Source organism: Lactuca sativa, chromosome 7 (assembly GCF_002870075.4).
Source record: "Lactuca sativa cultivar Salinas chromosome 7, Lsat_Salinas_v11, whole genome shotgun sequence".
Lineage (NCBI taxonomy): Eukaryota > Viridiplantae > Streptophyta > Magnoliopsida > Asterales > Asteraceae > Lactuca > Lactuca sativa.
In genome coordinates, this window is record NC_056629.2 from 51,600,643 (window position 1) to 51,672,731 (window position 72,089).

General features: G+C 33.0%; 3 protein-coding genes, 1 long non-coding RNA gene and 1 pseudogene across 6 annotated transcripts; 1 reads left to right on the forward strand and 4 right to left on the reverse strand.

Annotated features, from left to right (window-relative positions):
- Positions 1 to 11,132: 11,132 nt before the first annotated feature.
- Positions 11,133 to 12,539, reverse strand: LOC111905934 (uncharacterized; annotated as a pseudogene).
- Positions 12,540 to 13,677: 1,138 nt separating this feature from the next.
- LOC111906103 (uncharacterized) lies at positions 13,678 to 17,263 on the reverse strand. Of its 3 annotated transcripts, XR_008225231.1 has the most exons (9): positions 17,003 to 17,263; positions 15,626 to 15,763; positions 15,450 to 15,524; positions 15,271 to 15,354; positions 15,118 to 15,189; positions 14,896 to 15,004; positions 14,526 to 14,606; positions 14,113 to 14,289; positions 13,678 to 13,989 (listed from the first exon to the last, which is right to left on the reverse strand). It is a non-coding gene; the product is annotated as an uncharacterized LOC111906103 (long non-coding RNA). The 3 variants fall into 3 exon arrangements; XR_006184772.2 differs by having other exon boundaries at positions 14,113 to 14,606; XR_006184775.2 differs by lacking the exon at positions 14,896 to 15,004 and having other exon boundaries at positions 14,113 to 14,606.
- Positions 17,264 to 20,290: 3,027 nt separating this feature from the next.
- On the reverse strand, positions 20,291 to 29,264 carry LOC111905383 (myosin-17). The gene is made up of 35 exons (XM_023901083.3): positions 29,004 to 29,264; positions 27,870 to 27,998; positions 27,643 to 27,786; positions 27,414 to 27,559; positions 27,157 to 27,313; positions 26,863 to 27,081; positions 26,480 to 26,766; positions 26,242 to 26,388; positions 26,057 to 26,158; positions 25,922 to 25,979; positions 25,735 to 25,836; positions 25,619 to 25,656; positions 25,231 to 25,528; positions 25,024 to 25,155; positions 24,835 to 24,944; positions 24,691 to 24,751; positions 24,441 to 24,618; positions 24,155 to 24,360; positions 23,954 to 24,073; positions 23,776 to 23,874; positions 23,479 to 23,700; positions 23,258 to 23,397; positions 23,070 to 23,187; positions 22,937 to 22,990; positions 22,772 to 22,852; positions 22,517 to 22,687; positions 22,267 to 22,422; positions 21,986 to 22,192; positions 21,764 to 21,901; positions 21,619 to 21,689; positions 21,423 to 21,522; positions 21,234 to 21,347; positions 21,059 to 21,139; positions 20,898 to 20,980; positions 20,291 to 20,818 (listed from the first exon to the last, which is right to left on the reverse strand). The coding sequence occupies exons 1-35, from the start codon at positions 29,004 to 29,006 to the stop codon at positions 20,695 to 20,697; spliced, it is 4,596 nt and encodes a 1,531-aa protein (XP_023756851.1). The 5' UTR covers positions 29,007 to 29,264; the 3' UTR covers positions 20,291 to 20,694.
- Positions 29,265 to 50,368: 21,104 nt separating this feature from the next.
- LOC111905392 (WD repeat-containing protein VIP3) lies at positions 50,369 to 51,760 on the reverse strand. Its single transcript, XM_023901095.3, has 2 exons — positions 51,325 to 51,760; positions 50,369 to 51,136 (listed from the first exon to the last, which is right to left on the reverse strand). The coding sequence occupies exons 1-2, from the start codon at positions 51,661 to 51,663 to the stop codon at positions 50,516 to 50,518; spliced, it is 960 nt and encodes a 319-aa protein (XP_023756863.1). The 5' UTR covers positions 51,664 to 51,760; the 3' UTR covers positions 50,369 to 50,515.
- A 17,289-nt stretch (positions 51,761 to 69,049) lies between these two features.
- Positions 69,050 to 70,609, forward strand: LOC111905401 (pre-mRNA cleavage factor Im 25 kDa subunit 1). Its single transcript, XM_023901106.2, has 6 exons — positions 69,050 to 69,574; positions 69,665 to 69,710; positions 69,787 to 69,880; positions 69,963 to 70,126; positions 70,187 to 70,297; positions 70,386 to 70,609. The coding sequence occupies exons 1-6, from the start codon at positions 69,387 to 69,389 to the stop codon at positions 70,455 to 70,457; spliced, it is 675 nt and encodes a 224-aa protein (XP_023756874.1). The 5' UTR covers positions 69,050 to 69,386; the 3' UTR covers positions 70,458 to 70,609.
- The last annotated feature ends 1,480 nt before the right edge of the window (positions 70,610 to 72,089 follow it).

A 72,089-nucleotide genomic window follows, 5' to 3' on the forward strand; every position in this document is an offset into this window, starting at 1 on the left:
ACAACGTGACAAGGAGGGTGCCACGACGTGAGGAGCACTGTTGCCCAAGCCCATGAAATTTAGGGTTTCTTCCATATTTAAAGGCCTAAACTCAAGGTTTAGGGTATCCTCTTCAGCCTCCAACCGTTTAATACGAAACCCTAGTTTCCATGCATGATTGAGGGCTTGATTTATTGAGTTAGAGTTTATTATTTGGATTTTGGTGAAGCTTGGGAAAAGGAGAGATTCATCTTGGTGCAAGGAAACAAGAAGCAAGCTCAAGAGAACGGTCTAGGATAGGCCTTACAAGGCGGGTCAGATAGACTGAATGTTCATGTGTGCATGCATTGTATATGTATTGTGGTGTGTGGTATTTTAGGGAACTCACTAAACTTTGACTTACAGTTGTGGATTAAAGATTTTTCATGTACCACTCGTGATCGTAGTAATGGAGATTTTACATTATTTATATTACTCTGATTTTTCAAACAACTGTATTTTTGAACAAATGGGATTTCATAACTTGGGTTTTACATAAATGGTGATTTTATCTTATTTAAAAATGAAAATTTTTCTTGCGAAATTGTGACGCTACAGATTCGACCATATGGAATTTTAGCCACAAAATTTCTCTCAACGTATTTGCATATTGTGCAACTGTAAGCCTTAGTCACATTGTTAATAAAATGTTTTCTATAATTCAATTGTGGATGTAATAGAATTATAATGATCGTGTGATATATTCTTGTGCTTTTTATATTTTGCTTGTACCTCAATCTGTATATGTTATGTATTGCTTGTCATTTGGTTTTCTATGTCGTAATTAATATGCATATCATTTAAAGATGAGAGGTTCAATATCCTCTACTAAATATGCATACTTATTCTTCTACATGTTAGATCAATGAAAAATGTCAAAATCAAAATAAATAATATCTATATGTTAATTTCTAGGTTTTTTTAAATTTTAAATTAAAAAGTCATATAATACTTATATATTTATATATATATAAAGTATTGAAAGTAATTCATTCATTATTTCAAAATTTTATTTAATAATATACTTAATGTTTACATTTTAATATTTAATTTTTTGTTTAATCAACCCGTGTAATATACGGGGTGTACACCTAATATAAAATGAAAAAAAATAATAATAAAACTAAATGATACTATGTCAATGATTAAATAGATAGATAGTCTATTTTCGTTTTAAGATATACATAGCGTAAACGTAGGTAAATACTAGTGGAGCACAAATTTAGTAAAAAAATGCATGATTCCTTAATACAAAGAAACGTGCCTAATTGCACACCAATCTTCAAATCAAACACGTTGATATGGTAGTTTTGATTAGCTTCTTACAAATATAAGTTGATTTTAGTTAAACGTACGAGACAAGAAAAAAAGGCATTATTCTTATTATAATTTTGTATTTTTAAATAAAAATATATAATCAAAAAAATTTGGTCTGTACAACTGTTCACTTTACCCCTCTAAACCCCATGACAATCTTAATACTAATATATTTATAAATATTAAAACAAACACAAAATATTCCCAACACTAACTCATACTAAAAGATTAAATATTTTACTCGAGAAAAAAATATACATTAGAAATTCTAATTCATTTCGACTTTTCACTTCGAGGTATGTCTAAAGGAGATAATATTTAGGGTTTTTAAAGCTTTTTAAAAAGAAAATCGAACTTTACAAAAGGGAAAAATATAAAGATAAAACTTTATGAGGGAAGCATCTTTTAAAAAAGAAAAAAGGAAAATCAAAAAAGAAATAAAACTGATTGGGAAATATTTTTTTTAATAATATATTTATTAAAAACAAATATATATATATATATATATATATATATATATATATATATATATATATATATATATATATATATAGTCATAAAAAATATAGATCATATAAAAATTTGAATGCAATTTAATTAAATATTTATCAGTTAAAAATAATTAAATTTTAGATTTTTGTATTAACTTTATTAAAATTTCAATTTAGTTTCATCCTTTTTATTTAAAAATTTGAAATATAATATATGTTAATTTGATTGAAATATTATTTTCTAATATAACTTTCTAACTTTTAATTAGTAGCTATTTACTTACGGATAAAAATATACTTCAGAAAATTATTAAATTGTATTTTCTTTACACGTATGAGTTTTCACCAAAAAAATGTTCAACACCAATGCGTTTCCTTATATTTAACTTTCGGGTTAGGGAAAATGACTTAGGAGGGTAACTACCTCTTATCCGTGTTCACATATTGACAATTTTTTTTTTTTGTACATAATGAAGCAACTAACTTGTTTTAACTGTTTAAATTACACCAATATTACCAAGTTAATACCTCTTTTAACCAGTAACTCAAAGGGAAAATGACTTAGGAGGGTAACTACCTCTTATCCGTGTTCACATATTGGCAACTTCTTATTTTTTGTACATAAGAAAGCAACTAACTTGTTTTAACTGTGTAACATCCCAAAAATCATGACCAAAAATTTCGTTTTTAATTTAATACTAAAACCATAATTGTCAAACCATTAATTTAATACTCTGGCATCGGGCCTCGCTTGACATCAGGCCCAGCCTGGCATCGAGCCCCGCTCGGTATACAGATTTGTCTCTCTTAGGCTCTGCCTGTCTCCGAGGCCCGCCCGCTAAACACCTACAATCATATAACATGCTAACACATAAAGAAACATACTCTACTGTATCCATGTCCTAAGAAACGTACTCCGCTAATAATGAGATATGGAACTTCGTCCGTACTCAGCTAGTTCCAGCCAGGGCTTCAACAGTGCAAGGTGAGTCTCCTCACCGTGTGAATGGGTCTAAGGCCACAATGCCAGCCCATGTAGTCTATGAGTAGGAAGACCCGGGGGTTAGCCCTAGGCATTGTATGCTAGTATGTTATTCCAGACCAAGGTTTGATGTCGGGCGGGTGCCCGAGGAAAGTTTGCATGTTAGATTATACTTGTTGTCTATGTGATACCTGTATGTGCCTGGTAGAGAGGTGAGTGTGGGTGATGTCTCGTATCTCATCACTAGTTGAGTACGGACGATGTTCCGTATCTCATTATTAGCAGAGTATGTTTCTTAGGACAGGGATACAATAGAGTATGTTTCTCTATGTGTTAGCATGTTATATGATTGTATGTGTTTAGCGGGCGGGGCCTAAGAGAGACAGATCTGTATACCGAGCGGGGCTCGATGCCAGGCTGGGCCTGATGCCGGGCGGGGCCCGATGCCGGAGTATTAAATTAACGGTTTGACAATTATCGTTTTAGTATTAAATTAAAAACGAAATTTTTGGTCATGATTTTTGGGATGTTACACAGTTAAAACAAGGTAGTTGCTTTCTTATGTACAAAAAATAAGAAGTTGCCAATATGTGAACACGGATAAGAGGTAATTACCCTCCTAAGTCATTTTCCCTTTGAGTTACTGGTTAAAACATGTATTAGCCGGTAATATTAGTGTAATTTAAACAGTTAAAATAAGTTAGTTGCTTTATTATGTACAAAAAAGAAGAAGTTGTCAATATATGAACACGGATAAGAGGTAGTTACCCTCCTAAGTCATTTTCCCTTTGGGTTACTGTTAATATGTTTTTTTTCTTTTGTTTTTTTTCTAAATTTTAAGATAATTCTCTTAATGTGTTTCCTTTATATTTTGAATGTTGGACCATTTATATATAAACAACTTCAGAAAGGTGATTGTGTTATTATATTTGAGTTTTGGACGAAAAATATATTATTGATACATAATATTTATTGTGATGATTGGTTTATATTTAAGACAAAATTGCAAAAATGGTTCATGTGGTATGCAATTTTTTGGGGTTTTAGTCCAAATCATGACTTTTTTGGATTGGTGGTCCTTTTGAGGTAGTTTGCTTGTGATTTTGGTCCTTCGGTAAATTGAAAAAAGTAAATTGCCCTTACTATATTTATTTTCCACTTTTTTTTCGATAAATATTTATATATAAAAAATAAAAATAGGGGGCCCTCTTTCTCTCTCTCTCTCTCTCTCTCTCTCTCTCCCTTTGAATTTTGTTGCTGCCATTAAAGAGTAAAAAAAAACCTTTCTCCTTCCTCCATTTTTCCTGTCGATCAGAACAAATATCCAAAGAGCCCCAATTCGGTGTTGCTTTCGTTCAACATCCGTCTCCGATCTACAGAGGACTGAAGTCCTTCCTCCTTCTACGTGTGTTGTTCTTGATCGGGCCAAAAAAGAAAGAAGTTGCAAGAGCAGCCCTTTGATGTCGGCTCGCCTCCTAGTGAGTTGCTAAACCACCACCGGACCACTTCTATTTTTTATTAAATTCATGCTTCTCCTTTCACGATCAGACGAGGATCGAAGATCCTCCCCCGATTTCTACGTTCTTCTTCACGATCGGTCAAATATCGGAGACCCTTTCCCTTTGATGCCACAGTCATCGGTAACGGCTTTCTTTAGGCTCTTCCTCTCCTAGCGATTTCCCAGCCACCATCGGAGGTGCTTTGTATTTGTGTTCTTTTTCTTTCCCTTCCCAATCCGTTGAAAATGATGATCGATTTCTCTAAAACGAGGATGTTGGCAGATCTGGGAGGTTAAATAGAGCGGATTCTTTCAGATGAGCTAAGTCGATGTCGAAGAAAGCTAAGCAGATAGGGATTTGTAGATTGGGGAGGAGGAATAGTAATGGTGATGATGTTCTTCCCAAAACGATAAACATAGTCAAAAGGGATGGTGGTGGTGAACGGTGATGGTGAAGATAAAAGGGATGGAAACTGTTGGAGGCGAATGATGGTGGCTTATGTGTTTATGAATCTTGATTGCGTTTTCTACATGTAGGAATTGAGCATTTTTTACGGGAGAAATTAGGTTTTTTGGAAGGAGATAATATGGTGAAAGGGGGAAGAAAATGAAGAACAAAGTTGTATGTGTTTTTGGTTGTAATCCATCGAGAGAGAGAGAGAGAGGGAGAGAGAGAGAGAGAGAGGGAGAGGTGGGCCCCAAATTAGGTAATTATTTTATTTTTCATTTAAATTATATAGAAAAAACATTTTTCCTTGAACCTCATGGCATTTTCTAGAATTTTTAAATTTTCATTCTTTGGACACATGACATTTTCTAGAATTTTTACTTTTTCTATTTTCCACTTGTCATTTTATTGTATTTTTCATTTTATTAAATTAAAATTCCACATTTAATATGTAAGGTAATATATATGTAAAGTATTTATTAGAAATGGTTTATATATGTAATGTATTCAATACATTAAAGTCTCATTAATTTTAATAATTCAAAAATTTTCTTATTTTTCTTATAAATTCAAACTATTCAAATTATTAAAATTTCATATTTTTTTTTAATTAAACTCATGTAATACATGGGTCTCACACCTAGTATGTATATATATATACCCTAATAAATAAGAATGATTTTGTCACATGTCATTCTCTCATTCAATTGGCTACTTGTCATTATTTTGAGATATATTTATTTTCTACTTGTCATTTACTTCATTTTTTATTTCCAATATATCATTAATATAACTTCCATAAATTAAACCTACCATAATGACTATTAATTTCAAATTTCAAATTCTAAATTTTAATTTCAATTTCAAATAAATTTACACTTTAAACCTTTGTGTTTAGCATTTTGTTATAAATTACCCGTTTAGTACACAAATTTGATAACTAAACACATAATTTTAATTTATTTATTTTTTGCATGTTTTTTTCTCATAATTTTCAGTTATCTTAAATTTCAAATTCAAATAAATTTTCCATTTAATCATTTATATTAACATTTTGTTTTAATCAACCCGTATAATATACGGGCCTCACACCTAGTATATATATATATATATATATATATATATATATATATATATATATATATATATATATATCATACATGCTTATAAAGCTAGAATTTTTCCTTGAACCTCATGCATTTGAATCCTCTTATTTTAATAAATATCATTCAAAAGTTTCTTAATAATAATTAACAATTCAAAGGTTTTATAACATATATAATATATTTAATAAACAATTAATGGATATTCTACTATAAAAAGATCAATCTTTTTTAGTAGACACACAAATACAAATCACATACAAAATTCACAAAGAAAACAAGTTTAAAGTTTTTTGTGTTGGTTTGAGGGCTTTGAACAATTTTTCGAGCCATGTTATTATGTTGAAGTTTTCAATTTGTAAGTTTGTTATATACTAATTCTTTTTTGTATTTTCTTGATTTAAGTATTCTTTAAGAATATCATTGTATGTTGTGGTTGGAATTTTAATGTAAATCAGATTAGATTCATGTTATCGATCATATGTTATGGAAGGTGATATATATAATATTTAATTACCTATTGTATACATGTTTGTATCTTCATGTTGCTTTAAAACAATAATTAATTAAAAATCATGGATATGTCATATTATCCATATAAGCTTTTTTTAAAATGTAAATTGTTTATCTTACCACTTTATATTTTAGTATATGTTTAACATTTTAATTATAATAATAAGTGTTTTTAAAAGTTTCTTTCACTTATTAATAATAACAAGCGGTTTTAAAATTAATAAGCAATAATTATAAATAATAAAATCAAATTACATGGATATATCATATTATCAATGCAAGTCTCTTTTGAAATTTAATTGTCTATATTATCACATTACTATGTAGTGCATGTTTCCCATTATAATAATAATATTAAGTGTTTCATAAAGCTCATCTTTAACTCATTATTAATAATGAGTGGTTTAAAATTAATGAATAACAATTTTAAATGATAATAACATCAAATTATAAATTACATTTAGCTATAAATAAATTGTATTTTAAATGAACATCATTATTGAAATTAGAAAATAATCGTATAAGTAAAAATATAATTAATCAATAATAATAATAATAATAATTAAAAATAATACTAAATAGATAATTATAAGTAATTCTATTAATCAGGAATGTGGGTTGATGTCAATGAATATTATTGTTCAAAATAATAGAGATTATATATATATATATATATATATATATATATATATATATATATATAAATTAGTGTAAAAATATTATCTCAAAGTTAATGTCAATACCATAACCATTTTAAACATATATTTTTCAATATTTTAACAATATATTTTTAATTTTCGCTGCGCAACGCGCGGGAATTCGTCTAGTATACTTATAAAGCTAGCATTTTTCCTTGAACCTCATGCATTTGAAACCTCCATAAAAATTTGCAAACACCTCATGCATTTGAAACCTCCAATTTTAATGAATATCACTCAAAAGTCTCTTAATAATGATTAACAATTCAAATGTTTTATAACTTATATAATATATTTAATAAACAATTAATCTATACTCTACTATAAAAAGGTCAATCTTTTTTAGTAGACACACAAATACAAATCACATACAAAATTCACAAAGAAAACAAGTTTAAAGTTTTTTTTGTTGGTTTGAGGGCTTTGAACAATTTTTGAGCCATATTATTATGTTGAAGTTTTTAATTTGTAAGTTTGTTATATACTAATTATTTTTTATATTTTCTTGATTTAAGTATTCTTTTAAGAATATCATTGTATGTTGTGGTTGAAATTTTAATTTAAATTATATTAGATTAATGTTATGGATCATATGTTATGGAAGATGATATATATATAAAATTTAATTAACTATTGTATACATGTTTGTATGTTTATGTTTTTCAAAACAATAATTAATTAAAAATTATGGATATGTCATATTATCCATGTAAGCATTTTTTAAAATGCAAATCGACTATCTTATCACTTTATATTTTAGTATATATTTTAACATTTTAATTATAACAATAAGTGGTTTTTAAAAGTTTCTTTCACTTATTAATAATAACAAGTGGTTTTAAAATTAATAAGCAATAATTCTAAATAATAAAATCAAATTACATGGATATGTCGTATTATCTATGCAAATCTCTTTTGAAATGTAAATTGTCTATCTTATCACTTTATTATTTAGTGTATGTTTCACATTTTAATAATAATATTAAGTGTTTTTTAAAAGTTTTCTTTAACTTATTATTAATAATAAGTGGTTTAAAACTAATGAATAACAATTTTAAATGATAATAACATCAAATTATAAATTACATTTAGCTATAAATAAATTGTATTTTAAATGAACATCATTATTGAAATTAGAAAATGATCACATAAGTAAAAATATAAATAATCAATAATAATATTTTTTTAAAAATAATACTAAATAGATAATTATATTTAATTCTATTAATGAGGAATGTGGGTCGATGTCAAAGAACATTATTGTTCAAAATAATAGAGATTATATATATATATATATATATATATATATATATATATATTATATCAAAGTTAATGTCAATAATATAACCATTTTAAATATATATTTTTTAATATTTTAACAATATATTTTTAATGTTCGCTGCACAACGCGCGGGAATTCGTCTAATGTGTGTGTGTGTGTGTATATATATATATATATATATATATATATATATATATATATATATATATATATATTTGTGTCAGATGGTGTTTTTCATGCCACAGGTAACCTTATACACCTACACCTAGTATTTACATATGTATTTATGTTGTTTTATGTCTTCTTAAATGAATGGCATGATGTTTGAAGTACGGTTATATGAACATAAAATTCTATGGCATAAACATAAAACTCAATTTCATAAAAAGTAAATGTTAACAATAATCTCGACATTGTGAAATACAAAATATAATTTGATTAAACATAAAATGCAATAGGTTTCTCGGGCTTTAGTCCATCAGGGGGCTTTAACGACCATCACTTGATTGGGAAGATTTTCCATTTATAGGGAGCTGGCGGGGGATACATTAAAGCTGTGAAAAATTAATTAGCAAAATAACAACAATGTGTAAAGCCTATCGATCTTGTTGTCGTTATCGTGTGACCATAAAGTATAACAAAGCATTATCATTTCTGATATGTACATCATTTCTTGTAAATTGATGTTACCACTCTTCATAGTATCATGTACTTCAACATTGATGGTATCTATGATGTATATTATATATGCATTGCATGTCACCTAGAATAAACTTTCACTGTTCAATCATTGCTCACAAATTCATGATCAAATTCCAACAACAAAACTCGTGATATAATATTTATAAAGACATGTCTAGTGGGTATGTAAGTGGATTGTTCATATCGAGTACGATAACTAATTTTCGAACCTCCCCAAGGCATTCCACCATCCTCATTAAAAATCGTGACAATGTTTTGCTCACTCCGTAAGTGAGATTGTGTAGTATGATATATCAATAAAAAATTAAAAACTAAAAATAATTATTGATTGGGCTGCTAATTAGTGGCTTTCATATTACTAAACAACTCAAGGCAAAGTTTTCTTTTACATTTGATTTTAGTTTTGGGCAATGCCATAGAATATTTTTTTTAAAAAAGTGCATATAAAGAAAGTGGTATCTTCGTGTATTTTTGTGTTAAAAGTTTGAACCATAATCTTACTCGTTTAATTTTCATGTTGTGTAATGTCAAACTAGTTTAATTAAATGGGTTGAAATCTCTGACCCAACCCAGTTTAGTTTATTTATGTGTCTGATTGTGTCATGTCAATATTTGCCACCCTTAGTTTAAGAACTAAGAATTCACATATAAAATTTATTACAACAATAACACCAATTAATCAAACTCAAAGGGGACATATAAGAGCTTAAACTGATGGATGTTATATTCTATATGAAATTGTTCTGGGATTTTTTATGGGTATTAGCTTAAAGTGAGTGGGCTGAAAAAACTTTCTTCATTGACACAATTAAGGGAACATTTCTCAAACAACAGATTTAGATGTTGAATTTGTCAGAGATATACTCTAGGTATTTGTGGTTAATGAGATCGATTTCTCATAACCTTTAACCCACCAAAGCTAGAAAAATTTATGCACTTTAAAATGTTACTTTATGAAATTTCAGTCTGGAATATCATATTCTATTTCCACATAAAATTTTGGTAAAAGCTCAAAATTTAGATCATCATGCTATTTCCACATAATTTTTTTTTTGTGAATATCTCGTATTTAAAATTTAAAATATTTCAGACAAACTTAAGAAAAACATGTAGTTTAGGCTCTTTAAAGGACAAGAATGTCAGGTGCTTTCTTAAGATGTATAATGAAAAGTTGAAAACATGTGTTTTGCCATTAGTTACATAAAAGTCAAGATTTGCACATGGAATATGATGGTTATCAATAGTTGCTTATAATGCATATACATGATGATACAATGATTATCAATAGAATCATTTTCTATAAAATTTCACCTTCTTATTGTTGTCTTTATGGATTTTCATCTCCTTACTCCCAACACATTTCATAGAAACAACCACATAAAAAAGTAAAAAAAAAAATTAACACAAAAGATATGTTTTAGGGAAGGTGTCATGTCATATACTGCTTTACACAAAACAACTATACAACTTTTCTTTCTTACCTTACAACTACCACAAATTGTAACCCAACAATTTGCAACTATAAAAAAACCCTAATACACCCTCCCATTCAAAACACACTTTTGGCAACATTGCCAATTTGTAATATCATCTAAAAACCAATAAACTCCCCCTTTAATTTAACCCCACCCAAAAGGGCTCAAAGGAAGCCAATAAAATAAATTGGACCCAGACACTAATAATAATAAAAAACCCAAACTGCCCGGGAATTTAAAAAAAGAAAACAAAAAAATTGTATTAACACACCAAAAGAAAATGTATGTATACACATGTGAATTAAAGTATTCTATTCAAACATCAATCATTCATTCTGTCTCTTATTTATTATTAGAAAAATCTACTCACATTTGAGTAGATTCTTGAAGCTGATATGCTCTTTTTTCAAACTGTTTCAATAAATCTGTATTTTTGGCATCAGCTTCTATCAAAGACTTTTTAGCCTCTTCTATCTCTTGTTTTTTGATTTAGCAACAAAGACTGCAAGGAGATAAAGAATAAAGATACAAATGTTTGAAAAGTTTTTTTATTACAAAATGTGGTCAAAGAAAACCATGACTAGGTCAAAGTGTCTTACCTTCAAACTTTCCACCTCAGCGGTCAAACTTTCCGTTTTTTGATTTCTTCTTCTTATCCGATTCCTCAACTTCCATCGATTCTTGCTCCACATTCTTTTCTGTAACTACTTCGATTCTCAACTTAATATCAGGCAAAGATTGATACAAAGGTAATGTTGCAGAGTCTGAAAACTTCAAATGCAAAGATCGGACACCGCCCAACTTCTTTGGAATAAACTCAATAATCTCATCAATGGCAGCACTCACATTCTCGATAATATCATCTCTCTCCATCGATGCCTTAGCTACACGGACCACACAACACGTACTAGTGCTAAAAAATAGCAAAGCAGCTGAACATGCTCTCTCAATTTGTTCCTTCCAATTCTTATGACTCAAATCAATAGGTAAAGGCAATTTCTTTTTCTTAAAGAACTGTTTACCCACTCTCATTTTCCATTTTTCCCCCTTTTCTTTCCCCATTCTACTCCAACCTTTGCATTGTCAGTTTTAGTCCTTCTGTTTATATATTTATACATTTATAGTTCATTTTTACCTACTAATTATAATTTAAATATAATATTTAATACTTATAATATTTTGTTATATATTAAATTATATTAATTAATTATAAGTATAAAGTTTGTTTTTTGTTCATCAAATTCATATATTTACATACATATTGAAATTTTAAAAAACGATAATTAAAAGTGTGTATGTCTAATATTTATATAAATGTATGTATAATATTTATTTAAAAGTGTGTATGTGTAATATTTTTTTTATAAATACATGTATAATATTAATTTATAAGTTTATTATAAATATAATCTTTTGTATTTAATATTAATGTAATGAAAAAAATATAGATTATATATTTGTTAAAAATTAAATTAGTAGAGGGGTGTGTTTAAGTTTGAATAATGGAATATATTATGAATATACTTTTTGGGGTAAAATGGTGTAAAAATGGAGTAGAGTTGAAGATGAAACACTATTTGCCTCATTTTTTACTCCATTTTTTAGTGAAAAAATGGAGGTGGGTTGGAGATGGAATTACCTTTTTGTCAACGAAAAACATCTCGTACGAATGACAGAGCTTTCGTTTTGCTTCGAAAGGCATGTAGTCTGTTTTAAGACTTGAAAGCTTAATGACTTTAGTGACTGAGGTTCCGTCTTCTTTAATTTTTTTTATTCTTTGCGATTTGTGAAGTGGGTATGGATGTCGATTTGTCGTCGACAATCAGACAGAGTTTGGAGAAAGAGGTGTTTTTTTAGTGTAATTATTAGATATATGAAATCATCTTGAGGTAGTAGTTGGGCATTGTTGGAGAGTGATAGTGATTTCTTCCATTTTATCAGAGCATCGACAGTTTGGGTGGTTGTAGAGGTAGAAATCGCCATTAAAGAACAACTGTGAGGAGATCGGCGAAGAAGAGAGTTTTACGATGAACTAGTAGCTCTAATTTAATAAAACTAAAATAACAAAATAATCCTCAACTATCACTATATTTAATTTTAATCATTGTTTCGAATTTCATCGAAATACACTCTTATTTCTCTTGTAAAACTGATGTTTTTATATCATCATTTTTTAATCGTTGATTTATTTGTGATGCTAATTAGCATAGGGTCAAATTAGATACACAAATTTTTTTTGCCTAACACTCAAAATCCAAATATACTCTTTTTTAGATTCAAACTCTTTATTGCTTACACTAAGAAAAACAAAGTTGAAACTTGGTTAATTTATGGGTTTTATGGTTATGCAGAGATAGTTCCATACAAAAGAAGTTGTTCCCAAAGGGCGAAAGGGTCATGGTGAGTTGACTTTCACCTACAAACAAATTTCTATGATAAATTATGCTTTTTGTAATGGTATTAATGTGATTTTAATGTACATGGCATTGAAGAAATGTTGAAAGAAGAAATTTCGGGATTCTCACGAATTTACGAACGTCTTTAGCCATGGATCCCTGGAAAAACACCTTTCGCGTTACACACGACGCAACTTCATTGCTACTTTTCTTCCGCTGCTTAACCTGTCATTACTGACAATACATCATCATATTAAGTTCATTCAAAACCCAACATGGATTTACTTTACTTGTTTATATAAAATGAGAGAAATTGATTCCTGGCATTGAACGCGGATGAAGACGGGGGATATTTTTGGAGATTTCAGTTTTGGCGGGAGAATGTTTCTTCGAATTTATACTCTCTTTGTTACTATAACAATTAGCAACTACCACTACTAGAAAAACGGTCTTTTACGACGCTCATTGCGCGTCGTAAAACGCTCAAACGATGCGCAAATGCACGTCAAGGAAGGCCCTGTCATAACGAGAGACGATGTGCTTTTGTGCGTCGTCTATAGACGATGCGCATTTATGACACACAATGTGTATCATTAAAGTCGCTGTCAAGAAAGGCCATGTCATAAATGAAGATGACACACATTTTTGCGTATCGTAATTTTTATTTTTTATTTTTTTAAAAAATTATTTATAGATTTACTAATTTTCAAATTAAATTTGCATTTCATGTCTCATAATAGAAAATAAAATACCATATACAAAAAATACAATCCATTGCACAAAAGTTAATGTCATACAAAATACAAAATAAAATACAATAAATAAGAAAGATAATTCATTGCACTAAAATGTCAAATACAAATAATCATCGCTAACTATATAACCTAATACTACATTGCTATTAAGGGTCATCATCATAACTCACTGAAGGTCTTGGAACAATGTTCTCATTATCAACTCTTACGCCAACCTTGCTTTACTAGATGACTTTCACACAATCAATATTGAAATAGATGATGCCCGAGCCATCACAGATGCAGCCCGAACTTACTGAGCTCAAACTTCCCTGACCAAAACCCAAAACCAAACAAACACCATATCAGACACAATATTTAAATCAAAAATAAAAATGTAACGAATAGAACCTTGAAAATCATAAAACAAAAACTTAAAATTTACATGAATTAACCTTACTATATAAGTGCTCCAACCTTGTGTGGGCCCAATTCCTTGAGAATGAGGAAGAAATATTGGGTGATTTGTAGAAAAAGATGGAACCTGAGACAATTTCTTGAAAGATTCATTCATTTATCTCCTTCGATAACTCTATGTATGTCTTGAGACAATCAAATCAAATCAAATGTTTCTGAGTCAAATTAAAATTTTAAAGATTATTAAACATACCCAGTTGCTAGGAATAACAAACCAACAGAAGAATTTAAAAGAGACAAATAATAAGCAAGAGGACTTTAATTAAATAAAGTACATTATTACCTGCAATTTTGCTTTCTCAAGCACAACTTTTCATAATTCAAATCCGTACTTTAACATGACAATAAAACTCAAGGAATAATCAACTGAAGAAATCATAATCATACTTACTACATAAGAAACACAAATTTTCATTTGAATCCAATCGTGGACCTCCCCTCCTTCTTCTTCTTCCATGTTTGTACAATGCTACTGCAACAAAAAATCAAAACTATATTAAAAAAATTAATTGCAAGCTAAATATTGAAGAAAAAAAACTCAGTGCCAGTTAGTTTTCTTGGCAGCTGAAACTTGCAAGGGCATAATGGTAATTTTCTACCCTAATTAGAAGTGATTGTAAAAAACAAAACTCTCGATGCCAGTTAGTTTAAAACTTACAAGGGCAAAATGGTAATCTTTTTTCCTGCCTACTAAGAAACATATTTACAATTTAAGCCTAGCCTAGCCCTTTTCATACATATGATAAGAAATGACATGTGACCTTTTTTATGCAACTTTCATGGCCTAGTGTCCATACGGGAGGAGTGTCTAAAAATGATCAGTCATGTGGACAAAAGGGCCCTGAGGTTGCTTCATCCGGTTGGGGTCCTCTGTAATTATAAAAATAAAAGTAAATAGTATTAACTACAGGGAACAGCAAGCAACATACTTTATTCTCACTACCAAGTACCAATATTGGCAATGTAATTGTAAGATGACTCACTTTAGATATAAACTATTCAACGATTTATTTTCATTTATTTTCAGGAAGTGCTTCAGCAAGACCTGGGAGTCCCTACAAACAATGCCAATTAAAAAGTAAGAAATATGTTATTAGTTTTTTTTTATAAAATAAGATGAAAAAGAAAAAAATTACAGAATAATCAATCAAATTGTTGTTGAGGTCAATTGTCCTCAAGGTTGAGTTCTTCTTTAGCAACTCAGCAATGACCTTTGCTCCCTGCAACATGGAAATACATCAGAGTCTTTCACACACAATTAACATGTTGAAATTTAAAAAAAAAAATAATAACAATAAATAAATAAAAAGCTAACCTCATCACCTATATTAGTACTATTTAGCTGGAGCTTCTGAATACCACTATTATCCACCAGTATATCACATAAAACCTGCATATAAAAGCACATATATTATTCGGTAATTATAAACATCCAAAACCTGAAATATTAAACAATTAATGGAACAAATTAAAATCCAAGAATTAGTTCACCTTAGCTCCTTCATCCCCAATATTGTTTCCTGATAAGTTAAGAACCTTTAGAGAAATGTTTGATTGTAAAATACCATCAAAAGCTTTAATTCCTTCAGTAGTTATTCCATTAGCAGCAAAATTTACTTCTTCAGCAACCTGGAAAAGGAAAAAGCAATGGTGCATTAAGAATACGGAGCCAATTACCAATTAACAACCATCAAATATTATCAAGGATTAATTTTTCAAACCATCGGATTTCTATAAGTGTATTTTGGTTGAAGATTAATTATTTTACTTGTTAAATTCAAAGGAAAAAAAAACGTACTAAGTATTAAATTGAAAGATCTTAGTTACTTTTCTAACTACTAGTTGGATACATAAGTGAATTTAGAGTAGTTTTATAGCAATTGATTAGATTTACTGTTCTCACCAAAAAAAAAAAAAAACTAGTATATCAAAATACAAATTTTGCCTAATCTCATAAGTTTGTTTCAAGATTTGCCAAAGATTAAACATTTGACTGAAATGCATTATTTTCCTACGAAAGATACATTTTGATATATTTTTACAGATCCTACGTAAATGAGGCGGGAAAATAATTTTCCCGCACAGAAACCTTCATTTTCATATTTTAACTTTATTTAAAACAATCAAACTTAAAATCCTCTCGGACAATATAAGGCGGGACAATAATTTTTCCGTACAAAAAACCTTAATTTTCATATTTTAACTTCATTTAAAATAAAGAAAAACCTTAAAATCCTCTAGGGCAATGTTCAAAAACTTAGATGAGAAGCTCAATCACAAATGTATATATGGGTTCAAATATCGTATTTTAAGGTGTTAATTGGTTCATATGTTGAGTTTAATGTCATATTGTAACATCCAAAAACTCAAGGATAAAAATTTTAGTTTTTTAACATATAGATTCAAACATCCATTTACATCTATTCAAACATTAAGGTACTCCAAGTTAAAACAATTATCAATGATTTCCAAAAACCATAAGTTGCGGAAAAACATAGATGTGTGCGTTGCGATCAAGTAGGACCCTTCCCTTTTGAACCGGAGGTACCTAAAACACAAACTGAAACAATAAGCACAAACCTTAGTGAGTTTCCCCCACCATACCACATACAACACAAACATACTTTCAGGTATATCTGGGTGCCCGACCTACCATGTCGAGCATATATGGATGTCCGACTTACCCTACCAGGCATATCTTGTTGGGTTTTGATACACAATAAAAGTTTGTTTATCACAAAAACCGGCAACAGAAGATTTTAAAAATAATAAGTTTATTTTTAGTTCATAACAAAACCGAACCATCATGAATCCATTTATAGAGATTAGAATGAAACAAAACCAACCATAGGATGTTTTAGAGATAACCTTTGAAGCCTTTGAACCCACTTCGTTTTAAGGTGTTGATCAAGATAACAAAAGATGATCTTCTCTACAAGTATCCACCATCAAGAGTAAGGCACTTGGAATGTTAGTTCCTTCTTGTATTCTTGAGTGTCTAAAGCCTTTAAGTGCTTAACTCAATTAAGCACCAAATGGAACTCAAGAGGTCTTCTAAACCATCAAACTAACTTCAAGAGAGAGAGAGGAAGAAAAGAAGAGAGAGTTTCGGCCATGAGCTTCAAGAGAAGAAAGAAGACCAAAACTTGCTTAATTTTTCATGCATAAGACACTCTTATATAGTCTATGAAAAGCAAAAGCAACACAATATAATAATATAAAGTATTCACTAGCTTTTAGGAGCATGAGGAGCATGGGAGGAAAGTTGACAAGCAACCTTCCATGATTGTCATAAACTTTCGGCCATAAGGCTAAGAAAGAGACAAAAATTGTCTCCAACTTTATTAACCATGGTAGAGTAAGTCTTTAACTTAATCATGGTTAACCAAAGTGTCAAAAACTTTATACATGACTTATTAAATCATACCATATGATATAATAACTAGTAATACTCTCTTATAATTATTATTTTCGCAAAACAATAATTATTCCCTAATTAAAATACAAGAATCCATATTATTTATTAATAATCATATCAATAATAAATGTACAATGTGCCAACTTGATAAAGGTGTGACCCTATAAGATCATATATTGTTAACAATATCACTCCATAATGATTCTTGGGAATATAGATCCAACATATATGGGTGTCCGACCTACCCTGCCAGACATATGTGGGTGCCCGACCTACCTTCCGGTCTATTTCACCCCTACCACTACCACATAATAACATACATAAATCGCATGATCATCAACCAATACGTGAACATTGATAATTATCACACATACACCCATCATACTATGCAATAAATAAAGGGTCGACCTTGGTGCCTTCGACCCGTAAGGCCGTAACATTCACGAAGGGAGACTCACCTTGAATGTAGAAGTTCAACGAAAGAAATCCTTAGTTGATGCCCTGACGACTTCCCGAGCTATCAATACCAAGATAACACTTAATTAGCAATTGGGTTCCAAACTATGATCCATAATCCATACTTAGGATAAAATGACCATTTTACCCCTAACCCAACTTGAACCAAAACTGAGGCCCAAGCTCATTACTACAAGATCCATAAAAGCCCACTAATGGCCCAATTTTCCAAATTGGGCCCAACCCCCATATAGGCCTTATCCTAAAGCCAATAATTCTTTGTCCAATAATAAATCTCAAATGGCCCAAAGGCCCAAACAGCAAGGCCCATAACCAAAGTTAAGTCCAAGCCCAACAACCAAAAATTCCACTGATCAGATGAACGCACCGCGTTCCCTGGAGGAGCGTTTGGCATTCTTCGCTTGACCGATGATCAGGACCGCTTGCTGGAACGTGCCACGTTCCTTCGAAGTGATATCTGTGCATAAGGGGTGATTTATAGAGATGCACTGCTAAACCAGATCCATTTTTGAAGTCGATATGACTTGAAAGTCAATTTTGATCAAACTGTTTTTTTTTTTCAAATCGGTCAGATAATACGGTAGACCTGATATGACTGTAAACCGATTTTAATGAGAATTCATACCCAAACAGGTCAAAAACGGATTCAAAACCAAACCAAAATCCGGTCAAAATTGTTGGAGCCGGATCGGATTGTAGCTTACGTCACCAAAACCGAATCGGATCGGGTGTCTGAGAACCTCTGGGATTTCATCAAAAAGTCTCGTTATAAAAGATATTATGATTTTCATCATACAATGCTAAAAATGAGTTATTTATATCGATATTTATATATACCTCCTCTATTATATGACATTGAGAATACCAGAGTTCTATCGTGCCATGGAAAACTTCAACTGATGTCGTTGTAGATACATTTCATTCATTTGTCAGTAATTTCGACATAATATCGACAATATTAGATATCATTATATTATTATAGTACATCTAGGGAGGGAAACAGACACATGCCTATTTATCTTGATCAATATGTTAAGTCATTCATGTCGACTCGGAATTGCATGGTGTAGCTCAGCCAAACTCTCCTCAAAATCACACATTATATATGCCTTGCATGTCACCTAGAATAAGCTTTCCATTGAATGATTTTTTTCGATCCTTCCTCACAAATTCATGATAAAATTCCGACAATAAAACCCATTGTATACATTTGAAAAAGACATGTCTAATGTCATGTAAGTGGAATTATGCATATCGAGTGCAATAGCTAATTTTCCAACCTCTCCAAGCCATTCATTCGTCCTCATTAAAAACCATGACAACGATTCCCACTCTCTATGTTGCCCACAGAGAGTTGCCCGCTCTGTAGCTAGGGAAAGATTTGGTGGTTTTTCATCCATGGCAACGGCTAAGGATATAGTTCCAAATCAGTTCCCTTTTAGGTAGGGGTTGTTTACAACAATTAATGAAACCCAAACTTTAAAGTAGTATTGTATTAAAAATAAAAGCTTAAACCGGTAAAAGTTATCCTCTATGTAGTTTTTTCAGAATTTTTGAAGGTTGTAATGGTAAACGGGGAGGTTGAAAAAACTTTCTTCATGGACACAATTAAGGGAACTTATCTGGAACAACAGATTTTGATGTATAATTTGTCGGAGATAATGATATACTCTCTAGGTATTTTGTTAATGATATCAAATTCTCATAAGATACTTCAAGTGTCATGTACTTTAAAATGTTGCTTTATTAAATGTCAATCCAGAATATCATATTCTAAAATACTTTAAGTGTGATCTTATTTTAAATGTCAATTTCTGATTCCGCTTGGCTCTAGTTTGAAATACGGAATTTCAGGGTCATTTTTGCTAAAAGCACAAAATTTAGATTGTCATGCTATTTCCGCTTTTGTGAATATCCGGTATTTAAAATATTTCGGAAACTCAACATTTTAGCCTCTTTAAGGACAAGAATGTTGTTAGGTGCTTTTCTTATGATGTATGATGAAAACATGTGTTTTGCCATTACCACACCAATCACGAATACTTAAAAGGAAAAATGGGAAATTTTGTAATCATAGTTCCATAAAAGTCAAGATTTGCACATGGAATATGATGGTTTATCAATAGTTACTTATAATGAATGCATATATACATAACACAATGATTATCAACAGAATTATAGAATACTCTTCTATAAATTTTCACTAGTACACAAAGACAACCACAAAAAAAAAAAAAAAAAAAGTAAACACAAAAGAGACGTTTTAGGGAAGGTGTCATGTCATATACTGATTTACACAAAGCAACTATACAGGTTTTCTTTCTTACCTTACAACTACCACAAATTGTAACCCAACAATTTGCAACTATAAAAACCCTAATCCACCCTCCCATTCAAAACACACTTTTGGCAACATTGCCATATCATCATCTAAAAATCAATAAATTCCCCCTTTAATTTAACCCCACCCAAAAGGGCTCAAAGGAAGCCAACAAAATAAATTGGACCCCAGACACTAATAATAAAAAACCCAAACTGCCCGGGAATTAAAAAAAAAACAACAAAAAAATAGTATTAACACACCAAAAAAACAAAAAAAGACGGACTGTAATTCTGTATACACATGTCTGAATAGAGATATTCTATAATACTATTCAGACATCAATCATTCTGCCCTTTGATGTAAAAACACAAAACCTGAATTTTCACGTATCAAAGGTGGAGGTTCAATCTCCCCCATGTCTACTTGTGGCATAGACTTTGAGATGTCATCCACAGAGAATGGTATGCTGCATCATACACAAATAAATATCCACATTTTAGACGATTTTGCCCCTGAAAAGTTTTTACAAGTTTTGAGATATTTACCTGGAGTCGTCATCTAACAAGAACGAGCTGCTGACTGCGTTGTTCGAGTCCTCTGTCATCATGACTCTCATATTTGAAATGACCTAATTACGAAAACGCCCTTAGGTTTTAAGTTTTTTTATAAGATGGAATTCATATTTGTTGTGTAAGTAGTAACTTACTTCTGATGAAACACTGTGGGTCCCGTATTTGTCATCCCAATACATGGTGCTGATTCTGTATAGCTGTTGTATGCTAAGCACCTGTGTATAAATAACAAAAATTCACAATCTTGAATATAATAGAAGAGAAAAAGGGAATTAAAGTTTTCATTATTATTAAAATAAATTTGCTTACAGGACAAAGTTCATTGGTAATTTCATTCAAAGTCTTCTTGGGCTTTTGATGTATCACCAAGAATCCAACTGCTTGTCTGATATGCTTCAACTCATCCCATGCGGTCCCCGCATACTATAAATCAATCAAATATTATTTACTACAAAATCAAGATTTTTTTTTTTGAAAAAATATATAAAAAGTTCTTACTTCCTCTGTGGCATAACAACACCATTGTTCTAATTCAGCCAATCCTGACTTCACATATTCACCATTACTAAACGAGCAGCACTCACGTCTCAACAAAAGACTTCCACCAAAAAAAAATATATAATCATCAGCATTTTTATAAAAAAGAAAAAAAAAATAGTTGATATACAATATAAACATATTTAATGCAATTTACCTGTTGAATAGCTGAACGTTGATGAAGGAGAATATCTGTGTGAATACTTTGCGCACCAAAAACGGAGGTACCTAAAAAAGTAAAAATCCATAAAAAGTCAAGTAATTTTTATAAAAGAGTCGGTTTAAAAGATTATAAAACTTACAAAGTTAGCTTTCATTGTCTTCAAGTAACTATCAAGGCTTTTAACAATACTCTGCCAATGAGCAATCAATGCTTGTTGAGCAACTGCATTAGCTTGAGACCTCCCTTTAACTAAACTTGCACGTGATGTCCTTGGAGCCTACACATTTCAATTTCATATCCAAATTTTTACACCAAATTTAATCATAATATCATAAAATATATAAAAAATAATAAAACTTACCTGGATACATAATCCAAGCAATGGAGATATTTCTTTTTTCAAATTATCACGTATCATTCCATATATCTTTTCAAGAAAAGCAGTGAGTTGCTGTTTAAATAATAAAGCCGGATATTTTGCTTCCACCTGGCGCAAGTCATCAAGCCTACCAAGAACTCGACCATTTAAAAACGAAAGTCCAGTGCTTTGTGGAGATGCACGTAGTCCCTGAATTTTATAAAATTTTAATTAGTGAAAAAAATTGAAAAAGAATACAAGGGTAAAATGGTCATTTTACATACTTGTGACATTCTTCCGAAAAGTGAAGCGGATGATGTCCTACGCCTTTGTGGGGTCATACTTGCAGCCCCACTTGCTTTGAGGGTGTGTTGAAGAAGTGTTAACAATGTGGATGTGTTACATAGCCAGTAACCTAGCACATCGTTACTATCATGGACCTGCATCATATCACACAGGATCAAGATTTTCAAGAACCCTAATTTGAATTTTGAAATCATCATATAATGTTTGAATTTGTTATGTGAAACTTACCTCTATAGCTGAAGCAATGGTTTGGATAATTCGGTCAAAGACAGTGGTTCTTTCAACTTCAAATGATCTCCAATGGAGTAAGCTTTTGTAGATTAAACATGCAGCAACTGGTTTCCCACTTGAGAATCCAAGATCTTGTGTGATGCATTTGATAAGTAGATCTTGATTCTCCTGAATCACACACATTATGTAATGAATTAAAAAAAATACAAAAACGATCTTTTAATTTTCATTAATCGTAATCACTTTGCTTACTTGTTGTTTTTCATTAAGAGACTTTTGTGGTTTCTCTTCAGACTCTGGCTCTCTTGAATTTGATAATGCAAGTGCCGTATCCTACACGTAATAATAATAAATATTTAAATTATTGCATCTTGAAAATATTACGGAGTTTTTTTTTTTTTTTTAAAGTATTCTTACAGGTGTAGTAATCCTTGATTCTCCATTATGAATGTTCCCATTTTCTGGTGTTCTCTGAAAAGAAAAACTAATAATTAATATCTATTGAGAAAAAAAATAATAATAATTTTTTTTTAATTTTTTTGTGGGGTACCTGGATAATCATGGTTCTTGGCCTTGCTGACATGGACTTTCCGGTAGGTGACATGGTGAGTGCTTGCTGGCGAAGTACTTGATTCTCAGATTCCATATTTGAGAGCTTTTCTTCAAGCCTACACAACCAAAAAATTAAAAAATTTAAAACTTTTTATCTTTTTATATAAATTACAAACTTCTACTCACCTTTGAGTAGATTCTTGAAGCTGATATGCTCTTTTTTCAGCTTCTTCAAACTTCTTCAATAAATCTGCATTTTTGGCATCGGCTTCTATCAAAGACTTTTTAGCCTCTTCTGTCTCTTGTTTTTGATTCAGCAACAAAGACTGCAATAAGATAAAGATACAAATATTTAAAAACCCTTTTTCATCACAAAAACCATGACTTGGTCAAAGTTTTTTCATTACCTTCAAACTTTCCACCTCAGCAGTCAACGAGTCAACCTTTTCAGTATCCTGAATTATGACCGGAGTCTCCTTAACAACTGGAGGAGCTTCTTCAATGGCTTTTCTTGCAGCTTCACGTTCTTTAATCACTTTAGCATTTGCTTCATCAATTTGGATTTGCATCACACGTAGAGCTTCCTGCAACTTAGCAGCTTCTTGTGCTTTTGTCTCTTCCAATTCACTCTGTGAAAAAAGAGTCAAAACCAATGAAGAAAAAACGTCATTAAGGATAGTTTTTAAGTAAAATTACAAAATTACCCTTAATCGCTTCTCCAGCTGCAAACGCCATGTAAGTTCCTCCACACGTTTCTCTAGTTTGTCCTTCGCCTCTTTCAGAGCCCCTGTCTCCCTTGCAGCCTGAACATTTGACAAATTTATTAACAAAAGAAACTTCGGGTTTTTTCTTTTCTTTTTTTTTTATAAAATAATGATATACCATTTTGAGTGATCGAAGCTCTTTTCTAGCAACTCTTCGCCTCCAACCACATTGAGTAACAATTGCAGCCTTTTGGAGACTCTTGTAGTAAGAGTATGCTCTATAGTAACGATAGTAAGCCTGAATTCCATCATAAAATCGATTCATAACCCGTATTTATATTACAATATATGAAATTTTATTTAATTAAAGTCAAAGTACCTGAATGAAAATTGCAGCTTTAGTTTGCTTTCGGTATCTAAACTCGTTTCTAGCAGTCATTGCTCTCAAACCAGTTTGCAAAGTGATTGCAGAAACCCTCAGTGTTTGATATGATTTACTAGCAACAAAACACCTGAAATTCTTCTGAATCTTAACTGCTGCTGCTTGCCTTCTCAACTGCTCAAATTGCTTGCAAGCTGATAAACCTGATTACATTATAAAAAAGGAATCAATTTTTTGTAAACAAAAGTGAGTATTTTTTTTATAAAGATTTGCTATAAAATACCTCTCCAGCAAGCCTGTAACTGGATAGCTGCTTTTCGTATTAAGATATACTCTTTACGAGCAATATAAGTACGCATTTGTCTTTGAATGATTCTAGCAGCATTTCCAAGAACCTCTGCTCTCCTTGCATCAAGTTCTGCCATCTGTCCAGCTCTTAGAAACACCTTTGTCTTCCCAATCTGTAAAATAATGGTTACAATGAGAAATCTTGTAAAAGTATCTAGAAGCTTTTATAAAGATTTGAAGATTACCTGGTAGCCTTTCAATCCCATTTTATCAAGCAGCACTTGACATGCAACCTTCTCATCATACCTAAATTAAAAAAGAGCATTATAATTAGATGAAAGAAATCATTGGGAATTAGAAAATAGAAACAGAAAAGAAGTGAATCATACTTTCCATCAAGAACATCGGGATAAAGAACACCAAAACGAAGAAGAAACTCATCAAATGTTCTTCTGGTGGGATAACCAGCACAACTGATTCTGATTGCTTCTAGAACACCCTATATTAAAAGATAAAAATTTTAGAAATAAAGATTTGAGAAAAAAGAGAAATCAAGAATCTTTTTTCACAATACTTACACCACATCTTAGTTGTTGAATAATGTTTAGATTTTCAAAAATTGCAGGCTTGAGAACATTGTTTGGCTTCACACATCTTATGTAATGAGGCTCTGTTGTACTCAAGGTTTCCATCAAAGATTGAAGTTGCAACTGCAGTTAAAAAAGCAAAGATTAATGTAACAAATAACACTTTTTCATTTATATAGATAAAATTAAAAGTAATACCTTAAAGCGGGACCCAATGGAGGAAAATTTGGAAGATTTGGAAGACTCAACAGGAAGTGGAGGAAATAAACCAACAACAAAAGGACACTTTGAGGCAGTTAATAAATCTTGATGTTCTGCCACCACATAATCTTTGTTTTTGTCTAGAAATTGATCAGCTAAATAATTCACTTCTCCAGCATAATGAGCTATTGTAAAACTAGTGCGTGAAAGTTTAGGTTTTATGAAACGTTTGTGTTTTGGAAATGTTTGGTATAACTTCTGAGCAAAAGTTTCATGAGTTGACTTCGGGAACATGCTGCATCAAGTAAATGTAAACATAAATCAATTTTTCTTAAAATCTTGTCTTAAAAGATGAATTTGAAATGTGATAATCAAATAATCATACCAGGCTTCATCAAGAAGCGAGATGATTCCTCCAGGTTTCTGTAATGAAATGTATTAGTTTCCATTAATGGAAAGTACAAAAGAAAGAAGTCAAACGGATTAGTCAAGAGTCAACACCTTCTCAATCAGATCCAAAACATCTTGGTTGTCAACAAACTCTATGTAGCTCCAATTTATCGCTTCCTTTGTGTACTCCTCTTGTTCCATTTTAAACACGTGCTACAATAACAAAAGAGTTTGACAAATATCAGTAAATGTAAATCCCATAAACTGATGAATAATTCAAAAAAACAAAAAACCTAACCTGGTTAAAATGTTGTTGGAGTTTTTCATTTGTGAAATTGATGCAAAACTGCTCAAAACTATATTAAACAGACGTTTCATTATCAGCATTGTAAGTTATACCATTTAAAATGATGCTAAATTTGTAACACAATACCTGTTGTGTTTAAAACTCTCAAATCCGTATATATCAAGAACACCGATTAGTGACTTTGAATTCGGATCCTGCCCAATTGAATTGTTTATTTTCTCCACAATCCTAAAAGACGTAAAGATAAAAGTTAGATTCTTGAAAAATAAAAAAGAAATTCATATTTTGAAACTGGTCAAAGTTTTTCTCACCAGTCAAACAAACGAGAGTAGACTGTTTTTGCTAAAGCATCCCTGCTACCCAATGCAGCTTCAGGGTCAAGAGTTCTTGTAATCACTTCTTCTGGTGTCACCATTACACGCTTAATCAATGCATCCTCTAAGCTCTTAGCATCACACCTATTCAGAGATTGAATTATCATTACCATTTATATAATATAATAATATCAATATTAATATTAGTAATATATATGTATATAATAAAACTTACATAAGCAACTCAGCTGTGACATTGAGATGAAACCTAGATTTCTCATCTTTAAGCACAGAAGAATCAATCTCCTTTCCCTTTGCAAAATTGACATTACCAAGGTGAAGAATTGCAGCTACAACCCTAAAAATTGCATCTTGTTCTTCTTCACTAATTCCAACAATGTCCATTGCCCTTCTTGTAGCAAGATACTCATGGGCATCACTTACACCTTCAAGTTCATATGATTTTGACTGGTTTAAATAATGATATGACTGTGGACTTTCCAATTTAAACTTCTCTCTATCCTGCAAATTAATGCAATGATATTGGAAGTGATAACAAATCTATGACATTATTTACTTATTATTAGACAAAATTATAAAAAAAAAAATAAAATCTACCTCAGGTGGTGCAGCACAAAGAAGATAGAAACAATGGTAGTTTCTTTCAGGATCTGATATCTGACAAACACGAGATCTTTCTAGAAGATATGTTCTAATAGCTGCCCCTGATATTCTTCCACTTTTATCAAACTGTATCTCTACAAATTTACCAAATCGACTAGAGTTGTTGTTCCTCACAGTTTTCGCGTTTCCAAATGCTTCAAGTACTGGATTTGACTGGAAAATATGTATTTTGTAAACATGTATTCAAGACATTCGAATGTCAGTGGCAAAAAGGTAAATTTTTCTTACTTCAAGGACTTGTTGTTCAACTGTTCTTCCTTCAACTCCAGATCTACCACCTAAATGTGCAAGATATCTCATCAGCATCTTTGTTGTTTCAGTTTTACCAGCACCAGATTCTCCACTGACCAATATTGAATTGCTTTTTCCTTCATTCATCATAGCCCTATACATAAAACAAACTAAATTATAAAAAAAAGAAAACAAGAAAATAGAATGTTCATGTCTTAATGTATTATATCAGTATATTATTTATATTTATATACCTGTATGCAACATCTGCTACTGCAAAAACATGGGGACTAAGTTCTCCAAATCCTGCTCCTTTATATTGTTCCATCATATGTGTGTCATATAAATGAGGCAATCTTTGAAATGGATTTATAGCAATTAGAATGTTTCCAGTATATGTCTACAAAAATGAAAATGTTTATATCAGTTTTCTTTTGATATAAGCTTAAAAAACAAGATGAAATATGACATCTTAATTCTTACATAAATTTCATTAAGTTCATATCTGGCTGCAAGATTTTGTAACACTCCTGGTTCATGTAAATATGATAGCCGTGTCATGTCATCTACACCTCCAGGTGGAGCTTCAGTGTCTTTAGGGAACACTTTTGAGACATTTGTAACAATCTGTAGTTGAATAAGTTTATTATTTTGTGAAATAGATATTGGTGTCTTTGATACAATGTATGATTAAACATTAAAATACTCACTGTTTTCCCTTTTGTGGTATGTACATGAAGCTCTTGCCCATTAACTCGGGTCACTTCCCCATCAATCCATGCTAAAGCAGGATCTTCAACCCAAACGTGTGACCCTACAATAATATTAACTGGAGCAGCCTGTGAAAAAAAAAAAAAAAACTTCATTCCATTAGAATCATAAAGAGAAAAAGCTCTAGAAAGTTGAAATGGTTCACTTAGTCTTTGAACATTGTATGTATTATTATATACATTGGACTTTGAAGCAATAATAAGTTATGTAACCTAAGTTTCATAGGTTCATTTTGTTGTATATCAATTTTCTAACTAATGGGGTAGACAATATATTTTGTACTCACTATGACACGTTGATTTTTTTCTTATTATCAATGGGGAAAGAATAAGTTGCAAGTCAAACTATCATACACTAATTACAATGATAACTAGTTGTTCAAAGCTACTCCATTAAACTTATTGAATAGGTGGATATATACATTATCAAGTTATTTGAAGTCTCCTAAGAGAAGATGATGATTATTCATGGATATATATGTAAGGTAGTATTTGGGAAAAATGGGTTTAAAGTTTGTATATGAAGTTGGTTTCCAGTTCAAATAAGCATCAAAACATGTGGTTGCTCAGAAATGGTGCAGATAACACATAAAAGTTCATGAGTCTCATAAAACCCTAGATTGGCTTCATCTCAAATTTATCAAAGTTTGCTACTTCACGTTTCTGGTATCTAGCGGATTCTGCTCAATTAGCCCCTCAATCTAAGCTCTAAAACGTCAACTACAAATAACAGCGAAAAAACTAACTTACACCTATACCCTTCCCTGTTCCTCAAGGTATGTTCATGAATCTGAGCTCAATCGATAAAAAAATTTGAGCGGATTGAGCCGGATACGCAAATAGATTATACAGCGATACACATATGGATGATATAATCACAGAAAAAACATAATCCCCTAGCTTAAATATGGAAGAAACATGTAGCATCAATAAGCATAAGCAACTAACAACGAACAAAACAAAGATTCAAACATGTGGACTCTTCGTTGAATAGATTTGACCTTGAAAACAAAGATTCAAGCAAATACCACCAATAACCATTGAGCTACTTCACCAAAAACAAGATTAACATACCATTAATGATGACTTCTAAGCCCAATCGATCTCCTTCTCATCAATAAAGAGAAGAACGAGTCGGAGAAACCACACACCGCTCGGTGACTCAGATCGGTAATAATAAGACGATGATAAAGAAGAAACCCAAGAGTATTCAACAGAGATTATGACGACGATGATGATGATGATGCAAAGGTGAACTTTTTTGGAATAGTTTCTCTCTATCACAGAAATGACGCAGTAATTTTGTATCTATATGTATATATATTTATTGGGTAATACCAATTTGTATATATATTATTATACACACAGCAAAGCAATGTGTATGTTGTGGGGTTTCTTGCTCTCTCGCTCTACAACCTTTTCTCTCTCTAGACTTCTCTGTCGTCTGGTCAAGCTCGAGCGGCGAGTTTATGGAAGTCCAGTCCACGAAGCGGCTCTCGGCTCAAAAATCAGACATTATACAGCCATTTTTGGATTAGCCGGCTACACTTTAAGCTCTGTATTTCCTTTTATTTACGGATTTACCCTTTTCAACCTTGTGTCGAAAATTCAAATTTTGAAACCATTCACTCTCTTTAAATTCTAAATTATTTGAAAAGGTGTAGTTTTTAACTCACAATAAATGTTTTTACAGTTCGTATAAATTTAGTTGGGGGAATTAATTATTTTTTATGTGGCATTTAAATAATATTTTTCAAATAATTAGTAATAAAAGATAAAAAAAAAAAAAAAAACTTTGATTTTTTTTTAAAAATGTGTATTTTTATACAAGTGAATATGAGAAAAAAAAAATATTTATCGGTTTCTTATAAAATATAATATAAATTTTAACGACAAGGCAATAAAATTTTCAAACTACCAGATGGACATTTTTCATGATGTTTTATTCGATTTTGGCTTTTTAAATTATGAAAATTAGAGATAAAACACAAAAAGTGTAAATCATATAATATAATATAATGTATTGAATTTGTAATTAAAAACTAAGATTGATAACTAGTTCAATCTATAATGATTTATAAAAATTGAGCATACTAATAAATGAAACTATATGTTTTTTTCTTAGAATTAAGTATTTTATTGTTTCTTAATAAAAGTATGTGATTATTGATTAATTCTCGATGTTTACATGTTCAAGTTTTAAAGAATTGGACTTATAGGTAACTATTCAGAACTTGGAGGGCTATAACTGCATAAACAAAGAAAAGTATGAGTGGCGAAGATGTAAATACATTAATAAGCTTGAGTAAATAAGTAGCACAAGTTCTAATGGAATGTCCGGCCAACGTTCGCTGGCGTGAAAGATGCTTTTTGCCCCGAGAAAAAAATAGTAGTTCCGTACAAGACACTCAGCACCACAATCTTTCTGTTTTTTACATTTAAACCCTTCTATTTTTTTATTTTGTCAGATAGGTGTAAGGTAGTTTGAACACGGGCTAAAACCCCATCATTTGAAAACAATGAAATTTTCACAAGTATTTTAACAAAACAGTGAATGTTTTACATGTGTTAGACAACGTATTTATTTAATAGTGAATTACAAATTTGGTCCCTGTAGTATATTATTTTTTCCAAATTTGATTCTAAGTTTTGGTTTTGTATAAATGTCGTCATCATGGTTTCATTCCTTTATCTTCTTTGTCTTTATCTAAGAAACCATATAATCAAGTATTTTCAACCACAATTCAAAAATCAAATTCAAACTCAATACAAAATATTTAAAATCAAAATCAAAACAATTTTCACCTTTTCTTCACCTCCTTTGTGTTCGTCATATTCACATGTCTACTCCACAAGCAAACAAAAAACTCTAAACTAGTATGAAATACATGTGAACAACATCCATTGACCACAAAGTGATAGAAGTAAAAACAAAATTATATCAAATTGTATGATTAAATATATTTATTCTCATGTTATTTATTTACGGATTAAAAAAACTTATTTCTATTTGTATAAGCTCTTAAAACACTTTTGAGTCTATAAAATAATGTTTATATCTTCGCATAGTGAACTCATAATTGAAGCATAGTGAACTCATAATTAAAATGGATACATGTGCCGGAAGAATACTACAAAGGACAATAATCATAGAAAAAAATAGTTCAAACGTTTAAAATTTTGAACCTCCAAACCGAAAAAACAGTGAATCATGAACTAACATGTTGTTAAAATTTTGGTTCAAATATGTAAAAAATCTATGTACACGTACTAAAATGTCAACTCTTGATTTTGTATTCATTTATATGTATAGTTTTTGCTAAAACTTCCTCCTTGCCTAGCCCCTCCGAATCACAAATCATAATTTTACAAAAGATTTGAATTTATAAACTCACCTTATTTCCTACTTCCCTCCCATGTGGGACTAACTCAAAGTAATAAACATGACAACTTCAACTCAAAGTGATAAATACAACTTGAACAATCCCCAACTTGTGAATTGTGATCTATCATTAGCATCCAACTACTCATGCTTAGATCAAGGTAGCTTTCGCCTTCAATATTAACTTAGTGTTTAGTCGGATACTCATGTTTTATATAGTTGTGGTATCTACCCTAATAAATGAAAATGACTTTGCCAAATGTCATTCTCTCATAAAATTAGCCACATGTCATTTTGTCATAATTTGAGATATATTTATTTTCCACTTGTCATTACTTTAATTTTCATTTTCAATATATCATTAATTTAGTTTCCATAAATTAAACCTACCATAATGACTATTAATTTCAAATTTTAAATTTCAAATTCAATTTCAAATAAATTTACAGTTTAAACCTTTATGTTTAACATTTTGTTATAATTAACCCGTTTAGTACACACTAAACACATAATTTTAATTTATTTAATTTTTGCATGTTTTTTTTTCTGATAATTTTCACTTATTTCAATTTCAAATTTAAATAAATTTTTTATTTAATCGTTCGTACTTAATATTTTGTTTTAATCAACCCGTATAATATACGGGTCTCACAACTAGTTTGGCTAATAAACCTGATTTGAATCAGTTAAATAATCATATTTAATCCTGATTCAAATCTTTATCCTTACCAGTTGTCTAAAAGATTCAAGAAGCCTTCTAGAAGTCGTCCATAACCGTCCACCATAATGGAGTTCTAGAATATTCTTATAAATTTTACCAATTTGAATTGTAAATTTTAGGTTGGTAATAATATAGAGTTTTACAATTTTGATTGTTGTGATCGGTGAACCATTGGTTCCATTTGGAGTGGTAACAAATAGTAGTTTGTCTCAATATTTTATGTGACAACCCATAACTTTTTCTGTTTCTGTTATGCATTTTCGTTAATGAAATCTCTGATCCGTTAACTTTTCCGTTAAACTTTTTGGTTTAAAAAATAATCTAGTTAAATTTAATTAAATTATTTGCGAGTCGGAACAAAAAATCTCGCGGAAACCCAAAAATCTCGAGAAATCAACATTTTTTGTCTAAATTGGATTACGGCCGTAAACTCGTTTACGACCATAAACTAGTTTACGACCGTAAACCTGTTTACGATCGGTGACGAGTGGACCCCCACCTCACCCCTATAAATACGATACCCTCACCCTCATTAGAACATTTCCTGGCCGCACTCTCTCCTCATATCTCTAAGAATCTCGACCCGTAAACGCTCAAAACGCATTTAAACTCCGGGAAATGTCGAAAAACACCGTTTGGAGCCCTTTGGAACGAGTGGAAACACTCATCTTGTCGAAATCAGCATCCAAACACCATTTTTTCGAGTTTACGGTCCAACCTTCAAAGACCGTAAACTTTGTTCTTGAGTTTACAGTCGTAAACTCGCCGAATCTTCAGAAACCGTAAACGCTAGCTCGACAGTAAACTCGTGTTCACGGCCGTAAACACCTTTTTGGTGGTACTTTTGGCTAAAAACTCATTTCTTCGAATCAAGCAAGTCTCGGTAATATTCTTCAACCGAATTCAAGTGTTCTTATGACACTTTATTTATCGAAATCGCTAATTTAGATACATATACGTATTTATTTGATAATAAGATTTTATTAAGTGTCACGTGCAACAACTCGGAAACCTTCTTTTCAATCAACAACTCCACGCAACAACAGTGAGTTCATACCCCTATATTTTTCCGCATTTTTAATGTTTTCAGGGGGGATACAAGCTAAACATAAATGTTTTCTGAAATACACATAAAACTTATGCAAAATTTCATACTTTATTTCCCTTTTGTACTATGTCGAGCATAAGGGTCGTTTTCACAAAAATTGCATAGTTTTTACGGATACATTATTCGTTACGTTATACATGCAAACTATAATCGGTATAGCTTGGGATTTCTCTAAAAACTTATCAACCATAGAAACTTTCTCTGGAACAGAAACCGTTTACAGTTTATATCACTGCTTTATCATGATTTTCATAACTGTAATTTATCACTATTCGCGGTATACATTCGGATTTTCACTACGGTAGAACGCTACTGCATTACATGATTACATGTAAACTAGATTGTACGATATTGTGAGGCGCTACTTCATTACTGTACCCTTAGGTGTACAAGGATAAATCCTACCACTGTATAACCAGAGTCTCCTGGAGGGAGAGCGTGAGTTTTGTGAATAGATCTATTCGGGACTGATAATCCCACATCTAGACTGCTAGCTACAGTTAGGCGGGCACGCCTGAGATGTACAAATGTCATTTAACATCAATGCCTGAAGAACGTTGGAAAGGTCACTAGTCATATCAAGCATGGTTATACGACTCACATTATGTATAAATCACTGATAGTTTACCAACCTGGTTTTCTTCAGTAGTTTTATTTATACCAAATAGAACTAAACACACTATGCATACTGGCCGAGCCATGGTTTTCAAAACCGAATCATTTATGCTACGGTTTTACATTTAAATACGTATACTTCATGATTAGCTTTAGCTAGTCACACGAAGTAGTATTTTGCATATCTATACGATTTTCAGAAACGAACATTCATGGTGGTATACGAAATCGATCACATTATGTTTTTTTTTTCACTAAATAAAATATCAGATTTTCTTGAAACTACATAATCATTTCGGCTCGCTCATCAATAAGTTTTCATTACAAATTACTGCTTATGAACTCACTAGCTTTATGCTGATATTTTTCAAACTGCTTATATTCTCAGGAAATCAGTAGACAGGTACTAGCTGGATTTTCGAGGAACCTAAGCATTTAGAGTTTTTAAGTTTTTATTTTGCAAAACTATTGGATGTATTTCAAACTGAGTTTCAAACAAATGTAAACGTTTTTATTCAAATATTCATTGTAATGGTTGTGTTGCTATGATTGTTGTTATTCATTGGTTGCGATGCTATACATGACGTCCTCCGCCCCCGGAATATTTTCGCCAACGGTTTCGGGTGTGACATTTTACGTGGCATGCACTCAACAAACAAAAGTTTTCAAATAGAGAATGGGATGAAGTCACTAAGGGTGGATTTGATGAAATTATAGACGCTGACTCTGTTGAAATTTTACAAGGAAATGATAAGGAAAATAATTTATTAATGTAACTATGTTTTAAATTTGTTCAATTCAAAAAACACCGTATAAGGTTGGTCTGTTAAAAAACATCATCAAAGTAAGTTTTTTTGTACAAAAATGATGGGATGTCAAACCCACCAAGCAAATTACACCATTTGATTGCTAAATAAACGTAATATAATGGTAAAAAAGGGTATCGATCCTCGGGGAAATGGTTGTATTCAATCACCAATGCAATTCAATAGAACTAGTGAAATTAAATTAATTAACTAAAATTAAACTAAAAGGGGGTTTTTGATTACTTGAAAACTAAAATAATTGAATAACTAAAAACCTTGCAATTAAGCAAGTTGATGAGATGCTCAAAGGTTGGAAATAATTGGTTAACTAAGGCAATTCAACACAATGAACATTTGTGTGTTTATCATTAGGATCTAATACAAAGCTTATCCTTCATCCCAAATTGGTTATAGCAATCATGAAGCATGATATGCCAAGATTCCTCATAGGTAGTATGGAGGTTGGGGAAGCCCACAGCACACCTTCTTAATTAAGATCAAGGGTCAATTGAAGCAATTAATCCCAAGAAATCAATTAGCCTTAAGAATGAAGGAATCCCAAATTCCTAGAGGATGTCAAATGCTTACACATCCATAAAGGAGATATGATTCATAAGCTAGAGATGATTTCTACCATCATAAAGCCTTTGTTCTAGATAAATTCAATGATCCAATGCAAAATCAATGAAATAAATCAACCATTGCTTAATCAAATACTAAGCTCATGATCAAAGCATCAAATAAGCATAAGAATTGCAAACTAGAATCATAAACATGGAATAAATTGATAATCAACATAAATCCTTCAAAACCCACAAACATTCATTGGTTTTCAGCCAAAGTCAACCAAATAAGAGTATTAGCCACTCATGGCAACAAAGTAACAAGAACAATAATCTAATTGCATAAAGAAACTACCTAAGATTTGGAAAGATGAAAGGAAATGATTTCTAGCTCCCAAAATCGCCTCTTACAGGTCTCCAATGGTGGAAAAACGTGAAGAGCCTCTAGATCTGATCCCCAAAGGTTATGGCAAGCCAAATGACCAAAATGCCCAGACTGGCAGTTGCGCGGGTACCCGTGCGACGAAAATTCCACCCGCGCAAATATTGTTGTAATGTTATTGGTCCACCAAGCCACTCCACCCTTCCACTACCAAAGATTCCTTTGGTCCCCCCTCACTTGTCCATGTAATTTGAAATGCACCAATCATCATTTAGCCACCAAATGGATGCTCCAAGCCCAAAATTAGAAATTTATGATCCATCTTCACAAGCCCAAATAATCCAAGCCAATAACTTTCAAAGCCCAATTCTTCTTCTTTGATTCCGCCAAGCCCAATAATGCCTCGGGAGCCCACTAAGCCCGTCTCCAATCAACCCGCAACTGCAACAAGCACCGAAAAACCTACAAAATATCTCATGCAACATAACAAGCACCCGGTATGATCCATACTAAAGAAAAATAAATAAATTACAATGCATTAATGATAAAAAGATCTAAAAATCTAAAATAAACTAATAAAAATAAGGAAATAAAATAAGCTATCAAAAAAACACCAGCAAACTATATTCTTTGTTCAAATGTAACCTTATAGTTATCGACATTTTCCGGTAAAAAATAATTAAAGGGAAAAATCAAGATAAAATGAATCATGATGGTAACTATGCTTCCAGATTGTTCAAAAAATATCATCCCAAGTTTGGTATGTTCAAAAAACACATTTAAGTAAGGTCTTTGTACAAAAAACAACAAACTATATGTTTTGTTCAAATGTTATTCACTGGTAACCGGGTCTTGCAATTAAATGATGATTTGGTCTAATTATTGGTGACATGGCATTAATTGGTATATTCCTCTTTTATAAATCGATTTAAGTTCATGAATGAATGACTTCTTTTTCTTCTCTGATTGCTTATTCTTCTTCTACTAAATCAATAATCTTCAACTAAAGCTCACACATTTGAAAACATATACTATATTTGATAGGTGCATTTTATGCACCTATTTTGCATGTTTATTTCCGTCATTTCATAGCAATCTACTTCATAATTCTTGCATTTAGTTGATTATTATGGCAATTGCATATTTCATCAAGAATGTCTGGTATTTCACTATTTTTGATTTATTTTGCAGGCATTATGGAGTGTGGAGCTTGGATGCATGGAGCATGGAACTTGGAGGCATGCATGGAGCTTTGGAGCATGAAGAGAAGATGAACCGGTCGTTCCATGGCAAAAAACATGAAGACGGAACCTGGATCATTGTTGCATTGTCATCATAGCAAAGGACTACATTTGAAACGCGATTCTTGTCACACCGACATGGGTTGTGTTTGTCCTTTATCATCTCATATTTGAGCAACATGACTCGTGGTGAAGCTAGACTGAAGATGGAGCCAACAGTGAAGACTTATTTGATTTTTAGCAAAAAGTATAATCCATGCCAAAAACACATGGTCAAGACAAATGGCCATGCCAAAAACACATGGGCAAGGCGTGTCAAACCCAACAAATTATAAGGGTACAACAAACCAAATACACTACTTTAATGCACTAAAAAGTAGTACAAGGCAAGCAGGGTCGAACCACAGAGACACGAGATAAAAGTCTATACCTCTTTGCGCAAGGTACTTTGGTCACAAAGAGGGGGTTTGTTTACAAAAGTAAAATAAGAAAATAACAATCTACTTTAAAAGCATGCACAAAATGAATTAAACTTGTAAACAATTTGATTGAATGGTTGTAGTTCTAGTTCTCAGTGTTGTTGTTCAACTTGATTATGACTTGATGTAATTCATGATTGCTATTCTAAGTTGGTACTGAAAGATATTAACACGCTCTAATACCTCTCGCTTGTCGAATTATCTAACCAAAACACACTCTTTGACTAAACCTAGCTTTACTAATTCAACCTAAACAGTAAACACGCTCTTAGATTGTATTGAAAAACTGCATTAAGTTTTGTACAAGCTTCCCAACAATGTTCATTTCTTCTCATACACTCGAAAGTGTGAAAACATGTGATATATGTTTTACAATAATAAAACTTATTGCTTGTTACCAATTATTAACTTAATAGAACGATTAGGTGCCCTAAAAGTTAATTAACTACACAAAAATTCAATTCATGAAAGTGGCCAATCAAACATAAATCAAATTCAAGGATTCTAGTTTAAACAAAAACATAATCACTAGAATAGAATCACAAATCAAACATCAAATCATATGTTTCAAGTCAAGCAATCAACATGTTTTGAATAAGAACTAGAAACTAGGGTTTCTTAGCTACACATGGCTAAGAACAAATCAATCAAAGAGAAAGATGGAATTGGAAATGTTTAATGCTTACAAAAATGAAATCAAAAGTGTTTGCAATGATCAGATCTTCTCAAAAGCTCCAAAAATCTCCTAGAATCACCCAAGATCGCCAAAAACTGCTCCAAAAACCGTTCTTTCTGTCAAATGATGTCTCCTCATCTTTTTAATTAATGCTCACGTGCTTCCCTTAAGGCCATGCGTTTTTTAGCATGGCCATGCCTTTTTCCCATGTTTTTTTGGCATGGCTATTTGTCTTGACCATGTGTTTTTGGCATGACCCATGCTTTTTGCTAAAAATCAAATAAGTCCTCACTGTTGGATCCATCTTCAGTCTAGCTTCACCACGAGTCATATTGCTCAAATATGAGATGATAAAGGACAAACACGACCAATGTCGGTGTGACAAGAACCGCGTTTCAAATGTAGTCCTTTGCTATGATGACAATGCAACAATGATCCAGGTTCCGTCTTCATGTTTTCTGCCATGGAATGACCGGTTCATCTTCTCTTCATGCTCCAAAGCTCCATGCCTCCAAGTTCCATGCTCCATGCTCCATGCATCCAAGCTCCATGCTCCATAATGCCTACAAAATAAATCAAAAATAGTGAAGTACCAGACATTCTTGATGAAATGTGCAATTGCCCTAATAATCAACTAAATGCAAGAATTATGAAGTAGATTGCTATGAAATGACGGAAATAAACATGTAAAATAGGTGCATAAAATGCACCTATTAATATTTGATAATGCAAACCCTTGTGGTTGTAAGTATCCTTCTTGAATTTGGACATTAACCACAAAGACTAATCCCAACAAAAAGTTTGGGGTTTGTCCCAATTAAATCGTAACTTTAATATTGTCATGTTATTCTCCTATATATTTGCTTGGTTATGTGATTCATTTTTTGAATATATATATATATATATGTGTGTGTGTGTGTGTGTATAACAAGCTTGAGCAATGTACTTTTTTGAATATGTATACCAATTTGTAGTGTGACCATAACAATGTTTTGATGAATATTTATGCCAAATTGTAATATGGTGAAATCCACTTTTATTTGCATCTTTCCTAGCTACATGTCATGACTCAACTGGAATGGATTGCAAATTGTTATGCATCTTCTGGTTTCAAATATTCTATAACTACGTCTAGACATTTATCCCCTTGTTTTCACAAATTAAGTTGCTTGTTCATGAAGAAGCCCTAAACCGATTTATAAATGAGGAATATGTAAATTAATGCCATGCCACCAATTACTATTTCAATTCACCAATAATTAGACAAATTCATCCTTTAACTGCAAGAGCCAGTGGGTAACATTTGAACAAAATGTATAGTTTGTTGGTGTTTTTTGTACAAAAACTACTTGGATGGTGTTTTTTGAACAACCAAATTTGCATGATGTTTTTGAACAATTTTGAAACATAGTTACCTTTCTAAATCATTTTCTCTTGTTTATTTTCACTTAACTGTTTTTTATCGGTATATGTCGGTTACCATAAGGTTACATTTGAACAAAATATATAGTTTGTTGGTGTTTTTTGTACAAAGACCTTACTTGGATGATGTTTTTTGAACGGACCAAACTTGGATGATGTTTTTTAAGCGATTTTGAAACATAATTACCATAATAAATCATTTTCCCCGCAATGATAATGTTGTTATAAAGGTTGGATCAATATTTTACATGGTGAAGATGATGTTACAATAACAGAGGTTGGCTTAATGAAAATTATGCATATGTGTGAGGGTTACAATATATATTAGGAACTAAAAAATGATGAATGTAGAATAGATTTTAACACATAGGAAAACCATTTTTAGGATCACCTTTCTTTATTTCTCTCATAGTGGTCCATCCGATTTTGTTTTGTACAACTACATTTGCATAATGTAGTTGAATACATGCTACACGTGAACAAGGATCCTGATAACAAAGTGTCGCTTGAAGCCTTTGGGTTTTGGTAACATACTTCTAGTTATTATCAGTTTGTGCCCTCTAAAAGCAAAGAATGAGGAACCCACTTCTAGTTGTTATCAATTTGTACATAAATTTTGTTATTTTGACTACATTTTTTTGACAATTTGAAGGGTCGATAGACATGGTTCATCAAAATGGATGGATGGATTTGTGCTATTTATTCTTTAGTTAAGGAATAAGTTGTATGTGCTACTATAGACATAACTGTCTGTAAAATTATGATTAATGATTATGATTTTTTTTCTCTATGTTATTTTCTTTTGCCAACCATGTAATACACAAGTTATAAACTTATATATATATATATATATATATATATATTATATTCCCTTTTTATTTTGCTTTTTAAAAGTTTTTAAAATAACTTCCATATGAATCTTCTAATTTCTTTATATTATATATCCTCGTTATTCTTATCATTCACACCCTCATTTTTTTTTCTTGCTAAAGAGTTTCCATTCTCGTTTTTATGTGTACACTTCCTACTTGTTTCATTTTTTTCCTTTTCTGTAACATCCCGAAATAGCAAGAGTAGAGTTGAAGGGCTAAAAGTGTTATTTGGGAAAGAGTGACTCGGCGAGTCCATGGCTGGACTCGGCGAGTAGAGTCGCGACTTGGTCGCGTGTTAAGTAGCCGACTCGGCGAGTCGATGAGATGGACTCGGCGAGTAGGCGCTGGGTGGAGAAAACCCTAATTCTCGGGGTTGAGCCCTATATAAGGAACATTATGTTCCTTCCCCAGCCTCTTTATTTCCCTCTTGAGTTCCAGAAACCCTAAATCGCGGAGGAGCTCCATTGTTGAGTGGATTGGAGCATTGGAGAAGTTTGTTGAAGGAATTTTGTGGGAATTGAAGGCTTGGGGCAAGGGGCTTTGCCTGGTTTCAAATTTCATTGCAGTTGGGGCGTCCATTGGAGTAATATCTCGTTCTTGGACTGATTGTATGTGGTTTCTTCATTTTGGGGTTTGTGGGATCTTGCCTATGGATGTAAATGGAAGTCTAGAGGTTAGATCTGAGGTTGCTACCTCAGATCTGGAAGGGAGGAGAATCAGAGAGCATGAAAGTCCCTGTGTTGGAGTGTTTAGTGAAGCTTGCATGTCCCAAACCCTAGTTATAAGTGAATAAGGCCTAGATCTCTTTGGATTCACGTAAAGTTTGCCACTTTACGTGATGGATGAATTGTATAAGGCTAGATCTATGTTTTGGATCATTTGCATGGCCTGGAATGCTTCTGAATGGATTCAGATCGGTGGTACTCGGCGAGTCACATGGGTGAACTTGGCGAGTTGCTTGAAGACGAGCTGGGACTCGACGAGTTGGAAGAACAACTCGGCGAGTCGGATGAAGATAGCCTTGAACTCGGCGAGTTGTATGAACAACTCGGCGAGTAGGTTGATGATAGCCTTAGACTCGGCGAGTCTGTTCTTGGACTCGGCGAGTCTTGTCGAAGAGTTCCGATATTCTCTGGTTGAGTCGAAAATCGGTGAGTCAAGGGATGACTCGGTGAGTTGTGTGCGAGTGGACTCTGAGTTGATTGGACTCGGTGAGTCTCGGGGTGACTCGGCGAGTTAGGTCGCAGATTGAGAGAAGTTCTGAGTATGGGAACTCGGCGAGTCAGAGGGTTGACTCGGCGAGTAGGGTCAGTCAGGGGTTGACTTTGACCTTGTCTTTGACCAAGGGTGGATCAGTGGTTTCCAGGGGTATTCTAGTAATTGTTGATTATTGTTTTGAGTTCAGTGCATTGGTGGTTGTCCAGTGGTGGAGATCGTATCAGTGATCGGAGTAGCTTGGAATATCTGTTCAGCCGGCAGTTTCGAGGTGAGTTATCCTCACTATATCAACGGGGTCTAAGGCACCAAGGCCGACCCTTATCGGAATGAGATCCGGGTAGTTGTTGTTATGTTATTGTTATGTTGTTGTTCTGTGTTATGTTTGCATCCTGTGAGTTAGGATGGTGTATGTTAGAGGCCTGATTGAGATCAGTATCCTGAGAGATAGGGAGGCGCGATGCTAGTGACCTATTAGGTCAGTATCCTGGTTAGGATGATTATATGCTATGTGATCTATTAGATCTGCTTGAGGACTGTGAGTTGCTTTATGATTATATGTATGTATGTGCATGGAGACTTGGATTGGAGTTGGGTTGAGGCGGGTCCTGCTGTGTGCAGTAGGCCAAGATACCCAGGGCGGACCGGTTGTCCCGTAGGCCCAGTGAGCGGTCCGGATAGGCTGTAGGTCCCGATAGGGGCGGACCAGACGTGCCGAAGGCTCGGAGAGTGGACCAGACAGACTGAAGGCCCGGTGCGGGCGAACCAGTCATACTGTAGACTCAGAGAGTGGACCAGGTGGATTGAAGGCCCGGGAACGGGCGGACCAATCACCCTGCAGACTCGATGTATGCGGATAGACTCAGAGGGTGGACCAGGTGGACTGTTGGCCGGTACGGCAGACCAGTCACACAGTAGACCCGAAGAGCATGGCTGTTCTATGATCAGATATGTTATGGCATGTTATGCGTGTATGGTATTTGCGGTTGGTATTTTGGGGATATCTCACTAAGCTTTCGGGCTTACAGTTGTGGTTTCATGTTTTTTAGGTTCTTCAGGAGATCGTGGCAAGGCGAAGGCGTGATCGTACCGCTCCTCATGATTTCATGGTGTTATGATTCTGGGAATACGATAAATGTTTTGTATTGAAAACCTTTTTGTAAAGAATTATTGGAATCGAGATGTTTTTGAAAAATTTAAAATTTGTTGTATTTTTCGGTCGTTACATTTTCCATACACTGTTACCCTTATTTACTTAACGTATCTCGAATTAGTGTCTTAATATCAAAGATGTAAAATTTTATAAAGGAATGTCATGTCTAATCTTACACATAACCTTCCATTAGTCACATAGTGGAAACTGCCGATTGATGAGATAGATCAACACAAAAGTATCATTAATTTCTTTTTTAGGAATTAAAAGAAATAGTAGTAACAATAATCAAATAACGTAATTGTTGTTTTTTTCTCAAAAAAGAAAGAATAAAGAAACTTATATGATAAAATGTATATAAGTTTTCTCATTTCATTATATTTATATTATGTTCGAATTTCCACATAATGTGAAGCACAAAAATTCCATAACTCTAAGGCTAGACGCGTTGTACACACCACACACAAAATATGGTAATGATGTGGCCTGACCATGTGGACCCCTCCCCCGAACATTGTGAGGATGTATCGCGGTGTTATGATAGGAAAATTACAACCTATCACAATTTGCTCCCTCTTTGTTGGTGCATCTTCAACGACATGAGGATGGCGAACAACATCCCCTCCTCTCACATGTGGTGCATGAAAGTTGATGTGTCAATATGGTGGGGAGTGTCCATATCAAACAACCTAACTATAGGTAGTAAAACAAGTGCAACGGTTATTTGGCAGGATCTTAACTTTAAGATCTAAATTTTTAACATTTTTAACAAGTTGGTAGTGCCGAAACCTTTAAGGGGCCATGCCCCCAAGCTTTTTAGCCTATTAAGTACCGGGACGGTTGTAGGGATAACTCCAACGTATTGTGGGTGTATGGCTCTTGGTGGTGGTGGTGAGGGTAAAATGGAAGAATCTTAAATAGTTTGATAAAATGTTGTATTGGAGTTTTTGAAAGAGAAAGAGACAGACGAGAGAGAAAGAAGTTGTGAGTTAGTGACGTGCGTGATCAATGTGTGTCGAAGATGTCGATTGGATGAAGCTTTTGGGATAATCCTAACGTTTGGATGTTTAGTAAATCTGTGTGAGATAAGATTCATACGAAGTGATATGTTTGATGTGGCAGTTTTTTGTTTATTAATATAGAGATCATGTGAAAAGTAGTAAAAAAATCAGGCAACGCAACAAAGTATTTATTAGGATGAATTTCACTTTTAGTCCTTATTCATTAACGTACGTTCTATATTAACTCTTACCAATAGTTTAATAACATAACAAACATTATATGTCGTTAATTTTAATTTTGTTAAATAAAATAAAATTTTAAACATATATAGTATCTCTAAATATTATTAAAAGAGAATCTTTAATTCACCAATGAAGCAATCAAAGCCTTTGATTGTATTTCAATCCTATGTTTTCCACCTTTAGATCAATATGCTGACATCATCTTCCTCAAATAGAAATCAAACATAATTACATTTAATTATAGAATTTCTAATAATTATAAACTCTTTAAATTTAGTAATTATGTTATCAATTGAAGCATATCATTCTATTTATATACAAAATATCAGTTTCTCTAATTAAATATTATTCCTAATTCAACTCCCTTATTTATAGCTTTTGGCTTCAAAATTCAAACCCGTTTTTTTTTATTATTTTTATTTTTAATTTTTTTTATTAAATAAGCATATTAATAATTCAGTTATTAATCTATAAAATCTAATCTAATCTCATTAAATCAACACCATATTTTAGAGTTAAAACAAAAGTCAATATTATTTATTATTTATCTTTCAGTATATCTCGCGTAAAATGAATCAATTTGAGATAATGGTTTGAATTTTAAAACTCATTAAATAAACAAGTCAATTAACTAGAAATTTTGAATCAATAATATCTTTCCTTTTTTCCAGATGAATAGCTGAAAATCTCCAAGATGATATCTTAGCATCCCAATTTTTTTAGAAGATAATGATTTCCTTATTCAAAAACACTATATATACGATTACAATGAAGTTGTTATTTTTACGATTTTGGATTGAGTCTTACGATTTATAGTGTTCTTCTTCAATGGTCTTTTTCTCTAGTTCTTTTTTTTTCATGTTCTTTCTTTATTTTGTTCTCCTTATTCTTCTCTATTTTCTTGCATTTACTCTGTTCTTATTACATTTTATTACTGTATTTTTGTAGAGAGGTTATGCAAAAATTAATCAATCTACTTTAAGCATATTAGTTTCATTAATTTAGTTACTGAAACAAAATTATATCATTTTTTAATATGTTGACCTATTTTTCTCATAAGAAAGCCATAAAAATCGTTTTAATGCATGATGACAAAAGTGGTGGAATGGACCAAAAACATAAGTTCTTTATTGTTACACTCCAACTTGCATGAACAAAGACATATCTTTGTTCAAAGATTTTCAATAATTCTTTTATACACATCATTATAATCTTTGGTTAAATTTTTTAATTTTATATTATTGAATTTATTTATATCAATGGTTTTAGTTTCAAAATAACTTTAGAGTACAAGACTTTACCGGTGTGGTGTCATTTACGTTATTTGATCGTGATACAAAGAAACTTTTGAAAAAAAACCGCACAAGAGTTGCTTCAAAAGTTTAATGAGATTATCGATATTAATATCATTTACATAAAACTAATTTTTACTTCTTGTCTATCTATTTTTATAATCGTTCATTTTTGTAGGAGGGTAATATGGAGATTTATCTATCTGCTTTGAATTTACTTTTGAATAAAAAGTTGTCATTCAAAATTCAAATTTCACATTATAATTTAAAGAACAAAGTTGATGGTTATGCAATCTCAAACTTCAATGTTGATAATACAATCATTGCTGAATTTGAAATATTTTTTTTAACATCAAACACGTAACATTCTTTTACAAAAAAATACTACAAACACTACATTTATTAAATTTCATTTTCTATATTTCAATTGACCAACTAACATATTTCCATGTATTACAAATGTAGGCGTCGGAATCCGATTCATTTAATGTTTTATCGGCAGTATTTGGATCTCAAGACACATTATGGGGTTGGTACACCGAACAAAGTCAGCTATTAAATTGCAATAAATAACCAAGTATAATGTTTGGATTACGAGTTTTAAATACGATTGTTTAAAATATCATTGACACTTTATAAAGAAGACACGTATACATACATATTGATAGTTCATAAGGGATCAATTGTCGATGTTGAATGGATACTACGAACTTGTTTAGATTTTGTTAAATTTTGTAATTTTGAAACAAATTAAACATGTCTACATTGTTTTATTTTTAAAGTTTTGGTTTGGGCTTCCTATTTTTAGTGTGTGTTACGCCTCTGCAGGTCAGAGAGAGATGGCAGTGGATGAGAGGGAAACGGGAGACGATCGTTTGAAATAAAAAGCAATGAGGGAAAAAGGTTAGCTGGAAAATTTGGAGTATTTCCGAAACACGATCATCTTTTTTATTTAAATACAACTCCTTCTCTTAATAATTAAAAAAACTGCAAAACAATAAAATTATCAAAATAAATTAAGAAGTCATCAAACGCTCTGAATCTGAAAAATTAAGAAGTCATCAAACGCTCTGAATCTGAAAAATTAAAAGCTACCACACAACCTCTAGTCTTATAACATGTTTGGTTTTAGTTGTATTGATTGTCAATTCCTTAATTTTACATATAAGCGACATTAAATAAATAAATATGATTATCAAAATAATTTTTTTAAATAAAATGATTTAAAATGGTATAACAAAATCAAAGATACAATTGGCATAATTAATACTAGTTAGTAGGTACCATGCTACCAGCTTCTCAGCGTGTTGGTCATCCATTATTTCTACGAAAGTAACAATACTTTTGAATTTAAATGCTTCAATGATAATAGCCAAAAATCTGGCTAGGGTTTAAAATTAAAACATGGGATACAAAATTGAAAAGTACTGTATGTGAGAGACTATTTTATTTCCCTTATAATTAAATGCTTGAATGGGAAAACATATTTGTTTAGAAAAATATTGTATACATAATTCCTTCTACACCAAATAAAGGGCCGTATTTTTCTTCTCATTAAGTCCCTAACTCATAGGCAATACATTTAAATTGATATAAATTGATAATGATGTTTGTCTTGATAAAATATCGTATATGTAAGGCGCATCTCTTTTCGTTTCTAGACTATAAAAGATTGTAATGACTATTTTATCCTATTTAAAAAAAAAATCAAATCTCATATTATTAATCAATTATAAGAATATCTACCAATTTTAACATCAAAGAAGTTGATTGAACAAAAAAAGGTAAATTATTTTAGTGTCTTAATATGTTGAGCCACATTTTTTTGATTTAGTCCATTAAGTTAATTTATCCTTATTAAATAAGAAATAAACAAGCGTATACCTAGTTTTAGGATACTCAGGGTATACCTAGTTTTAGGATACTTCAATTCCTGATCGATCCACACTCGATAGTTGCTGATTTGTGAGGGTATACCTAGTTTTAGGATACTTTTTTTTTCTTTTTCTTTTTCCTTCTTCTGGAATATATAAGGGTGGTGGGGTTTTACTATTTAAGAGTTCTGGATTGGTGATATTTTTTCCCTTTTAATTACAACAGTCAAATCCTTAGGTGAAAATTTATGACAAAGATTACAATCAATCAATCAATCTTAGTTTCTAAATATGCAGCTGGTCGGGGATAACAACTAATAGAATATCAATCAACTTTGCAAGTTGTAACAACTCCAAATGCTCCATCTATAATAACCGGGAATGTCCACAAGCGTAAAGTAGAGTGTTTCATTTTTTTTTCATATAAATTTTTTTATCACCTCACATGTCATGTCATTCTCTACACTACATCATCTTTTTAGAAGATGGTTGTCACACCACCACTTTTTCAAAATAATTTCCATGTCATCTTTTTTATGTGTTCAAAAAAACTTTATATTATTATTTATGCTTCAAATATAACCAAGTTGAAAACTTTTAAGAGAAATGACCGGCTAAAAATATTTAATGGCATACATATCCATCATATTTTCTTGATTGTATGCGGAAATATGTCAACACCTATATTTATTTCGATTACTTTTGTTTGATTGTGTTCTCTGTATGAAATTATACAATTGACTTTTCCCTCCTTAACTAATCATTTTTATCATAATTAATTTCAAAGTTCTACTAAAAACAAAAATATAAGCAACCTCAGATTTGTAGTCGTCAATTTCTCTTAAAAACTCATATTTTGGTCTTTTTCGAATGATAACTTTAATTTAAAGGTTTTTTTAACATAAAAAAATATAAATGTTTTTCTGCATATACATGTATTATTAGTTGTACTTTTCTGCATATATCCCGAATTAAAAACAAAAAATTAATAATAACCACAATCAAATAACGTATTTCTTGTTTTTTCTTTAAAAAAGAATAAAAAAACTAATATGATAAAATGTATATATGTTTTCTCGCTTCTTTATTTATATTCTACTCAAATTTCCACAAAGTGAGAAGACCAAAATTTTCAAAAACCATAAGAGTAGGTGTGATGTACACACCATATGCACAAGACATGTTGATGATGTTGTTTGCATGACCATATGGACCCCCTCCCCAACATTCAGAGGATGTAGCATGGCGTTATGCAAGGCAAACTACAACTCACCACACCTTGTTCTCTCTTGGCTGGTGCATCTTCAATACATGAGGATGATGAACATCTCCTCCTCTCACATAGTCACATATGGCACGTGAAAACTAATGTGGCAATGGAGTGGGAGTGTCCATACCGTAGAACCTAACTATAGGAAGTAAAACAAGACTAGAGTTGTTTGCAAGATCTGAACTTTTAAGAGGCTTTGAATTGTTAAGATCTGAATTTATAACAGGTTGGAGAGTTCGGTGGAATGCAAAAGAGAGGCGACTGTGTGAAACAAAAAGAGACGACGAAAAAAGATTTGCTAAAAAATTAGGGTATTTCGGAAACACGATTCTCTTCTTTTACATAGATATAACTCGTTCTCTTAAAAATTAAGAGGTTGTTGAATAATTAAAAGACACAAGTTAAGAGGTTATCAAATGCGGTGAATCTGAACAATTAAAGCATGCCTTTTAATTGAAAATTAAAAGGCTACCAAATATCATCCTATTCTTATAACATGTTGCCATGTTGGTTTTAGTTGTGTTGATTGTCAAACATATTTTTATCAACTTCTTATTTTAAATATGAGCAACATATTGAATGTAAATAAATGACTTGAAAAGTTACAACAGAATCAAAGATACAATTGGCATAATTAATACTAGGTACCAGCTTCTAGTATGTTGGTCGACCATTATTTCTACAAAAATAAAAGCACGTTTGAATTTAAATGCTACAATGATAATAGCAAAAAATCTGACTGGGGTTTAAACTTAAAACACGGGACACAAATTTGAGAAGTACTCTTTGTGAGAGACCATTTGATTTCCCTTGTAATTAAATGGTTTAATGGAAAAAGATATTTGCTTACAAAAAAATTGTATACATAAAACTTTGTTCCTTTTATATCAAATAAGGGGCCATTTTTGTTTTCGTTAAGTCGTGAACTCCTGATAGGTAATGTAGTTGAATCGGTAATAATATTTCTTTGGATAAAATGCCTTATACATAAGGTATGGTCTATTTCTTTTCTTGTGTAGATAATAGGTTCAAATGACTCTTTTACCTTATTTTCTTAGAAACAAGCAAATTTATTAATGTTAATCAATTATAACAATATATATCAATTTTAACATAGAGTAGTTCGTTGGAAAAAAAATCAAATAGTTAAATGGTTAAGTTGCATTTGGCTGTGGAAATTTTTACAATTTTCCATGAAGATTTTCAAATGAAAAAAGAATATATATATATATATATATATATATATATATATATATATATATATATATATATATATATATATATATATATATATATATATGTATGTTTGGGTAATTCAGTTTTCAAAAAATTTGCAAGTTATATGTAAATTAAAAAAATAACCTTTTATAGTTTTCTAAAGTTTTTTAAAATTTTAAAATGGAAAATGAAAACTCCAATGATTTTAACCAAAACACATTTTATAAAATTCTCATTAAAAACTGAAAATGAAATATTCATGTTTTCTAATAAATTTATTTAAAACTGAAATTGAAATCTCAAACTTTATTTTCTGAAAACATTTAATTTTTTTTCCACAACCGACGCATACTAAAAAAACAACCTCTAAATCGGAATAAGAGTGAATGACCATTTTATGCTTATATTATATATATCTTCCCCTTATATTATATACTAGTTTATAACCCGTGGGAACCACCGTTATAAAATTAATTAAACTTTCATAATAAAAATTTATAATTTTAAATAAATTATTAATTAAAAGATATATCACAATTTTAAAGTTATTATAAATTCAAATTTAACATATAATTAGAAAATGTAAATTTAAATTTTGAAATGATTTCCCTAATATATCTACATGACATATTGCATAATATTAATGAAGAGTTGTATTAGAGTGACACTTGGTAAATGAAGATTAAAACTATTTATTTATTAGAATAAGGATTTTATATATCTTATATTATATACTTTAGCCTTGTCTCATTATAACATTCTACTTCCATTTTTTTATACAACATTATACTAATTGTACTTCAGAATATTTACCCAATTATAACATTATTACAATTTCTTTTCTTGTAACTATTAACAAGATTATAATTTGAACTTTTTACCAAACTATAGCATCAAGATCAAAGATTCTGCTAGAAATATAATACTGATTCTGATCAAACCTGCAACAACACCAATTAAGTCTTCAATATATGTTCCATGTTACAATGAAAAAGAAAGTACAATTAACAAACAAAAAGCAAAACAAATGGAAAAAAAAAAAGTCAAAGAAAGTCAAGAATAGTTGTAAAGAGATATGCTTTTATCATCTGATACACTTGCAAGAAGACACCCTCTAACACCACCTTCAAACTTCACCCCCCAAACCTGGTCTGTATGGTTAGTCATGGTCTGAACCGCAGCCCTCATTTTCGGGTCCCACAGCTTCACGGTTCGGTCACTTGACCCTGATGCAATGGCTGCACCATCTGGGCTCACATCAACACTCAACACCCAACTAGAATGACCTGACATTGATGAAAACAAAGTCTTTCCTTCTGCATCATACATATGAATACGTTCATCATCTGATCCTGAAACAAGAACTCTTGGGTCTAATGGTGAATATGCAAGAGAACGAACAGGCATTGTGTGGCCATCAAGATGGTGGAGAAACTTGGCTCGTTGAACATCGAATACAGAAATGGATCCATCCATTGATCCACATGCTAGTTGTCTTCCATTAGGGCTCCATGCAACTGAGAGAACGAATTTCTTGTTGTTGCCTTTATCAGAGGGCTTTGAATTTGATCCTTCAGGACGTGGGATTGATAATGTTGCTACGAGTTTCCATTCTGCAGTGTCCCATAGTTTCACTGATGCACTGCTGCCTCCAGCAACAGCAAGAGTTGTACCCTGTCAAAAACAGAATCAGCAGTTTTTTTTAATGAATTATGATCTAGGGTTGTTCATAACGGAAGATTTCAAAGTTTAAATCACAAGGATAAACATATACATATTCCAAATATGTATCTGATAAAGGAAACACGAAGCAATCAATAAACGGATCCGATTTCTATAAAGTAATATAGGTATAGATTTACCCTAGGATCGAATTGCATTTGCCAGACTTCAGAAGGAGGAGCTTCGAGAGTAGCAATAGTGTTGTTAGATTCAACATCAAACACACGGACGAAGCTATCCATGGAAGCGGAGGCGGCGATTTTGCCAGAAGGATGAGCGGCGACGGAGACGACGCCGAGGCAGTGTCCGGTGTTGGTACGGACAAGGGAGAGGTCCTCCGGATTCCATAGCTTCACGGTCTCGTCGAGAGATCCGGTGAGGAGGAGGCCAGGGCTTTTATCAGTGGCAGGGACCCATGTACAAGCCCAAACGCAGTCTTGATGAGAGGTTTCGAGAGACCTGAGCCATGCGAGCTTCATTTTTTGCTACAGAGTACAGACAGAGGAAACCCTAGGTAGCGCAAGACCTTGATGTTGAAGAAGCCGATGATTGTGAGATTTTTGATACTTTGACTCAGAATTGACTAAAACGTGTTTTTATAAAGAAAATGTAACATTTTCTTTTATTGATTTGAATTTTTTTTTCTTTGAAATGATCTTGCATAGCTATCATGCTATTGAGCTCATTTATAACTAGACTAGATGATCATCGGAACCGGCCCGGTACCAGCTTGGGAACCGAACTTTGTGGAAAATAGGAACCAAACCGAATCGTGAGAACCGGTTCAGGTTTTACCAGTTCCGATTCCTACCGGTTTTTGTCGGGTCTTCAATGTTGGAACCTATCCTTGAGAAATAACAACATATCTTGAGAAATATTTCGGTTATGGTTTCGGTTTTTGTCGGTTCCGGTTCCGATTCCAAAAATCCACAAAAATATCGTCCTGATCCCGACCCGGTCGGTTTTATCTGGTACCGGTTCCGACCGGTTCTCTGAAACAAATGTTCATCCCTATTTATAACATGTCAGTTAAGTCATTTTACTCGAATGTATAAGTTATTCATAACAATATTAATGTGCCATTAATTATTAGTTTTTTTTATCCATGTTGTTAATCCATGTCAGGTTGCCTTTATTTTTTGGGAACCAACTCCCACCGTCGCCATAACCATTCATCTCCATCTAACCCACCTCCCAACACCACTATCATTGTCCATCACAACCACCCATTATGATTTCATAACCAAAAGAAGCACATACAACAAACAAAAAACCCCATAAATTTGATTCCATAACCAAAATAACATGATTCCATAAAGAATCGGAAAGGAGTAACCTAGCTTGTGAATCAAATAACACAAAATTTAAGCTAGAAATCAATAGTATTTTCAAGATGATGACTTAGGGAGCTTGTAGACAAGGTACATCAAGGTTGCAGAATAACCACTATATGAGATTCATGAACCTAGCCTATAAATCAAGAAACACAAAGTCTAAGCTAAAAACCCTAATTTTGGGGTTTTGCACCCTATTTAAACACCTTAAGTTCCAGGTGTTGTGTAACATCCCAAGATTTTCCATTTTATAGTCACTGGGGATGGAAGGGCGAAGCCATGAAAAGTCTAAGGGCTAAATTGCAATTTTGGGATTAGGAGGAGTACGATGCGCGTACATAAGGGCACATGAGCGTACTAGGCGCGTCCTAGTACGCTGGGCATACACTTGTGTATGTTGGGCGTACCCATGGCAGAATGAAACCCTAATATTTAGGGTTTAGGGACTATATAAGCAACATTATGAGCACAAAACCCTCCCTTACTCCAGCATTCACTGATTAGAGTTGTCTTCCCCAAACCCTAGCAATTTCCTTGAGTGTTTGAGCTTATTGAGTGTTTCTGAAGTGTTTTAAGAAGAAGGTGTTGCATCAAGGAGTTGGAGAAGAAGATCAAGATTGTAGATCTGAAGTTGGTTTGTGCCTTAGAAGTTCCAAAAGGTAAAAAGCTTGAAACTTTATACTTGTATGAGATAGATCTAGTCATTTTAGCTTTATGGAAGCATTCTTGTCCTAAAAGTCCCTAAATGGTGCATGTTATGTTTTGGACAAAATGAATTGTCCTTTCAGACCTTGGAAGAGGTCCTAAGTCATAAAAATGGTGTCCCAATAGCTAGATTTGTCTCATGCATGAAGTAGGAAGGCCTTAATGGATTAAGACCATGTGTTAAGAACTTTCTGGACGTCCAAAGTGATAAAGTTCGAGACGTTATAATCCTATGGCACATTTGGTCGATGGATTTGGAGTTTGGGCTTAAGTGCTTAAGCCATTAAGCACTTATTAGGGTTTTGGTGAAACCCCAAGTACGCCCAACGTAAATCCAGTACGCCCAGCGTACTAGGTCAACCACCCCGATAGTGGTCAACATCAGGACGAGTACCCCCCGCGTACGTCCTCTATCGGGCCTTTGGCAATTGGGCTTCGGGTTTTGGGTTGTTTATGGACTAGTTAGATTTGGGCCTTTTTTGGACTTTATGAATATAATGTTTTGGGCCAAGTTTTGATAATGGATCTTGGAATTAGGCCTAATTAGGTAGTTAGGCCCAATTTGGTAAATTGGGCCAATGATGGGCTTGTCATAAGGGCTTTCAAGGTTATGGAATTGGCATTGGGCCTTGGCCTAATAAAGAGAATGAACATGATGGATTGTGTGGACCCCTTTAGTTAAGATTGTTATGTTGTGTAATGAATTGATATTTATTATTTGGATAGTTCGAGATCTTTGGTGAGGCAGCGATTCGGGAGTTCGATTCTTCAGTTCGGATCGACTTTGCGAGGTGAGTTTTACTCACTATACTCAAGGGTCTAAGGCACCAAGGCCGACCCTTTTGGATTGCTATCCTGATATGTTATACGCTCGAGTATTGTTATGATCTGTTAGATCAGTATCCTAGTAGATAGGATGTTATATGTTGTTATGATCCGTTAAATCAATATCCTGGTAGATAGGATATTATATGATCTTATGATCCATGAGATCAATATCCTGGTAGATAGGATGTTATATGTTGCCATGATCTGTTAGATCGGTATACTGGTAGATCGGATGTGGTTATGATTAGTGACCTATAGTTTGGTCTAATTGTTTGTATGCCGGTAGGAGATTACCTGTTATATGTGCACATGATTGATTGGTAGTTGAGGGTATTCCATCCCGAGGATGATAGGACCCTAGTATGTTGTCTTTATAGATTGTTATATGATTATCTGTGACATCCCCAATTTCACAGCCAGAAAAGACCGATTTGTTTATGCTTTGTTTTTAAAATCAGAGTGATCTTTTAAAGAAAACAGTTGCGGAATTTGTTCCCAAAATATGATAAAGATTTATCAAAGCATTTCTTTAAAGAAATGTATTTTCATTTTATGACAAAATCTCGGGATGTCATGTTCAATACAGACCAAAAGCATAAACAGAACAAAATAGACCTTACAACAGTTATTCATAACTATTGGCCTATAATCCAAAATCTCTTGTTATTTCAGCCAACTTATGCTCTCATGCCATAACCTGTAATACAAAGAAAACTGAGAGGGTCAGGCTTGGGAGCCTGGTGAGCATATAGGGTTTTCAACCCACAATAATATAATTATTATATTTAATTATCAAATAATCAATCCATTTACCCACCCACTTTATCTCCATTTATTTCTTAAATATTTATCCTAAGAACCGATTACCCTTCTCCCCTTCATTCCTAATGTTTGCCCTAAGGAACTTGCATAAAGTCTAGTGTTGCCAAGGTTCTTAGATTATCTCTGGTGAACACGTAGTTCACAACAATTAATGAACACCTAGTTCAAGAACACCTAATAGACACTTAGTTCCAATATTACCCAGTGAACACTTAGTTCAAAAACACTTAATGAACGCTTAGTTCAAATACTACCCAATGAACACCTAGTTCAAAAACACTTAATGAAAGCTTAGTTCAAATATCTCTGATGAACACTAAGTTCAGATATCTAATGAACACTTAGTTCGAATATCCCTGGTGAACCCAATCACCTAAGGAACACAGAGTACGAAAGCTCTTAGTTCAAACAATGTAATAATAATCTACATCTCGATCCTGCAAAACCACTAATATTATAAACACATATAAATCATATTTCTAAAACAATATATCCCATCCCGTCGATCCCCACATACTGACCCTATACAATGATCTTACGAGATCTAGCCTAAGAATCGATATGAACCACAAACTGATGAAGCTGCTTCGAAAATTCCCTTGCAGCAAACGAGGATCAATAATGACATCAAATGAGGGGAATGGAATAAGTTTCACCACGAACCTTCGTTCGTAAAAGAAAGAACCACAAGACATTTTAAGTCAGGGGTAGTTATCTAGATAACAATGCCTAGGCGTGGTCTGACTATCATGAGGTATTATACCCCCAGACTCTACCTATCCCAACATCGAACTTTGCCTAGCAGTGGCCTGATTACATGAGGTATTTCACCCCCAGACGCACTCTATCCAACAATATACCACTAGACATACCTAGCAGTGGTCTGTTACCGACACATTTTATTAGGCAGTCTACGAAGTTCCCTTAATTACATCGTGAAAGAAAACGCTGACATATGAAGCTCGGTCGATCACTTCATAAAAGAAACGCTGACTCCAAAGCTCTCTCAAAATAAAAGTATGGGGAAATACTACTATAGTACTCTCGTACGCTCCCGTAATCGACACACAAAATTGTTAAAAAGACTTTGCACATGATAGTACTTCTGGCACATTATAGTACTCTAGTATGCGAAAGACTCGTACCCGAGAACATAATAGTACCCTGGCACAAGCAACACCCAAGACACAGAGCTTTGAAAAGGACTTCGTACATAAAATGTACTTCTATATGTAGGACGTACTCCACCGATCATCAATCTCACAACACACGTACTCTTAATATGAGGCTACCCAATGTCCAAACTTAATGGAACTAAACATCCCTATTTAAGTCTTAACCCATCACTAGGCAAACCTACAATGCTTATAATCAATTTTCGATACTAACTCCGTTCAGGCGATGCTAACTAGTGTATACTTAACACAGAGTTTTAAGTAATAATATAATATATTCACATCTTAACACATATTGAACCATAACTGATCCGCACGTTGTATATCATCAAATATATCTAACACGTATTTCGGACAATAACAAATACTTCACATACATATGTATATTTCATACTTTAATCAATACTCGTATTAAAATCATGTTCCTAAAAGGGACTATACTCATGATACCTTATCGAAAGAACACGTAGTTCAAAAATATATAATCCGTACTCCCGGATCTTAAATTTTCCTCATTACCTAATCCATATTCCCAGATCTAAAACTAACCTCTTGATCTGATCCATACTCTTGGATCTAAAACTAACCACCTGATCTGATCCATACATCCAGATCTAAAACAAGTTTTTCTCTTTATCCTTTTATCTCATGATCCAAGTCATTTTTTATCACATACCATCAGTCTTATCTATCCATGTTCTACCCAACATATTTGCAGATACAAAATACATATACAGTTTAACTCATTAAAACCTATAAAATTTATCCATCCCACAAACATCTCCAATAAACAACAATATATATACACACATAGCACATATTTCATAGCAAATACTTAATATTAATGTGTTAGAAGAAAGTAACTATACACTCACATGATCAGAAGATGATTGGACAGCACTACGGCTTGCAATGGTAGTATTCTTCGGTGAAACCGGGATCACTTCACACATCGGGTTTCTCGCGAGTAGAGCTTCGGCTCGGAAACTCTTTTCTTCTCGGGATCTTCGGACTTCGGGACTTGCTTTGGGTCTCGGGATGATATCGGGGCTTCGGGGGGTTAAAATAGGGCTTAGAGGGTGTATCGGAAGTGGGAGAGAAGCGATGGAGCAACCATAATCGGCTGGCCCTTCAAATCTATTTATAGGGCAAAATTTGCCCTTGCCACGTCGTGGCACCTTTTCTACATCGTGGGCTTGGTCGTCACTACATGCGTCATCGCAAGTTGTGCCTGGGGGACTCCAGGAGGCGTCAGAAGACTTGCCACGTCGTGGTATCTGACAGTTTTGGGGTTTCGCTCCCCGAACTTCAGAAATTCATAACTTTCGCATACGAACTCCTTTTTCGACGTTCTTTATATCGACACGTAGGTGACATTATGATCTACAACTCTTGTTTAGACTCTGTTGGCTAATTTTTACTTTATTTTTAATATATTATAAATATATTACTTATATATTATTTTTAGTAGGCCGGGACAGGAAAACTCCGTTCGAAATTCATAACTCCTTCATCTGAACTCCATTTTCGTCTGTCTTTTTGTTGTTGGACTACTATCGACGAGATCTTCGACTCTAGTTTATATTGTTTCGGCTAAAAAACGCTCGATCTCAAATCGAGTATTCGGGCTGCATACCGCTAAGTCGAAACTTTAGAAAATCATAACTTCCTCATACGAAGTCAGATTTGGGCGTTCTTTTTATGCACGCTCTCGGTTTAACGAACTCTATGAATTTCGTTTAGATCACTAAGGATAAATATCACTCTAACGTAAATTCACTTTTTACGTCATTCAGCGTCGTGCTGGTTCTGTCGCGAAACTTCGACATGTCACAACTTCTTCGTTATAACTCAGATTTCGGCGTTCTTTATATCTCCGGAATCTTTGTCACGACCACTACAACTAAGTAAAGATTATCCACCCTAAATAATCTTCTACCAAAAAGTCATTTTTGACGCTTATCGTCTATAATTTGACTAGCCCGGATCTACGGGCGTTACATTATCTGATATAGGTGTACATGTTTGTTGTAAACCTGGCAAAACATGACACGACACGAAACCCGACACGAACCCAAAACGAAATTAGCGGGTTAGGGTCGAACTCTCAGTTTAACGAACTCTACGAATTTCATTTAGATCACTAAGGATAAATATCACTCTAACGTAAATTTAGTTTTTACGTCATTCAGCGTTGTGTCGGTTCTGTCGCGAAACTTCGCCAGGTCATAACTTCTTCGTTATAACTCGAATTTCGGCGTTCTTTATATATCCGGAATCCTTGTCACGACCACTACAACTTAGTTAAGATTATCCACCCTAAATAATCTTCTACCAAAAAGTCATTTTTGACGCTTATCGTCTCTAAATTGACTAGCCCGGATCTACGGGCGTTACATTATCCGATATAGGTGTACATGTTTGTTGTAAACCTGGAAAAACATGACACGACACGAAAACCCGACACGAACCCAACACGAAATTAGCGGGTTAGGGTCAAAGATTTCGACACGTTTATGTAAACGGATTGACACGACACGATAATTAAACGGGTAGGGTTAGGGTTAAGGCTCTCAACTCGAAGATGACTCGAATATGACCCATTTAATTATATATTATTTATTATAAATTTCATATTTTTATAAATATATTATATGTTATAGACTTATAGTGGGCCAAACTCAAAAAATTAGAAGTAATATTCAAATTTTCAAAGTTACTTAATTTTAGTCATCCTCACCACCTATCCATTTTCTCCCCAACTTTAACTCTTTTCATTTTTCCTTCTAAACTTACTATAAATTTTGCCATTCCATCTCACAACTCCAGTGTTTCACTTTTTCATTTTTTCCTCCACAACTTCTACTTTCCAACCTTTAAAATATTTCAACCCAACATGACAAAACATATTTACAAGCTCTAAACCTTAACCCGAAACCCGACACGAAAATAAACGGGTTGACACGACACGACACGATAATTAAACGTGTCGGGTTAGGGTCAAACCCTTTCAACCTGTTTAATGTCTTGACACAACACAAACCCGACATGACACAAACCCGGCACGACACAACACGTTTGCCATGTCTATTTGATTGGTTATGGGGGGGCATTCCAACATGATGTTTGTGGGCCGAGAGTATTTCATCCCGAGGATGATTGGACTCATAGTATGTTGGCATTCCAACCCGATGGTTGAGGCCCCGGGGTATGCCAACCCGATTATTGATTGGACCCATAGTATGTTGGTATTCCAACCCGATGGTTGAGGGACTGGGGTATTCCAACCCGATGGTTGATTGGACCCATAATATGTTGGCATTCCAACCCGATGGTTGAGGGCCTGGGGTATTCCATCCTGATGGATGATTGGACCCATAGTATATGTTATATATATGTTGTGTGTGGGCATTCCAACTCGATGGTTGAGGTCCTGGGGTATCCTATCCCGATGGATGATTGGACCCATAGTATGTTGTTTGTTATTGTATGTGTATCGTTGGGTGTATGTGTATTTTGGGGGTAACTCACAAGCCTTCAAGCTTACATTTATTGATTATTGTTTTAGGTATAACGGATGATCGTGGGAAGGCGAAGGCATGACCGTACACTTCCTCGATTTATGATTTCGATTTCTGGGAACTCCGATGCTTAAACTATTTCGAAAACACTTTGTAATAATAAATGGTATTTTGGATATTTAAAAAGTTTTAAATTGGCTTGATTTTTATGGATGTTACATATTGGCCTCATTTCCATCCTCCATAGCCCTTAACCCTAATCTCAAAACCCTAGAGCCTCCTTGAGAGTTGTAAGCTCATTGTGGGTGTGTTTAAGGCTCATTGAAGGAAGAGAAGCTTGGTGCAAGGTGGTGGTTCAAGTAGGAGCTTTCAGATATTGGTTCCTTGCTCCATTTCCAACACATTTTGGGTATAAAAACTCTAACCTTGCTTAGTATTGGCTTAGATCTCTCTCGGGTTTATCTATATGCTTTTAGCCATGGTTGGGTGATTGTTGAGGAAGTAGAAGTCCAAAGTGTTTATCCTTGCCAATTATATGATCTTCATGAGCTCTTTTGGCATAAAGGTGCCAACTTTTTGGTCCTGGGTCTTCGTGCATTCATTAAGTCCTTCTTTTGGTCTCTTTTAAGGTTTTGAGCTTCTTCTAATCATGAATAAGTGTAAAATTGGAAGCTTTACATGGCCATCTAGCCTCTTATGGTCATATCTGTTGGATTAGGTGTCTAAGTTCATAGCTATTTCTGGAATGTACTTGACCTAGTTAGCATGGTCCATTTTGGGTTGCATGGCATTGTAACACTTGGATAGACTAAATGAGAGAAAGAACACTTATGGTTTATTAATATATTATAAGTTCTAATATATTAATAATAGTATTTAATTAGTATTGATCAATAATTAATTTACAATTACTTTGGTGATCAAAAGGAGGCTAATTAAATATATGGGGTTGATTGTGCAAATCATCCATTCTTTTTATTGTGGGCTAATGATCATTGGTTTATTGAATTGGGCTAAAACCCATAAGGTGCTCCATGGATAGTCCATGGAGGTTATAAACCCATGGATCATGGAATATGAAAAGTCATCTCAATTAGGGTTTACATGTGGTAACCCTACTTGTGACACAACTATAAAAGGACCCCATGGCTAGCAAAATCTGCACTAATATGTGTAGAACAAGAGGGCTAGCCGATTTTGAGTGATAGTGTACTTCTCTCAAAGTTATTCCAAGAGTTGTGCTGTTATGTGAAACATTTGAGGTGCTAGGCTCACGAGGTTCTCAAGGAATCCAAGAAACAAGAAATGTATGTTCTTCTACTAGCTTTTATGTTTCAAAGTTCCCAATCTCATGCTAGTTAGGTTAAGAACCTTGGAAAATCAAATTTGCATGTATCTTAGTAAAACATAGATCCAAGGTTTATAGGGTTACATGTACACCTTATGAGTGTTAGAATGCTCAAAACCCTTCAGTGGTATAAGAGCCAAGGCTTGTTTTCTTGATACTTGATGCAAATTGTTGAAAAAACTCAAGATTTCTGCATTCTTCAGTTGAGATAGTATATTTCGATTCTTTCTTGTGTTCAATCTTCCTCCACTCCCTGATTATATCTTTCACAAAGTGATTTTTTGCCAACATAAATTTATGTAACATCCCAAAAGTCAAGCCCAAAAATTTCATTTTTGATTAATTAATTCATAAAACATTCATTAGGAAATATTGTATAAACACGTCATCTCAAAACCAAGTATCATGTTTGAAACCCACAACCATGAACAAATGTCATATCAGAGTACAATCCCAGAAAACACACCGTGCGGAAATCATATGTGAGTGTGTGTGATGCCATGCTACGCCGCCGACTCCTTCCCCTTGGATGAAGAGGGACCTGAAACCAAAAACTGAAACCGTAAGAATAAAGATTAGTGAGTTCCCCCATCATACCACATACCATACAATACCATCGGTATCTTTCAACCGGTAATCATCGTCGGTATCTTTCAACCGATAATCGTCATCGGTATCTTTCAACCGGTAACCTTCATCGGTATCTTTCAACCGGTAACTGGGGACTATTCCACCCCTACCACTAGCATACGATATCAAGACAAAAGCACACATTCAGACATATCCGGGTACTGACCTACCCCTTGGTCCTAAGGACCACTATCAGGGAAACTATCCATATCATGTAACATATCATACATATATAACTCATAACCAAACGCATACCAGACCAAGATAAATTATCACAAAGACAATTATCTTCTAAATACTCCTCAATGGTGGGCCGACATTGTGGCCTTAGACCCACCCCTACTGGAAAGGTAACTCACCTCGTATCTACTGAATTGTGCGGGAATCCTCTGACTACTGCCACTGCTGCTCCGGAAATCCACCGGCTAAAATTCCCACAAAACACTTAGTCAGAAACTGACATCTACCCTTGGGGTAAAATGACCATTTTACCCCTTGACCAAATCAAAGTCAAAGTCAACTTCCAGTTGACCTGACTCACCGAGTTGACTCGTCAACTTGCCGAGTCCCTATCCTTCCATCAGACCTCATACCCGTTTCTACTCGTCGAGTTAGGCGATGACTCGACGAGTTTTCCTTCTAATTGAATACCGACTGAATCCACATCCGACTCGCCGAGTTGTATGAACAACTCATCAAGTTCATCATCAACTGATACTTATGTCCTGACTTGACTCGCCGAGTTGTATGAACAACTCGTCAAGTTACCCTTCATCCTATGAACACGTTCTGTCCTCGACTTGCCGAGTTGATGAACAACTCGCCGAGTTCCATGAAGATTGTCTTGGACTCGCCGAGTCCGTTTATGCACTCACCGAGTACCATGAACTCCAAGAACACTTTGCTTAGTCCAGAACGTTAGGTCACTCCCCGAGACTCCTAAAACCCTTCCACACTTAACTGGTCCTTATGACCCTCACTGATATGGGACCAAAATCCCTTGGACTCGCCGAGTCTATCACTTTCCTTACTAAGAACTTCGATTTCTGATGTACAACACTTAAACCAAATGATAGATCCAGGCCCCTAAACTCGATCTAGCATGTAAAGTTACAAACTTTACGTGCATGCATGGGACATTAGAGCTTAAAAGGCTCTAAAATGGTTCTTTAGTTGCATGGGGCCTTCCTTGGTTCAAAAAGCAACCTAGATCTGACTTGTGGCTCATAAAATGACATGATACAGAAGCCCAAACCCCCAACCATGTTTGCAAACATGGTTGGCCACCAAAAATGGCTTATAAAAGCCCTAAATCACCTAAAAGAGGGATCTAACAAATGAATGAGCAAGGTTCAGACTTTATACCTTCCAAAGACTGCAAATGATGAACCAAACTCGAATCCTTCAGTCCCCTCCTGATCCTTCTATGCTCTTCCTTCCTCTTTGAGATCAAAACTCACAAGAATCACTCAAAAAGCCTTAGATCTTCTCAAAAACGGCTAGGGTTTGCTATGAGGAGTGTTTGAGAGCATAAAGGGGGAAAGAAGGTTGCATAAGGTCGTTTAAATAGGGTGCAAACCCCTGGATTAGGGTTTTTGTCCAAACAGCGGCTACTCGTCGAGTCCGGGACTCGACTCGCCGAGTCCACAACTTAAACTAGCGCCTCATCCCGCTTCTACTCGGCGAGTCAGTCCTTCGACTCGCCGAGTCCAAGGCCAAAAATGCAAAAATAGAAGAAGATTTAATAACAGAGCACATACCAAGAACCGAATGCTACAATTTATTAGAGGTGCCAAAGCCTCGATATGAGTTCCAAGCATTGCAAAATATGTCACTAAAATTTCACATAGTAGCCATGAATTGAAAAATCGAAACAGTGAAGGCCAAAAATCAGAATTCGATGGTTTTGAGTAGCAAACGAGAGTGATCAAAATGCGTAACGCAAAAATTGTGGAGTTAGGTTGAATTCCCATAAAATTCTAACATATATTTAATTGTTTAGTTATTTATAGTTGTTAACTTATTAAAATTGATTCAAATAATAATTTAGATAAAACAATATATTTTGAAAGTTTATAAGGTGTGTAGATGACATTTTAAGCTTAGATTTATAAGAGTATATTCTAGTTAATTATTAAAATAGTAAGTCTCCGATAAAGTTTCAATATTTTGAGTAAATTTACGGTTTAATCCTAACGTTTATTGTTTTGAACAAATTAGTCCCGATTATTAATTTTTATACGATAACCTATCATTGTTTGTTGAAAAGATTAAGGACTATTTTGTTCATTTAGATAAAATATAAAATAATTATGACATTTTTGTTAAAAAAATAAAAGTTGAGATTAAACTGTAAACTGACCATAATTATTAGAACTTTATCGAGATTTCCCTTATTAAAACTAATGACTTAAATTTAATAAAAAAATATATAAAAGTATTAAAATAAGAATTTGGAAAATTTTGATATTTTAAAAGTTTTTGAAGGGTAAAATGTGATATTTACAAATTAGGTTGGACAAATATGATATTTTAATGGTTAAAAAATAACATATACAAAAATTTTCATTTATTTTCTTGAATCGTTTACATGTAAAAGGGGACATAATGGTTACATAGTTTAGTCTGAAAGTGAATCTCCGTATAGAACAACACTGACGGGAAAACTATCTCGACGTTGGGGTACCGAACAACAATACATTGAATCGAGGTGGTTATCATGAACAATTCCGGAATTTCAATAATTTTTTTTAGCTAATTATAACAAAAAGTTAAACAAACATACTAATATGAACTATTTATAATTTTAGTACATAAGATCATATAATTTATTGAAAAACGGTGACATTAAACATTTCAAAAATGATATTTATTTTCAAAAAAATGGAAAAAAATAACCCTGAAATTTGAAGATCAAATTCAGATTGAAGTATTCGGGAGTAAGAACTTTGGAATATAAACAATAGTCTGAAATGAGACATTCCGAAGAAAATGATTATTATTCAAAAAACTCGTTTAGATTTCCTTTTATTTTTATTATGATGTTATTTAGTTAGTTCATTTATTTAATGTTATTTTTTATTTGTATTTTCTTATTTTTTTTTTGTTAAAGTTTTAAATTTAATGTATATTTTTATTCTCATTTTTTTTTTATATATTTTAATAAAAAAATTGTGGAATGTTAAGAGATGGAAAGATAATATGGTTTTGGACTACGAATGAGAAAAAGAGGAGGTTGATGTGCCTTGATAGTTGATATTGACATTAATATATAGAAACTAGATGCAAGCCCCCCGCTACGCGGGGGTTAGATGGTACACGTATGTTTAAGGTTTACAGTTAAGGGGTATGTTGTTTGTTTTTTGATTATTTTAGTGTTTCACGTATAGATTGTATAATAAGATATGGATCAAATTCATTCATTAGATGGTGGTTACATAGTTTTTCATTACATAGCTGCGTACAAAAGTGGTGGATGTTGTAGAAGTGGTTGATAATTTTTCATTACAGAACTGCATGCAAAAATAGGTGTCATGATTGACCAACGAATCCAACATCTTAATAATATTATCATCATTTCCCTTCATCTAGATCTATAAAAAAAAATAGGCGTCATGATTGACCAACAAATATACAACTGATGGAATGCAACAAATAACAATGTGTTTTCGTTTTTGGTCAAAAAATAAAAAACAAATTGTTGAAAACAAAAACCAAAAGTAAACTGCTAGTTAGTGTTTTTTTTTTTTGGAAAAAGAATAAAAAAAATTTAAAAAGAAAAAAAAGTTGTAAATTGAAAGTACAATGATATTTAATGCATTAATAACCAAAAAATGGAAAATGAACCTAGTAGCAGTGTATTTTGGTTAAAGCAAAGTACATTGCTATTTGGGACATTTTACTCTTAAAAATGGAAAATACACCTAATGGCAATGTAGTTAGTTTTTTGGAAAAAAAAAATCAAAAGAAATTACAAAACACAGGAAAAATGTGTAAATGCAAAGTACATTGCTATTTACTGCATTTACCATCTAAATATGGAAAATGTACTAAATGGCAATGTTATTTGGTTTTTGGTAAAAAAAAATCATAATAAAAATGCAAGGTACATTGCTATTTCGTTGACCCACACACTTTAGGTACAGTTCTCAACTTTCCCCTCTCAGTAGACACACTTATCTAGGGTTATTATCAACAATGAGTATGAGGGCAATTACCTTTTTTCATTCACAAGAGATTGAGGGGAGTTCCATAAATACAAAATGTCTTAATAGACTAAGCAGGGAAATGATGTCTTTGTCCACTAAAATGTTGTTTTTTTTACCCCACATCATCATACTTTCTGCATCCTCCACACAAATTTGGGCTTCAAAAGAGTCATCAGTCACACAAATTCCACAGATTCATCACAGATAAGTGTGTCTACTAAGAGTGGAAAGTTGAGAACTGTATCTAAAGTGTGTGGGTTAATGAAAATCTCAAAATAGATGGAGTTGGAATGTTGTTGCTGTATGTTAGATCATTTTTGTATAATCCAACTTATATTTTGGAATCTGAGAGATAAAAAGAAAGTAATTATTTTACTGAAGAGAATAAGAGGATGCAGACTATGAATCAACTATTAATATAAAAAAAATATTTATCATATCAAACCCATGATAAAAACTTACCAACCCACCACAAGGTATCCGATAAAACAGAACCCTAGGTTTGTACACAAGAGGAAGGGCAAAATCGGAAAGAACCATAACAGGTTAAAATTTTGATTTCTAATGTGGTTACCTAAGTTCTACTAACCTAAGATGGTTTAAAAATTATTATGAGGATTATAGATGATGGATAAATCATATATAAGTAAACAAACAAAAATGTGTACCTGTGGAAAAGAAGATGATGTAGCCTTCGTCTTTGTTCAGTCTGGTTCATAAAAACAAATCATCAATCTGTATTGATGGAAAAGAAGATGATGCACAATGAATAAGACTATAACATCGCGAATGAGGATCAATTTAAGTATATAAAGAAAAATCGGTACCGATGCAGGTGTCTACATCTGATATCCCCTGCTACAGCTTTTGATTTCGCCACCACTACTACGTCCAGATCAAGTTATGTTACAAACCTGTAGTTGCAAACACATACACATAAACAGTTAAACATACAAGCATACACACACAATGTTAGAGGGATTTTCTAAAAGACGCTCCCATGATTTAAACGAATCCTTGCTTAATACCGATGATATAAAAATCTGAAGTTGATAAAATGTTAAACCATTTATCTTTTTAACTACAACCACTTTTGACCAAAACCTGATTTAGAATAAATAAAATAAATAAAGCATTTTACTCTATCTTTATTGAACAAATATTTCATTGTGACATTTTGTCAAACAGTTGGATAGTGTTTTTTTATCTAGATTCTAGTTGAAACTCTAAAAAAACATTTAAAGAAGTAGAAGTGAGGCTTCATTTAATCGTGTTTGTGTGTGTATGAGTGCAGACAGAACAAAATCATACTGCTATGTAGATGTTGTACCTGAAATCGAGTGTTGTTGATGTTGTGTGGTTTTTCATCAAATTTCCTTTCGATTTTATCTGGTGCCATGACTTCAGATCGGGCACAAAGGGTGTAGACGGTAAATGATTAAATCGAAAAGGAATTCATAATCTATAAGGACCAAATCAAAAAGGATGACACAACGTACATGATAAAATTAAAAAGGTAATAGGCGATTCAGAAGACGTAGTCGGCTTCAAATGATGGAATTAGTTATTCTTGTAGATTCGGTTGCCTCCCCTTTTCTGTCGTCCCATGTTCCTTAAAATATTAGAAATGGAAAAAAGAAGGAAATCAACATGGACAGAAACATGAGAGAAAGAAGCAAGTGACTCTTTTACCTGGGTAAGATATGATGTGCAACAACAAAAAATCCTTTGTCGTTTGCGTACCTGATTTCGTATCAACCAACGAATTTCATAAATAATTTTTAAGCACATATCAACTTTAGTAAATATAAACAACATCAAGAAAAATCATCAAAAGAAAAAACCCGATATTCACCTGATATCAGGTTATTCATGTAGATGTAATCCAAAGGAAGTGAGGAGGAACGGATATACAGTTGTTTGAATATGTATTACCTGATATTAGGCTATCAAAAATCGAGGCGGCGCTCGCCGGTGGTCATCATAGATGAATCGAGAACCCCTGTGGTTCGTACGCTCATTTTTCCATTTATCAACCTCATCTTTGATCATAAATTGGGTCGTGGGGTCATCAAAATCTAATCAATCAACAGAACCATGATAAACTCTAGAATTTGCAAACCCATCGACCGAATCTTCGTTGATTCTCGCGACGAACAGTGACGATGGCTTCTTCATCGGAGACGGGGCAACCTAAATTCCTTCTTGATTTCCAATCAGAAGCCGCTAGGTTGAGAAGAACGTGCGGCTTCTGTTAGCAGAGTCGACAAAATTAATGTGGAAATTAATGAGATAAAAAAAAGCGAGGAAGCGATGGTATATCAAGGGTGTCATTCTTTTTTCTGGTGGAGACAGTAGTGGAGCAGAGGGTAAACGGCGGACTCCGATGGTTGGTTGTCGGTACATCGCCTGAAGCGGTGGAGGCAGCTGGTAGAATAAGGGAGGAGACTGGATTTGGGGAGGATACAGTAAAATGTGAAACCATACTAATGTAATCGAGAGATAGGCGGCGAAGAGCGGTGGACATCGAACCCAAAAGAAAGAGAGAAGAAGAACACGTGGACAACAAACGACAAGAAAGAAAGACACGTAGAAAATTTAAAAGCAAGTCAGCAGTCTACGTTGACAAAAGGCTTAACTTATAAAATAAATGAATGACAAATAAACATCAGTACATGGGGGATAAACAACAATTTAAAAGGAATGAATGAAATAGAGGACACAAAAAATAGAAAGGCCATATAAGCCAAAAGAGAATGCAGAATACTATAGATAAGGGAAACAGAAGGGTTAACATATAAAATAAAGGGATGACAAATAAACATAAGTACAGGGGGATAAACAACAATTTAAAAGGAATGAATAAAATAGATGACACGAAAAATAGAAAAATAGAAGGGCATATAAGCCAAAAGAGAATGCAGAATACTGAATACTGTAGATAAGGGAAGAAAACTTTATATATATATATATATATATATATATATATATATATATATATATATATATATATATATATATATATATATATATATATAATGAAAAGAAGACTGTTACTTGGGAAAAAGAAAAATGAAACTTTAAAGGACGATGACGATAAGAAACTTTTTTAATGATGATAAAGCTCTTTTGTTTTAACATTAACAAAATCATATCTTCTTACATGTGATTTTGGTTTTTTATAGATACAAACGAGTATATTTGGTTTTATTTTATATGATAAAATGGATATAGAAGAAAAATAAATTATATGTTTTCTTAAGAATTAAGTATATTTGAAAAAATTATTTTAATAAAATTGAAAACCTATTATACATTTTGGTTCGTAAATAAATATTATCATCGAACTCATAATAAGCCCAAGTTAGAAAATTTGAGCCCAAGAAGAAAGGCAGTTTTATAAACCCAAAACATCCCCCAAACCGACGTCGTTATCATCTTGAAGCGTGTTCTCCGATTACCACCGTCCACCGACCTTTCTACCTCCATGCGCCACCTCATCACCTTCTTCAACTGCCACGTTCCAACTCCTCTGAGGTGTGAACTCATATACACAGTCCACCAAACGTAAAAATTTTCTTCATATTTCTTCAATTATCCATCTTTAGTCGAGATATCGGTTACTAATCAGATGGAGATCATAAACGGAGGGTTGAACAACTGCGATCGCCGTGGTAATTCCGATGGAGTCGATGACAGTGGTGACCTGGTTGTGGATATCTACCCTCTTAGTAGTTATTACTTCAGTTCAAAACCTGCTGTTGCATCCAAGGACGAGAACGAAACCTTAGCTGATCGCGCACAACGTTTGAAATCCAAGTAGGTTATCTTATCAATTGCAATGGCAAATGATCGATTGTATATCTTTATTGCGTGATTCTTAAACTGTTTTTGGATTTTGATGTGTAGTTATGATGCTCATGGCATGAGGATTTGTGTGGAGGCAGTGATTTTGGTAAGGTTTGCGATAATACTCGGATTTTGACTTTTTTTGACTTTTTCATGGATCCTCTGAAACTGCTTAATGTCAGGTTGAATTGTTCAAGCATCCTCATCTGTTGTTGCTCCAATCAAAAAACTGCATCTATAAACTTCCTGGTGGCCGATTAAGATCCGATGAATCAGGTGAGAATTACAAAACAATCTTCCCTAACTCACAAAATCACTTGTTTTTCAAAGAAGGTTAAAAAATTAATCTACTCTGTAGAAATTGATGGCCTAAAGCGAAAGCTTTCCAACAAGCTATCTGCTGCTGATGATGATAGCTATCGAAATCAATGGAATGTTGGTGAATGTATTGGAACATGGTGGAAATCTGATTTTGAAACAATTCCTTACCCGTATTTACCTTCAAGCGGCAAGAACCCTAAGGTAATTTTCTTCACCATGTTCTTGCAGTTTTCAATCGATGATGATGATGATGATATGCAGGAGTGTATTAAGCTTTACATTGTGAAGTTGCCATCGAGTAAGGACTTCATTGTGCCAAAAAATTTGAAGTTGCTAGCTGTTCCATTGTGTCAGCTTCATGAAAATCGAAAGGTATGAATCTTTAATTTACAGCAACAAGGTTAATGATTAGAATTAGATCATTGTTGATGATTAAATTTGGGTTTGATTAATTTTGCAGACGTATGGATCGATAATAGCAGGGATTCCGGAGTTGCTTTCAAGGTTTTCTATCAACATTGTAGATACTTGAAATATCATAGGGTACACATGTATAAATATTTAAATATAAAAAGAAAAGGACATTTGTATATATACTATGTGTAAGTATGTGTATGTTCTGTAGTTAGCTTTTTACTTTTTGAACATCTTGGAATTAAAGAAAAAAGACTTTGTTTTGTTGTACGAGTTTGGTACTTATGGTTCAAGTACAAATCCAAAATTACTTAGTTTTTATGCTTTAGTTATTTTATAAGCATGAAAAGCTTATAAATATTTTCGAAGATTGTCATACAACTACCTGTTTCGTGATCTAATTTGTTAGTTAGTTTTGACTAACACCATCTCTCTCTCTCTCTCTCTCTCTCTATATATATATATATATATATATATATATATATATATATATATATATATATATATATATATAGCCATCTGTATATATATAGACATCTTTATTCTAATAAATAAATAGGTTTATTCTTATATTGACAAATGTCATACTATTAGATTCCTCATTAATATTAGGGAAAATAATTTTAGAGGGTAACTAACTATTGGGTTTGTTTTCATTTGGTCCCTTTCCTTTTTTTTTCCCAATATACCATCGAATTTATTTGTGTTCACCATAGCCTTTTTGATCGGCTTTTGACATGTAATTGTCGGTTAAAGGGTTATGAAACAAGTTTGATGGTATATTAGGTATGAAAAAAAAGAAAGGGACCAAATGAGAATAAACTCAACAGTTGGTTACCATCCAAAGTCATTTTCTCTTTACTTGTTTATAGAAAATCCCACGTCATCTCCTGCTTATATTAATGACTTTATGAGATTCATTTTTGCTTCTCTTCAAAACATAACCCACGAAAGAACATTATTCATACATGTAGAACTTTGTAATGCACTTGGATATTTATTAGTGGAATCTTGATTGAGCAGGTGCATTTCATGACTATATTTACATTTCCAATCAAATGATTTATCATATCATGGATTCTAGATAAGTATGCAAACGAATGCTCTTCATTAGAGTTGTTGATAGGTAACCACAACAAGAATAGAATAGACCATGTTTTGACAAAGCTACCCCTCCGAAATGCTCTTCATTAGAAATTTAGAAGTGGGAGCGTTTCAAGGGTAGCTTAGTCAAAACATGGTCTATGTTATGCTTACTGTGGCTAGCTATCAACAACTCTTTGTAAAAGGATATGACTGTATATGAGAGGTATCTTTATCAACATAAACGTTTACCTCAAGGTATATTATGGTGATGTTTCAACAAAAGCTGCATGATCTTGTACAATTAATGTTGTATCTTATCCCATGAATTCGATTTTAAAGCCAAGTAAGCTAAAAAATCACAGCATTTGTGATTCCATTCGTTTGCAGACTTGCCTAGAATCCATGATACGATAAATAATTTGATTGGAAATGTAAATGTAGTCATGAAATGCACCTGCTCAATCAAGATTCCTCTAATAAATATTCAAGTGCATTACAAAGTTCTACATATATGAATAATGTTCTTTCATGGGTTATGTTTTGAAGAGAAGCAATAATGAATTTCATAAAGTCATTAATATAAGCAGGAGATGACGTGTAATTTTCTATAAATGAGTAAAGGGAAAATGACTTAGGACGGTAATCAACTGTTGAGTTTGTTCTT

Coding starts and splice junctions, on each gene's coding strand:
- LOC111905392 (XM_023901095.3), bottom strand. CDS start 51,663: ATGAAGCTCGCATGGCTCAGGTCTCTCGAAACCTCTCATCAAGACTGC. Junction 51,137..51,324: donor AAATGCAATTCGATCCTAGG/GTAAATCTATAC, acceptor TGTTTTTGACAG/GGTACAACTCTTGCTGTTGC.
- LOC111905383 (XM_023901083.3), bottom strand. Junction 25,980..26,056: donor GAGAGTTTTAAACACAACAG/GTATTGTGTTAC, acceptor TGTTTAATATAG/TTTTGAGCAGTTTTGCATCA. Junction 24,074..24,154: donor AAGCTGCAATTTTCATTCAG/GTACTTTGACTT, acceptor GATGGAATTCAG/GCTTACTATCGTTACTATAG.
- LOC111905401 (XM_023901106.2), top strand. CDS start 69,387: ATGGAGATCATAAACGGAGGGTTGAACAACTGCGATCGCCGTGGTAAT. Junction 69,575..69,664: donor GCACAACGTTTGAAATCCAA/GTAGGTTATCTT, acceptor TTTGATGTGTAG/TTATGATGCTCATGGCATGA. Junction 69,881..69,962: donor ATTAAGATCCGATGAATCAG/GTGAGAATTACA, acceptor TCTACTCTGTAG/AAATTGATGGCCTAAAGCGA.